This window comes from Lepidochelys kempii, chromosome 1 (genome assembly GCF_965140285.1).
Source record: "Lepidochelys kempii isolate rLepKem1 chromosome 1, rLepKem1.hap1, whole genome shotgun sequence".
NCBI lineage: Eukaryota > Metazoa > Chordata > Testudines > Cheloniidae > Lepidochelys > Lepidochelys kempii.
Window position 1 is genome coordinate 165,667,826 of NC_136380.1, and position 61,417 is coordinate 165,729,242.

Below are 61,417 nucleotides of genomic sequence, written 5' to 3' on the forward strand. Positions count from 1 at the left end.
GCATAACCAGAGAAAAGTAGCCCTTTCCGTTGATGTACTCTCTGACAAGGGGGACTGGTGCCCAAATAGGGATATGTATGTGAGACCCAAGAGCCTCTTAATGCCAACTGGCAAGAGAGTGCAAGGGGTTACAGGGATCTCGTGAGTCTGGCATGCATATTCTACTTCACCAAAAAGTGTCATGTAAGGTTTCAGATAAAAGCCAGTGACAGATTGGTTACCAATATAATTGCAATATGCATGCATTGACGTTGTGTGAGGAATTATGTATACATCCTTACAATTATGTTCTTAAGGGTCTGTGTCTAGGGACTAGTCATGAGAAAAGGTGAAAAATAGGTTTTCTGTCAGATACAAATGTTTATCTAAAGTATGGTGTAGTTCACAATGGTCTCCTCTCACCAGTTTGAATATTAATGAAGGAGTGCAAAAACTTCAAAAGGAGAAAAATAACAGGAAGAAACAAACAGCAGGTTGGGGACCCTATCTTGGGGTGCAAATCAAAGTCTTGTCTACTATACTTGGGGGACAAATAATACACCTTGTCATCCTTCACCTAGGAAGTAAATGGGCAGAGAGTTTACTTAATGAAAGAGGGGTCAAAACCAGGCATAGCTGAAAATGCTGAAGAGAACCTTAGATGAGATGAATGTCTTTGGACAAGAGAGTAACTAGGTAGTTAGGTTTAGTCTCTAGAAAGCGTGTTATGATTTTGTTTTATACATAACCATTTGTTTTTGATATTCTTACTCATTACCACTTGAATCTCTGTTCTTTAATAACAAACTTATCCTTATTTTCCCTATAATTGTACCCAACTACTGGGGAGGGAAGCAAAGTGGTGATCTTGAGTTGAATCTTAGAAGCTGGTGTGTACTGTTCCTTCGGGAACAGCAGGCCTGGCAATGTTGTGAGTGTTCCGTGAATAAGGGGCTGGACACTGCTGGGAACGCTCTGAGGATTCAGGGTTTGGTGTGTGGCTATCACTACCTATTCAGAGAGAGCAAGGCCTGGAAGGCACTGCTTGTGCTGCCAGAGGCTGGTGGTTTCAGGGAGCTGATGCACAGCAGGCACAGACAGGACTTCCTCAGGCTAAAGGCAGGTAGGTGGTGGTCAGATACCCGTGGAGAGAGTCACAGCTTGTTGTCTATTGCCTCACCACAAATCCATCCACTATGTCTTGCACATTGCTGAGAGTCACAGACCTGCATAGCAGGAGATGATTAATGGCCCTGCACGCTTGCAAACCCACAGGAAGTGCTGCAGTTATGCATCCTGTATCAGCAACGTCATGAGAACAGTGCAGAGCTCAGTGTGCTCCATGCTTCTCTAAGAGATGACAGACACCGAAAGGTGCTGAATGGGTTTGTGGGATTTAAAAATAATAAAACACACAAATTATGGGACAGTGATGGCATTATGGGATGGAGAAAATTGCATGCTGGGAACTTGACTCCTAGCTCCCAGAGATCCCTGTGCAAGTCATTTCCATCTCACAATACATTGTGAAAAGTCCCTGAAAAACATCATGCCAGATGGCAGTGCGTGTATCTCTGGGTACCTACCTTCGGTGCTCTGCAGACACATGCATTCTTGTTGAGTACCTGCAGAGTTAATGCAAGCAGTGGTACACAGACTTTGGTGGATGTATGCCAATGTAACTGGCATCAACCAAAGTTTGTAGTGTAGAGACGGCTTTAGAAGCGGATGGTAAGAGAAGGGTTCGGAGACCCAAAACTAGAAGGATGGATGTCAGATACCAAAGAATTTTATTAGCTGTAGAGCTTGAGGAGCTGCTGGAATGGAGAAGGAGGAGTCAAAGAGCTGATCCCATATAGATGGGATTAAGGATAGAAGAAGAATACATCTGTCTTTATAACTCGCTTCATTCTTAGGTCTAGTCTTGAACAAACTCCAGTTGCAACCACTTCTAATTGGCGAGGCTCTTTTGGAGCTCTCCAGCCAGAGTATTCCATACCATAAATGTACAGTAACCATTATTATGAGTAGTACATTTTTCTATTGTGGTAGCAGCCAAAGGCCCCAGTCAGGATGGGAGCTTTGTTATGCTGGGTGTTGTATAAACACAGAAAAGAGACAATTCTTGCCCTGAAAGCCTTGCAATTTCATGACACTAAGGGTTTATCTACATGTAAAAGATGTGCCACTTCAACTATACCAGTATAGTGGGTGCAATTATACCTGTATAAAAGGATTATACCAATTTATCTTATTCTTATATGGGAAGGAGAATAACTATACCAGCATAAGGTACCTTGATCCATCTGCATGTACACTAGGGCTTTTACTGATACAACAATTTTGGTAAAAATTTGCAGTCCTAACTAAAATGTTATACCAGTAAAACTTTTAAGGGTAGTCCAGGCAAAACAGATGAAGAACAGGTGAATGGAGATATTGCAGCATACAAGCAAATGTAATTGGTAAAGAATTGGCACACTTTTGTTAGTTACAGAGTTATAAATGAATTAATTTTATTGGCCATACAAGTACAGAGGAAGGGAGTAGGAAGGGTAGGAAGGGGAAGAGAAATAGTCACATCTTAGCTCTGTCTAGCCATGGTCAGGAAGCCAGGGATTGTTCCATACAATGGCAGAAGTGAGACTTGAGGGATTTGAGGGAAGATAAGGTAGTGGGTGATTGGATTTTATCAGGGCATCCTCCCCACGTGCAATGGGCAGCGTGGGAGAAAGCACAGAGGTTTTTAAGGGAAAAGCTAACCAATAGGTGGTAAAGGCTGGGAATTCTGGTGGAGTGGAGGTCGAGGTTGGGGGGTGGTGGTTAGTGTCATGATACAGGCTGTATACTGGATACAGGCCTAATTTGGGGCTGCTTTCCAGTCTCTTCATGCTACTTGGGTGGCCTAAAGGGGACAAAATCCTGGCAGATTCCTCTGGCAGCAAAGGGCTAGCACCGTGCCCTTCTGCTTCCCTTTCTTGCACCCCTGGTGTAGGAGCTTGTCAAGAGCAGGAAGATGTGTGGCCAGAACACCTTGCACTTTGGCTAATCTGGGATGCTTGATAGCGCCATACAAAATTATTGACAGCTGCTGTAAATTAAAAAACCAGTAGGGGCCAACCTAGCTCCTAGCTACCTCTAGAATTCTAGAGGCATTAGTTTGATACCCTCTTTTCCTTAGATTGTGGCACACCAGAGACATGGCTCAGAATCAGAACCACAGTGCTTGATAGTTCCATGCATCTGTCATAAATATAAAGGGAAGGGTGACCACCTTTCTGTGTACAGTGCTATAAAATCCTTCCTGGCCAGAGGCAACATCCTGTTTCCTGTAAAGGGTTAAGAAGCTCAGCTAACCTGACTGGCACCTGACCCAAAGGACCAATAAGGGAACAAGATACTTTCAAATCTTGGGGGGGCGGTGGTGGGGGGCAGGCTTTTGTTTATGCTCTTTGTTTACGTGGTGGTTCTCTCTTGGGACTGAGAGAGGCCAGACAGAAATCCATCTTCTCCAACCCATCCTAATCCAAGTCTCCAATATTGCAATCAGTATAGGTAAGCCAGGCAAGGCGGATTAGTTTATCTTTTGTTTTATGTGAATTTTCCTTGTGTTAAGAGGGAGGTTTATTCCTGTTTTCTGTAACTTTAAGGTTTTGCCCAGAGGGGGATCCTCTGTGTTTTGAATCTGAATACCCTGTAAAGTATTTTCCATCCTGATTTTACAGAGGTGATTTTTACCTTCCTTTTATTTTCTTTTTTTTTAAATAAAATCCTTCTTTTAAGAACCTGACTGATTCTTCCATTGTTCCAAGATCCAGGGGTTTGGGTCTTTGATGATTTTGTAACAAATTGGTTAGGATATTATTCTCAAGCCTCCCCAGGAAAGGGGGTGTGTAGGGCTTCGGGGGATATTTTGTGGGAAGACGTCTCCCAGTGGTCTCTTTCCTGGTTCTTTGTTTAAAACGCTTGGTGGTGGCAGCATACTATTTAAGGACAAGGCAAAGTTTGTACCTTGGGGAAGTTTTTAACCTAAGCTGGTAAGAATAAGCTTAGGGGTTTTTTTCATGCAGGTCCCCACATCTGTACCCTAGAGTTCAGAGTGGAGAAGGAACCTTGACCGCATCTCATGGATTATGTGCACATCATGGTGTCATAGATCAGCTAATTTCCAGTCCTATGCAGTAAGCATGCCTCCTGAGAGAGGTGGCTTTTGGTACAAAAGAAAAAATAAAGATTCTGAGATTGCATTAGGTACCTTAGATATCTTACCAACTCAGGGCATGTCTACACTTACCTCTGGAGCGATCGATCTAGTGGGGGTCAATTTATTGCATCTAGTGAAGACGCAATAAATCGACAGCCGAGTGCTCTCCCGTCGACTCTGGTACTCCACCGGAGTGAGAAGCGTATGCGAAGTTGGTGGGGGAGCATCAGCAATTGACCTACTGCAGTGAAGACACCACGGTAAATAGCTCTAAGTACATCAGCTTCAGCTACTCTATTTTCGTAGCCAAAGTTGCGTAACTTAGACCGACTTTGCTCGTCCCCCCTCGCAGTGTAGACCAGGCCCCACACTCTGGCCTGGTCTACACTACGAGTTTAGGTTGAATTTAGCAGCATTATCTCGATTTAACCCTGCACCCATCCACACGATGAAGCCCTTTTTTTCAACTTAAAGGGCTCTTAAAATCGATTTCTATACTCCTCCCTGATGAGAGGATTAGCGCTGAAATCGGCCTTGCCGGGTTGAATTTGGGGTACTGTGGATGCAATTCTACGGTATTAGCCTCCGGGAACTATCCCAGAGTGCTCAGTTGTAACCGCTCTGGACAGCGCTCTCAACTCAGATGCACTGGCCAGGTATATAGGAAAAGGCCCATGAACTTTTGAATCTCATTTCCTGTTTGGTCAGCGTGGCGAGCTCATCTGCACAGGTCACCATGCAGAGCTCATCAGCAGAGGTGACCATGATGGAGTCCCAGAATCGCCAAAGAGCTCCAGCATGGACCGAATGGGAGGTACGGGATCTGATCGCTGTACGGGGAGACAAAGCCGTGCTGGTAGACACTTTACCACGCCAGGCCAGTAGCACAAAGTTGGGAATCATTTCAGAACAAAGCATTGCAGCGTATGGTCCCGGTGTTTGCTGGCATTCAAACGACATCTGTTCTTTATCTCTCTGTGTTAACCTCAGGAGAGTGATATCATTCATGGTCACCTGGTTGAAATAGGGTGGTTTTAATTAGCGAACATTCAGAGATGTCCGTTCCTGCTGGGCTGTTTGCCTGTGGCTGAAGAGAAATCTTCCCCACTGTTAGCCATGCGGTTGCGGGAGGGGTGAAGCCATCATCCCAGAGAATTGGGTGTGTATGTGTGTGTGTGTGTGGGGGGGGGGGGGTTAGTTGGGTTTCTGCTGCTCGTGAACCTGGAAACCGCAGCCCCTCCTTTTAAATTGCCAACCCATTTTTAATGGCCAACCCAACGGCTACTTTGTATGGGAAATGAGGGCGCTGCTATTTGAAGCTATTCCCAGATGTTATGAAGGTTAAAGGAGCCAAAAGACTGTGGCTTACCATGGCTGCCTGCAAGCCCTGCGTGAGTGATCTCTCACACCAAACCTGCATACCCTCAATAAGAGGCAAAATGCGACCTTGTAATGAAAGCACATGTACTATGTAATGTTAACAGCAAGGTTTGCTGTGAAAGAGTGTACCCATCATTCTGTAAAATGTGTCTTTTTAACTACCACTCTCCCTTTTTTTTTCCTCCACCAGCTGCATGTTTCTCCTTCCCAGACGCTAGCAAAGATTAGAAGGCGAAAAAAACGCACTCGTGATGAAATGTTCTCTGACCTCATGCTGTCCTCCCACACTGACAGAGCACAGCAAAATACGTGGAGGCAGACAATCTCAGAGTGCAGGAAAACACAATATGACTGCGAGGAGAGGTGGCAGGCTGAAGATGGTAGGTGGCATCAGCCTGCTGAAAGAAGGCAGGATTCAATGCTGAGGCTGCCAGAGGATCAAACTCATATGCTCCAGCATATGGTTGAGCTGCAGGAAAGGCAGCAGGAGCACAGACCACCGCTACAGCCCCTGTGAAACCAACCGCCCTCCTCCCCAAGTTCCATAGCCTCTTCCCCCAGACGCCCAAGAACGCAGTGGGGAGGCCTCCGGCCACCCAGCCGCTCCACCCCAGAGGATTGCCCTAGCAACAGAAGGCTGGCATTCAATAAGTTTTAAAGTGCTGTGTGGCCTTGTCCTTCCCTCCTCCACCACCCCACCTGGTGCTTCCCTCCTCCACCACCCCTCCCCGGCTACCTTGGCAGTTATCCCCCTGTTTGTGTGATGAATGAATAAAGAATGCATGAATGTGAAGCAACAATGACTTTATTGCCTCTGCAAGCAGTGATCGAAGGGGGGAAGGGAGGGTGGTTAGCTTACAGGGAAGTAGAGTGAACCAAGGAGGGGTGGGGGTTTCAGCAAGGAGAAACAAACAGAAGTGTCACACCATAGCCTGGCCAGTCATGAAACTTGTTTTCAAAGCTTCTCTGATGCGCAGCGCTCCCTCCTGTGCTCTTCTAACTGCCCTGGTGTCTGGCTGCGCGTAACCAGCAGCCAGGCGATTTGCCTCAACCTCCCACCCCACCATAAACGTCTCCCCCTTACTTTCACAGATATTGTGGAGTGCACAGCAAGCAGTAATAACAATGAGGTCGGCTAAAAGAGCACCCTGGAGTACGGCAACAATGGCTACCAGTCGTACTGCACTGTCTGCTGCCAAAGGCAATGAGCTGCTGCTGTGTAGCAATGCAGTACCGCGTCTGCCAGCACCCAGGAGACATACGGTGACGGTGAGCTGAGCGGGCTCCATGCTTGCCGTGGTATGGCGTCTGCACAGGTAACCCAGGGAAAAAGGTGCAAAACGATTGTCCGCCGTTGCTTTCACGGAGGGAGGGAAGGAAGGGGGGGCCTGACAATATGTACCCAGAACCACCTGCAACAATGTTTTTGTCCCATCAGGCATTGGGATTTCTACCCAGAATTCAAATGGGTGGCGGAGAACTGTGGGATAACTAACCACAGTGCAACGCTCCAGAAGTCGATGGTTGCCTCGGTACTGTGGATGCACTCCGCTGACTAAATGCCGACTAAATGCACTTAGAGCATTTGTGTGGGGACACACACAATCGACTGTATAAAAATGCTTTCTATAAAACCGACTTCTATAAATTTGACCTAATTTTTTGGTATAGACATAGCCTCTGTTTGTTTCAAAAGAGAGTTAACAGTCTTTTCTTCTTAACTCTCATGTTTTATCCCAGATGAAACTCAAATTTCTGCTAACAAATTCCCTGAAGTATGGCCCTTTATAAACCCTAGTCTACAGAACACTGAAGCTGATAAATTGTTGGTAAACAATCGTGAAGACAACACATGGGAGAGAACTTGGGTAGGGAGCCAGAGTCTATGCGTGCATAATACCAAATTTCAATAACTGAAAAAAAATATTTTAAAAGTCAGCTATTTCTCAAGAGAAAAACAAAACAAAATGCAAAGAAAAAATAGAGCTTTGTGATTAAACTACAAAACAAGAACATAACACGTCTGGGGTTTATTGCCAGCTTTCCCACAACTTCCTCTGTAATCTTGGGTAATTCAGCTAATCTTTCTGTACAGAGAGACGAAGTGGGTGAGATAATATCTTTTATTGGACCAACATTTATTGGTGAGAAACACAAGCTTAAGCTGGTCCAATAAAGGATAGTACCTTACCCACCTTGTCTCTCCAATATCTTGAGACTGAGACAGCTCCAATAACAACATTTCTATACATTAGTTTTTCTTTATGTAAAATAGAAATAAGATTTAACTATTGCATAAGGGGGTTAAAAGGCTCAATATGTTAATGTTGATAAAGTGCCTTGTAATCCTTCAAAAATGATGCTACACGAGTATAAAATATTATCATTAAAGGTAACTGTGGCTTCACTCAGACCAGTAAGGGGTTGTGTTGCTGCCCGCCCTGTAACCCTGGGTGCTTCTGTGCTGTGCGGCTTTGGCCCAGAGCCCTGACAGCAGCATGCAGCTCACAGCACAATCGCCTCACCCTGGCTTCCACCAGTCTGGTTACACCTTGCAGAATGACACCATCAGCCCCTCTTACTGGACCCTCACAGAACTTATTAAATTTACTGCCTCCAAGGGGACAGAGTATACACACCAGCCTGATAGATTGGCTGAAGGCCCATACTTCAGTTTAATACACAGCTTTGAGAAGATTTTGTAATAAAATAAAAATAAATTTATGAACAAGGAACATAGGTTTCAGTGATTACACGTAGGAGTGAAAGAGAGAGGAAAGGTTACAGATAAAACAAACATGCTTTCTAATGGCTAAAACTTGATTCTAGCAAGTTACAATCTTTCCCTGAGTAGTTTCCTTGCTTACCTCAAGTTATCCCCCTCCAGACTAGCAGACCCAAATTTCATAGGCTCAAAGCGTCCTGTATCCAATCATCCCTTCAATGATGGATGACAAAAATGGCTTTTTGCCTCTGTTTATATCATCCCAAAGTTCATTAACCCTGTTTCAAGAGGCAGGAAGGCTTCCTGAGGGGTGCAATCTCCATCGCCTGTTAAGATGGCGAAGGGGTCATCTTCCCTCATTTGCTTGCCTGATGGCTTTGTTTACCTTGCATGCAAATATGCTTTTTATTGTCTTAGCTCACACCTTGCTTAATTTACATTGGACACACAGTCAAGTCTGTGAAACAGCGTTTGTCTAGGACAGGTGAGGCTTAGGCACCGTCTGCCAAACACATTTTAAGAACAAATTTCTAGCACAGATCTGTTTTTTAATACACCACCCATACATACATCACACAGTAATATTAATTACCAGCCTGTTACCGATTTGCACATGACACGTTACACATCTACCTTCTGGATAGAGCTTATGACTACAGTAGTTGGTGCAATCAGTGTGTCAGGCATGATATGAGTTATGGTTTGGTGGCCCCTCTGCCAGTTGGTATTGAGGGGCTCCCTGGGTCACAGCAACCAACAACAGATTGTAGCAACAAAATAGCATAGTCATAGATCTCTGCAGATAGCCTTTCAGCATTAAGTGCCCATAATAAAATTTCCCAGTGCCCTACGCAGCTGCATACTTTGTGTACGGGCAAGGATGCCCCTGGTGCTAAGTAACCTTCTTTCAGGCTCAGTGAAAGGAGTAATTAAGCCCTTCTGTGTAGTGAGATAGCTGGAAACTATAGAAACCATTGCCCAAGGCAAAGGGCTACACGGCAAGGCCTGATCTGAAGCTAAACCATGTGGTTTCAGGGATTCCCTTACTGCAAACTCAGGGACTAGGGTATCGGTTGAAGCTGTGTGTGTGTGTGTTTGGGGAAAAAGCATGCAGACAGAAGGAGAAGCAGTTGTTCCACTGGAACTCTGCCTGTGGTTTGTTGAACCTGATAGGTTTCTGTGAAACATTTCAGGCTCAGTGATTTGGCATTTTCCATCCTCTGTTTCACTGGTAAATTCACAGCCAACTCTCCTCCCACTTCCTCATAGGTGCTCCATCCTCAGGGACCCTTCAGGGGAGACAAAATTGAAGAAGAATCTTAAACTTGGCAACTGAATTCTCTGCCGCAGACTGAGACCCCCTGAGAAGTGATCTCTTCTTTTCCATGAAGAGATCCTGAAGACAAATACTGCAGGAGACTTTCTTTCTTCCAGCACAAAGTTTGTGTGGGAGTAAATAAACCAGTGATATCTTCTTTATTTGAGATGAGCCGTCAGTCTGTTAGGCAGTTTTGAATCTAGCAGACATATGTGGGTTATGTAGCTGTGGGGAGGTGGCACACCTCAGCAAACCTTGGTGAGTTTCAGTTCTGTCATGAAATGTGAAATCAGTTGAGTTCTGCCTACTTACAGGGAATTTGCTATGAAGTTTTCACACAGGTCTTTGCCCTACAGCTATTGGAGATTTTCCTTTAACTAAACTAGCAAGAGCCTGGCTTTTTGTAGGAGAAATTCCTGCATTGCAATTTTGCTGATTACTGTGATAATCTGTTCAGGCACACTGTGCAGAACTGCTGTTTAGTTCTCTTGGTACCTCACTGACACCATGCTCTTGCATGGCAACATCTGCGAGTAACACTTTCGAACATCTCTGGTTGGCTAGGAGACTCTGTCCCCTCCTGGCAGATAGTGACCTTGCCTGAGTTATCCATTCCTTTGTCATCTCTCATCATTGCTATAGTACAGATGAGAGATGACAAAGGAATATAAGTCTACTGTGAGCACAACAAATGTGTCCTTCGCTCTCTAGTCTCACTTCCCTTAGAATACTGAGTCTAGTTCAAGGTTTTGGTCCTTATCTTCAAGGCGCTCAATCGCCTGGGCCCAGCATATCTAATAGATCTTGTAAAGCTCCGAGATGAAGAGCATTTTTTACAGCTCTGCTTCTTGGGTACAATAGAACTTTCTACTGTAAGAGTAAATCTCACCTGTGTAGGAAACAGGGCTTTCTCAGGGGCCTGTCCGAAACCATGCAATGAACTCCCACAAGAACTAAGAACCATCATAAACTTTCCACTCCAAGGGCAAAGTGTTCTTTTTCCACCTTGCATTCTCTAATATAAACACATACATATCAAGGAATTCCAAACAAATAAAATAAATATCCAACCAAAGAAAACACTCCACTTTACACACAATTCTCTTCCTGGGGAGACAATGAAAAGGAAAAAAACAAATCACACATGCTCTGATGTTAGTCATGTTACATAATTCACTAGTGGAAGGTACTCATATACCATGGTGATGAGGGTGGTATAAGACCCTATGTGCAATAGTACAGAATAGAAATCATTATCTTAAAGTCCTTGCAACCTTGGAAGCATTATAGGTAAGGGGATTTCCATTCCACACTGCAAGAGTGGATATGGGATTATTACTGAGGCCACTATAGTGTGACCTAGGCTGGGTGATAGAGAGATATACCTTGCTACAGATTAGGTATCTAGTAACAAGTTGCTTTGGAGGATGTATTATTACAGGACAGTTCTCATCTCAAGCTGAACTTGTTGGTTGTAGGCTTTATTTTTGTTTGGCCTCAGAATCTTGCATTCAAACGCATGCAATCATTAGGGCCAACATTTCCAGTGAGGGTACAGTGGGTGTGCCCACAAAAATACCTGCATCTCCACCAAGACTGGAAAAACCCTGCATTTGCACATGAAGGCCCCATTTCTACATTTGGTAGTGTGTGGGTAGACTGCTGTGCTCAGAGAGGGCGCAAGTGATTTCACAAATGGGCACTTCTATCCTTGCACAGGAAGTGGCATGGCATTGAGTCAAGTTGTAGTTCAGACATAAATCTAATCAACTAGGAGTTCTTAACTTACTGGGTTTGATCCTCAAGACATGTCAGGTATTCTTAGCGTTTGGAGGATGTGCCCTTTCTCTGCAAGGAGCACTTCAGAAGTCATTGTGCTGGTTCACTTTGGAAGAGCCCTGAGAGCTGTCACAAAGGATCCTGGAATACCACTGAGTAATGGTTTGAAGGCGGGGGCAGGTCATGAGTGGTGAAAGGCTGAAAACACCTGACAAAAGCACCTTGAAAAGAAATCAGGCCTAGGTCCTCTGAGATATTTGGACAGCTAACTCCAATGAAGTCAATGGGAGTTAGGTGCCTAAATACCATTGAGGAGCTGGGCATTGCTGCATCATGGCTGGTGCTGGCTTCTGAAAGGAACTTTGCTCCCAGTGTCGCAGAAGGCAGCTACAAAATGGGGGCTTGTTTCTTCTTTCACTTAGAACTATTATTTTCTACACACTGTACTACGTTTCGATGGGACACTGTCAGTGTTAGAAGCCTGTATTGCCGACAAACACCTATGTCACTAAAACCTTACAGCATAGCTAAACAAAAAGATTTTTTAAAAATCCAATTTACTTTTCACACTTTATGCTGTTTCATATTTTGCATTATCTCCACTTGGACAATGAAAATCACTGAAGTCAGTTTCCCCTTCAGATTCTAAATCCTGCAATGTTTGCGTTACAGACACTGCAGCCAGAGTGCTTATTTGTTTTACAATCAGTTTCCATTGATATTAAAATATACCAATAATGCAAATGTTTATATTTGGGTTTGCATTTAATCAGAATCTGATCCAGAGGTTGTCACTTCTCCAAAGCCATAGAGTCAGATGCCCAACTCCGAGCTCTGTTCTCTAGCCCAGGGGCGGCCAACCTGAGCCTGAGAAGGATCCAAAATTTACCAGTATACAATGCCAAAGAGCCACAGTAACACATCAGCAGCCCCCCATCAGCGAACCCTCGCCCCCGCTCCCAGTGCTTCCCGCCCACCGGCAGCCCCACCAATCAGCACCTCCCCCTCTCTTTCCGCACCTCCCCATCAGCTGTTTTGTGGCGTGCAAGAGGCTCGGAGGGGGTGGGGGAGGAGTGAGGGCATAGAAGGCTCAGGGGAGGGGGCGGGCAGGGGTGGAGTGGGGGCACATTGGAAAGTTGGCACCTGTAGCTCCAGACCCAGAGTCGGTGCCTATACAAGGAGCCGCATATTAACTTCTGAAGAGCAGCATGTGTCTCCAGAGCCACAGGTTGGCCACCCCGCTCTAGCCTCTAGAACATACTGTCTTTAAAAGTTATGAAATATATGTCTGTGAAAGATGAAGGGTACATAGTGTCAATTTGTGCTGCATTTTCTTCCATAGGATATGTCTATACTGTACTCGAAGGTGTGATTGAAGCCTGGGTAGGCATAGCCACACTAGCTTTAATCTAGTTCGCATGCTAAAAATACCAATGTAGATGTAGCAAAGCAGGCTTCAGCACAGGTTAGGAATGTGAGTGTGTATCCAGGGGAACCAGGTGGGCTTGGACAGCCTGCGCTGATGCCATGGTCTTCATTACTGTTTTTATCCATATTAGCTAGATTAAAGCTAGTGTGGGTATGCCTTCCCAAGCTGCAATCACACCTCTGATTGCAGTGTAGCCGTACCCATAAACAACAGCAAATAGCAAGCCAATATGATACAGCTTTAACTGCAAACAACCATAGGAATTGAGGATGCACAGAATATTAGAGCATAAGCTTTCGTGAGCTACAGCTCACTTCATCGGATGCATACCGTGGAAACTGCAGCAGACTTTATATACACACAGAGAATATGAAACAATACCTCCTCCCACCCCACTGTCCTGCTGGTAATAGCTTATCTAAAGTGATCATCAGGTGGGCCATTTCCAGCACTTTAGATAAGCTATTACCAGCAGGACAGTGGGGTGGGAGGAGGTATTGTTTCATATTCTCTGTGTATATATCAAGTCTGCTGCAGTTTCCACGGTATGCATCCGATGAAGTGAGCTGTAGCTCACGAAAGCTGATGCTCAAATAAATTGGTTAGTCTCTAAGGTGCCACAAGTACTCCTTTTCTTTTTGCGAATACAGACTAACACGGCTGTTACTCTGAAACCAGAATATTAGAGTAGCTTGACTATTATACAGGGGCAGTTGGATGATTGAGACGATTTTTCCATCTTTAATGAGAGTCAGTTTTACAGTACTGTATTCTCACTGCAGGTGCAGAGACACCCATATCTTTTTAAAGATCCTGAGGCTTTTCTGGTCAATTGCAATGAAAACTTGCCACAGAGAACAATTCTTACAAAACCAATGGTATCCCTTCCCCTTTCACTAGATTGCCATACATATGTGTTGCAGGGTTGTACCACAGGTGGTATGGCACATCTTTAGTCTTCACTTTACCTGCCTTTCATTTGCTGTGTGAACTGTGTTTATCAGTCTGCAGAGGTGAGAGGGGAGAACTGAGCAAGCTCAGTGCAGCAGAAGCCAGGTCTATGCTTTTAGTATCCATTTCAGCATTAGGGATGATGGAGGTAGTGGGAGGGCCTCATATTTCCTGCACCAGCATTGCACTGTGACACTTTGCCATTGACTTCAGTGGGGCCAGGATATCACCCATTGTTTCTAAATTGTCTTTTTGATATTACTATTAGTAATTATTTGTTTTACCGTAATACCTAGATGCCCAAGTCAAGGACTAGAACCCCATTGTGATAGGAGCCGTACAAACATGGGGAAAAGCCGGTCCCTGCCCCAAAAATCATACAATCTAAGTATGGCACAGCATTTTCATTTCATACAGACATTCCTCTGCCTTAATCTCTTCTGAGTAAATCAAATAATTTTAAAATGTCCTCTTTTCAACAACAAAATAAGAGGTTATTTTATTAGGAAGTGTAACTAAGAAACTTCCAGTGTAGTCTGTGGGTTATCAGCTGAGCTGGCAGGATACTTACAGTAGTTTTTAATGGGAAATTTGCTAAATTTCAACTTCCTTCTGTCTGCTAAAGAGCAGAAGTAAGTCTTGACTTGCATATGCATTTCATATCATTCAGTTGACATAAGCCATGACTAAAGGCAAATTAAATTTTTGCAAGTAGGCATGATTTTGTACAAGTTGCATAAGGAAAGCATGAGGAATCTAACAGCTCAGATTCAGTTCTCAATACATGACATTTCTTGTCTCCAGTCTAATGAAATACCTTCAGCTTTGGGGATATTCTTTTATAAGGCGGGGCTTTAGCCTTACAGCTGCTCAATGCTAATGATACTTGGGCCACTAAATCTCTAGGCATAAAATTGAGACTTTTTAATTTATTTTCAGTGACCACAAAAGAGCTTTGTCATTTAGCTCTCCACATTTACTGTGAAGTATTATCTCAGACTTAAATGAGAGCTACATAAGGGGCTCCGAGATGCAAGTTCCTGTTGTTTTTTTAGTCCAAGGCTACATTCTGTGGGCAAAAGGGGCTGGGTTTTATATTTGGCAAAGGAAGAGGGGATCATTCCACATAGGGAAATTTCTTGTCCAAATGAACAAGTTCAATGCATTCTCCTCTCTACCAGCAGCCATTAAAACAGAGTCCTTTCCCTCTGCCCCGCATAAATAGAACTGCCTGAGGTTAGCTGAGCTCTAAGGGCTTGTCTTCACAGCGCAGTCAGCTCAACTTAGTACACTCAAGTTACTGTGCTCCAGCTAGCCTGGCTTCAGCGGAAGCGGCCACACTTCAGAACAACACTGAAGTTATGCTGAGACATTTGGTGAGTGGCATACAGTGACTAGACTCGCTGCTGCTGAGTAGTTGTAAGTCATGCCGTTGTTACGTCCCCACGGCATTACTGGCTGGAGCATCAGAATCATGGGAGCTTCAAACCCTCCCCCATCCCCACTACAAGGGGCTATCCTGCATTTAAAGCACCACCTCAATTGAGCTACAGATTTTTGGGTGTGAATAGGGGTCAAGTTAGGGATAACAGTTGAGTTATAACTTGAGCTCACTGTGCTGTGAAGATACACCCTAATTTAGCATACACACTAGCCTTAGGCCTCCCCACCTTCTCAATACATGCCATCTATCTATAGTACATATAATGTTCCTCTTTACCATAATATCTGAGCTCCTCACAGACTTGTCGTCACAGCACCCCTGTGAGGCAGTGCAGTGCTATTATCGATATTTTACAGATGGAAACTGAGGCCCGGAGTAGCCAAGTGATTTGGTCCCAAGGCTGTGTTGGAGCATTAGTCATTCATCCCCCAAATCGGAAATCACTATTTAATGCTGCTCTGGAATTACCTTTTAAACAATAACAGAAATAATGCTTTGTTCAAGTGCACTGACACAAGTGTGAATAAACAGATAGTAGAGAGTCAAAGGAAGAAATCCCTTTTATGTTAAAAGGACACTCTCAGCGCAAATGTGGCCCAAAATGCAACAACTGATCAGATTCTTAGGAGCATGAGGAGAGATCCACCTTTAGATTCCTCAGTTAATTTACAAGGGGCCAGATCCTGGACCCTGGTGTAGACTATTTGAGGATTCCTTTGATTTATAGCAATCGCCTTTCATTTATAGCTGGCTCTGTGTCATCTTCTTTTGGCCACCCCACCTTAGGGGGTGTATTGTGTCCAGGGTGCTGCTGTTCTCTGGCAATCTGCAGCATCCGGAAACATTTGGAAGATGTTGCAGCTGGGCTTAATTTAGCATAACCCTGAAGGTGCCCTAACTTGCATTGTGGAGTGAACCATCTTTGCCCCCTCCTCACCTTCCTGGTCCTGCTTGGCCAGACCCAAGGATTGGGAGCTAGATCTTCTCCCGGCCTAACACATTACACTGGGAATTATGCACTCACTTATGGGAGCAAATCATGTTATTGCTTGGAAGTGGAAATGTCTGTCATCCTAACAAACAGGTGAAGCATTTAGGACACTGTAGTTTTAGGAAAATGGATAGAGAGTGCCAAAGACTGATTTACAGTTTGTTATGCCATTTGGCATCCTTTCTTTGAAGTAATAGAAGAGGGGTTTGTTATATATGATCTCCTTTAACTTTGAATATTTATGAAATGCTTAGGGTGAGAGTGGTATGTCAAAAAGAAGAATAGCATATCTGTAAGGACCTGCAGTTGTACTTGTGAGCAAAATAAGGAGGAACAACAAGTTCAGGTATTTAGTTTTATATTTTTGGTATAGTAACTAAACATGAAGTGAGCTGTAGCTCACGAAAGCTCATGCTCAAATAAATTGGTTAGTCTCTAAGGTGCCACAAGTACTCCTTTTCTTTTTGCGAATACAGACTAACACGGCTGTTACTCTGAAACCTAAACACCTACGCTGAGTAAGTTGGTAGGGTTATAAAATATACTTGAAGGGAAGAGCTGAGATCTGTGACTGTGGGCTGGGAACATGGCAGTTTCTTGGAGACAGAAAGTTTACTTCATATTTCTGCAGTTTTGGAATGAAAGATGATTTTGGAAATTCTGACAACAGCCCAAGTGTCTCTGCAGGACCGAATAATCGACTGGTAAAATCTTCAGTACCTCTTCTGAAAACAAAGCCTAGGAAATGAATAGAACATTTGGTGTTCTCTCTTGAGCTAAATGCCAATAAGAATACTTGTACATATGGCAATATCTATTCCTGTAGATAACGGTCTGTTTCTTTTATTGTATGTACAAGAAAATAGCAATTATATGCTATTGGCCCCAAATTGAGGCTAGGTAAAAATAAGCATTTACAAAATGTAATAAGATTGATAGAGAATTTCTTATGCATCTTTATATGTCATTGGAAAGGTTTAAACAAACATTCCCCCTCATTATTTGCAAATTAAACATTGTATCATCGTGCTAGAAAAATGTTTTGACTGGTGTGGTATGTCCTCTGGGGTGGGTGTGTCTGAGGGTGGGGAAATCACAACAGGCTATGAGGGGGATAACCAGGTGCTGAATATTTTATTACAATCGAAACAAAGAAACTCTTACTTCCCCCATTCCCTGCACAATTTAACTCTTCAAGGTCAAGTTTCTCTGTCAAACTCTTGAAACACACACACAAATTAATTATGCAGTTTTAGCATAATCACTGATGCTTATACAGTTAGTGTAAGGAGGTTGCAACAATTTTGACTTCAAATAAGGGGTTGCCAACCTGAAAAAGTTGGAGAAACATTGTGGTAGAATGCAATGCCCTAGCTGTTAAATATCTGTTCCACAGATGGGTATTGTACTTCCATTAGTACAAAACATGTGCTCATAACATAACATGTGCCTTTTAAAAAAATGTGGTAATCTATGTTGAATTGAAATTGTTATAGTCTTAACAGCCTAATCTGGGTTAGTAACTCTTTAGGATGGCTCTCTTTAAAGAGTATCATCCATAGGCAAATTGCTGTAGACTTGAGGCTTTTAATGAACGTTGCTTTGCTGAGGATGAAGCCAGGTGGAGGATACAGTACACGGGTTTTGCTGTGGCCACATAACATGGAAGGTTTTGACCAGTGCTCATTTTTGGAATTAGAGTTAAACCCTTTCTAGACACAATTCTGCATAGCTGTGCATTTTCAATGTTGCTAGATGAGTGTCCAGCAGAATACAAACATCCGCTGAATAAACTTCAGAGTACAACCCTATAAACTTAGATTCTAGAAGTGAGAATTATTAAATAGTTTATATATGACATGGGAACCATCACTGCTTCTTTGGGTTATCTCCTTCTCCATCATATACCTGATAATATAACTATTGACCTTTAGGTAAAGAAGTAGACTTATGACTAGCTTGGAGAATCTGTAAGGTTGATAAAAATAGGGGACCTGCAGCTTGTCTTTGTTTTTTTTATTTTGACAGTTCAACAAATGTTGTGGTTGCATGTCTGTGGGCTTCTGGAAATTTGTCAAACAAGATAAACAGTTTCCTAGTATAATCCTTCTGCATGCAATGTCCTTGACTTAAATTACTGTATAATTATTCGCAAAAAGAAAAGGAGTACTTGTGGCACCTTAGAGACTAACCAATTTATTTGAGCGTGAGCTTTCGTGAGCTACAGCTCACTTCATCATAGCTCACGAAAGCTCATGCTCAAATAAATTGGTTAGTCTCTAAGGTGCCACAAGTACTCCTTTTCTTTTTGTGAATACAGACTAACACGGCTGTTACTCTGAAACCTGTATAATTATTAGCTCGGCTACTGCATGTGAGAAGTGAAATGGAGCATTTGACAGGCAATTCTTCTCTCTCTAAGCACCAGTTTATGTAAAGGATGAGGAAGTCCTGAGATTACTCTGACAACACCAGCAATAGTATATTCCAAACAATCTGAAAGCTTAACATTTTTCAGAGGGTTGGAATTAAACTGGAGGGGTATGCCAAGATCTGTTAGTATTCGGTAGGGTTCTCCAATCTTATTTCCCACCTGAGCGGTGTGGTGATCTGGCAAGATGACTCATTCATTTCCATCTCATGCTGGCTATGCCATGCTGCAATAGGCATCTTTGCACCACGTTATATTGTGCTGCTTCTTTGCCTTTTAATTTTGGAGCACGGTATGTACTTGGTAACTGACTTTTGGTAGCTTAAATGGTCTCAATATATATAGTTTAATATGTATATAGTTTATGTATAGTCAATATTGTTTAAAAGAAAATCTTTATATGTCTTTAAAAATAGAGATGTCTTATGCCAAGAAAAGATTATGGCAGTACAGTAATCTCCACAAATGGAGCAACAGACAACACATTTCTCTAAAGTAGTTGAAAAAGTAGCGTCCAGAGACCTCACTTCCTCTTTCTCTCAAGTGATACTGCTGCAGTTGAAATCAGCTGGGATGGGAGAGCTAAAACCTCCCCTGTTTAAATGGGAGGGTTGGCATCTGGAAGTTCTGTGAAGGGTCCTTGTGACCCAGTGCTCCTGGCCTCTTTGCTTTGCACAGACTGCTCAGAGATCTTCTCTTACGTAGATACCACCTTACAATGTTTTACTCAATTACCTTCTACATAGTAGTGCAGTCACAGTATTTTACAAAAAGAAAAGGAGGACTTGTGGCACCTTAGAGACTAACCAATTTATTTGAGCATAAGCTTTCGTGAGCTACAGCTCACTTCATCCAACGAAGTGAGCTGTAGCTCACGAAAGCTTCTGCTCAAATAAATTGGTTAGTCTCTAAGGTATCACAAGTACTCCTTTTCTTTTTGCGAATACAGACTAACACGGCTGTTACTCTGAAACAGTATTTTACAATGTTTTCCAGCTTTACTACTCCTTCTCCAAACGGGGGGAAGTGTGTCTGCCCCAAGAATTCCCTTTTGCCAGGCCCCACTAAGTCACTTGCCCACCCATCAACCTACTCTCCTGCTCACCTCCCCGCCCCATTTCCCGGTGCTCTTTTATCCAGTGTCCTTGTTAATGTGTAATAGTAGGATTTTATGTTTGTATTTTGTATAATTTAGAACGAAGGATAAAGAATAATAAGATAATAATGTAGCATGTATTAAATGTATTGATGTATGATTTGACCATATCCTGCCAGCCACTCTTTTTGAATAGCAGAAAGGAATGGCCTAATGTGCCATTGGTAGAGATGCATCAGCCAGAATTTCTTTGTGTCTGGACTGATTTCAAGGCAGTAACAGACCTTTGGGGGTCACCACTTTGTTGTAGGGTTAGCATTTTAAAATAAGTAAAAGAATGCCATGATTGGTTTGTTTGTTTTTTGCATTGCAACTTGATGTTCCTGTTCAGAATGGTCTGTGTAAATTAATTTTGTTTTGTGTGTGAATGTGGAATGTCTGTTAAGATAAGTGTGAAGGCCATCGCTGAACCAGATGTTTCTAGGGAGGGATCGGTGACAGACGCACGTGCGCCAGAAGGCTGCAACACGCCCTATTGAAATGTCAGAGGAGGGCAGATTGATGAATCTAAAGATGAGACAGGCACCTATCAATGGGGACAAGATAGCTGTGATCAAAACCAGCATGGGATAACTCCCTGAGGAACTTGATGAAAGAACAAGATAAAGGATGAGAAGGACAATTTAAGAAAACAAGCACTCATCAAACAACAATTGATTACAGCATGACTCATTGGTGCAAAACTCATTGGTCCCAGTGAAGGAAAATCACTATATAAACAGGGTGCCTTGTCATGAAACTTTGGGTTTGTCCTGCCAAGACTTCCCTGGAGCATCATGTTGCGACTGACGGAACCTGCCTCCTACCTACCCATGATCAACCTAGAGGGCCACTAGATCGATCTGGGCTCTGGACTGGAAACTGTAAGATCGATTGGTGGGACAGTGTGTGTGTGGTGTGATTGAATGCATATGCTAATTGTTGTATCTTCAATAAACGTGGTGTATTGCCTTTTCCACTGAAAAAGATCCCGTGTGTTTCTTATAAGCATAACAAATATGCTAGTTAGCTCATTAGCTACCCAGCCCCAACCTGATCTGGTAATCATAGAATCAAAGACATGTAGGACTGGAAGGGACCTCGAGATAAGGTGACCATATGTCCAGTGTTGGCTGGGATAGTCCCTTTTTTAAGCCCTGGCCTGGCTGTCTCAGCTTTTTTGACAAAATGGGGCATTTATCCCATTTGCTCTTGCCAACTTGATCAGTTTAATAACTTGATCACTCAATAATTAGACCATCCCTGACAGGTGTCTGTCTAACCCATTATTAAAAATCTCCAGTGATGGAGATTCCACATCCTCCCTAGGCCATTTGTTCCAGTGCTTAACCACCCTGTCAGTTAGAAAGTTTTTCATAATGTCCAACCTAAACCTCCCTTGCTGCAGTTTAAGCCCACTGCTTCTTGTCCTATTCTCAGAGGTTAAGGAGAACAATTTTTCTCCTTCCTCCTTGTACTTTTATGTACTTGAAAACTTTTATGTCCTCTGAGTCTTCTGTTCTTCAGACTAAACAAACCCAATTTTTTCAATCTTTCTTCATAGGTCATGTTTTCTAGACCTTTAATAACTTTTGTTGCTCTTCTTTGGACTTTCTCCAATTTGTCCAGATATTTCCTGAAATGTGGCACCCAGAACAGGCCACAATACTTCAGCTGAGACCATATCAGCACAGATCCTCCCCAGATCCCATTCTGTTGTACTCCTTCCTATGCAGTCATTTCCCATTTTGTATGTGTGCAACTGATTGTTCCTTCCTAAATGGAGTACTTTGCATTTGTCCTTATTAAAGTTCATCCTATTTATTTTAGACCATTTCTCCAGTTTGTCCAGATCATTTTGAATTTTAATCCTCTCCTCCAAAGCACTTGTGACCCCCCTCTCCCCCCAGCTTGGGATCATCTGCAAACTTTGTAAGTGAACTCTCTATGCCATTATCTAAGTAATTGATGAAGATATTGAACAGAACCGGACCCAGAACTTATTCTGACAGAATCCCACTCAATATGTCCTTCCAGCTTGACTGTGAACCATTGATAACTACTCTCTGAGAACCGTTTTCCAACCAGTTATGCACCCACCTTATAGTAGCTCCATCTAGGTTGAATTTCCCTAGTTTGTTTATGAGAAAGTCATGCGAGACAGTGTCAAAAGTCTTACTAAAAATCAAGATATACCACATCTACTGCTTCCTCCCTATCCACAAGGCCTGTTACCCTGTCAAAAAAAGCTATCAGGTTGGTTTGACATGATTTGTTCTTGACACATCCATGCCGACTGTTATCACCTTATTATCCTCTAGGTGTTTGCAAATTGATTGCTTAATTATTTACTCCATTATCTTTCCAGGTATTGAAGATAAGCTGACTGGTCTGTATTTCCCTGGGTAGTCCTTATTCCCTTTGAATAGATTGGCACTATATTTGCCCTTTTTCAGTCCTCTGGAATCTCTCCTGTCTTTCATGACTTTTTGAAGATAATCACTAATGGCTCAGATATCTCCTCAGTCAGCTTCTTGAAAATTCTAGAAGGCTCAGCTGACTTGAAGACATCTAACTTGCCTAAGTAATTTTTAACTTGTTCTTTCCCTATTTTATCCTCTGATCCTAATTCACTTTTACTGGCATTGACTATGTTAGATGGCCAATCGTTACTAACTTTTTTGGTGAAAACTGAAACAAAAGTCATTTAGCACTTTTGCCATTTTTACATCTTTTGTTATAGTTTTCTCTCTCATTGAGCAACGAGCCTATCCTGTCTGTGGTCTTCCTATTGCTTCTAATGTATTTGTAGAATGTTTTCTTGTTACCCTTTATGTCTTTAGCTAGTTCAATCTCATTTTGTCCCTACATGCTTATGTTGTTTATATTCATCCTCTGTAATTTGACCTAGTTTTCACTTTTTGGGGACTTTTTTGAGTTTCAGATCACTGAATATCTCCTGGTGAAGACAGCATGATCTCTTGCCATACTTCCTATCTTTCCTAAGCAGTAGGATAGTCAGGAACTTTCCTATGCAGTGGGATAATCAGGAACTCCTCTCTTTAATCAGCCCCCTCGCCCAGCATAATTGATTAAACAGTGACCAGAACGCTGGTTCTGTTGCTTCCCAGCACTTTGTCACAGTCCTCCACCACTGTTCCCTCTAAGCTGTGTGCGTGCACACAGATCCTAAACCCCACTCACACGGCGAAACACCACGTGCACAAAAATTTGCACAGAAATTTTTTGCGCACACGGCCTGTCAAAAATTAGAGGGAACATTGTCCTCCGCTATACAATTTACTGCTTGCTGTGGTCTAAAGTAGAGGTTATCAACCTTTTTCTTTCTGCGTCCCCCCCCCCCCCCAAAATATGCTATAAAAACTCCATGGCCCACCCGTTTCATAACAACTGGTTTTCTGCATACAAAAACAAGGGCTGCCACTAAGGGATAGTAAGACGGGCAATTGCCTGGGGCCTCATGCCACAGGGGCCCCTGCAAAGCTACATTTGCTCAGGCTTCAGCCCTGAGTGGTGGGGCTCAGGGCTGTGGGCTTCAGCCCCACGCAGTGGAGCTTCAGCTTTCTACTCTGGGCCCCAGCAAGTCTAATGCTAGCCTTGCTTGGCAGCCCCCTTGAAACCTGTTCACTGTCCCCCAGGAGGCCCCAGACTCCTGGTTGAGAAGCACTGGTCTAAAGAATGGCTGTGGATTTCTTATCCTTCAGGGATTGTTGCAAGATCTATTTTTCTGGGCCTTTCCTGGCTGGGCTGCAAGCATGGTCTTCAAAGAATTATTATTTTTTAATAAATATTGCACAGCTCCTACAAGTAGGCTCCTATTTTCACTATTTACTTTTCAATATATAAAAAGATCTCTTCCTTTTAAATTACTGCTGCAAGTAGGCACCTGTCAACGGAACTAAAAACCTGCTGCCATTGATAGACATGATTTGTTTGACGTTGTCTCCAACAAGCTATCTCCCTCCAACTTCCTAAAATCGGTTTAGCTGAAGGTGTAGTGTGGAAGCAGGGAAAAGGGAGAGGGGGTACAACAGTGTGTAATAGTTATGTGTGACTTTCTTCCTTGCTAGCTGTAGAAGGTAGACTCTTTCATAATGAGTACAGTGAATATTGCATGAATCAGACACTTTTGTAACTATAGATTTTATTTACATACACTATCTTTACAAAATAAATCTATAAAATATATCATTTACATCTATCATAATGTGAATCAGTATTTTACAAAATATTGTTGTTCTTCTGCACATTTAGATTACAACAAATACATACAAGAGAAGTAGCTGAGGGTAACTGATGCAAAAATGTCCCTGCAACAACATGCCTTTCTTTTCTGAAAATGCCTCTCTTACCCTTCCTCCATTTCCTCAATATTTTGTCCTTTAATATTTTTAAAGAGAGACAAAGAATTTTTTCCCCAATAATAAATACATTTGTATATTAAGCATACTATCGTGTGATATGTTGAAGAAATATCAATTTTCTTTATTTTTTGTGTATTCTTTCTGAATTAGTTCTCTAAAAGATACAAATTTATCCTATCTCTATAATAAAAACAAAAATTAGGGCAATGAATTTTGCCACCCACATAACTAATTATGTTTTTCCATAATATACTCATTGCAATCCACTTTTGCTGAGGAAAAATTTGACTTTTTGCAGACATATAATACAGTATGTTCAGATAATTTTGCAGCAATTGAAGGATTTGTTTCTATTAAACTAAGACCAAGCTGTATGCCCAATATTATTTTTCTTTGCCCATACAGCAACTATCCTCCTTTTATGCACACAGCAATATAGCCTAGCTGCTGGCCATTTCTGAACGGAGTATTAATTAAGTTATATGGTCTAGCAGATTCATGAAGGTGTATATAATATTAAACCCCATTTCCTGGAAAGTCTTTACATTGACTCCAGTGATTTTGGATTAGGCTCAATCCAAATTTGCTATAAGAACTGGAGGCAGATCCTTAAAGGGTGTAAACTGTCATAGCTCCATTGCCCCACTGTAAGCCAATGACGAAGTATGGCCCATAACTAAATTTCTCACATTTAAAACATACTGAAATTGTTTGCTACTATTTTATTAAGGTGGTACCCATCAAGAATAACTTCATAATTTTAGTGTCATGTATAAATCAAATGTAAAATATTATTCTACTTACTACTAGTCAGATTTTAAACCAACCACTGAAACAAAATACAAAGATTTTCATATTAAAATCAGTTAAATCTAAAGTTTTCTTGGAAAGTAAAAGTTTCCTTTGAAAACTATGCTGTGCTGTTCATAATTCTGATGAACTTTAATATTCAATAAATTAATTTTTTCTAATTATATATTTAATACTTGCTTTACAAGAAGTACCATATTATGGTGCAATGTAATTAGTGCCACAGGTTATAAATAAACCATTAAAAATTGCATCCCACTTCAAGACTCCTTTATAATGTTTCTCAGAGTTGAAAAATAAATATGATTGATAAAATTCTCTTTACACGTTTTAAATCTGGAATTTTACCAAGTGCTTGCTGCTGCATTCTCAATATAAAGTCATATTTAATGGTCTATTTGTTTTCAGCCTAAATCTGGTACAAGACTGAACTTGGTCCCTTTCCAAAAGCTGAAACTTTTTCTGCAATAGAAATCTCTTCTTGGGAGTCCTGAAGCTGCTCCTTTGTGTTGCTTGTCTCATTGCTACAGTTTTCAGATTCTTCTGAAATGACAGTTAACTTGTCAAAGGAGTGATCCTCTTCTGATAAGTGTGGCGAAAGAAACTGTGAACTGTAGGAAGGCTTGCTCAAAAACTGGAGGAAATAAGAGCGGAAATGAGAATCAAACTGTGGCTGTTCCTCTTTTCCAGCATCAGCAGCAGTTTTCTCAGCAGTCTTTAAAGACCTTGCACTGGTAACTCACTGTCTTAGGCCTCATCTACACTAGAAAAAGGTCTAGCTATGCTGGCAAACCCTCCTAGACACAGCTTATACTGGTAAAAGAGTGCTTTTGTCTATATGGCTTATACCAGTTCCCTGAATGAAATATGCTATACCAGCAAAAGGACCAGCATCACTGCATCTATGCTAGGGCTTTAGATGGTATAACTTTGGTGGCTGGGCAAATAATCGCACCTCTGACCATAATAGCTACGCCACCAAAAATTTTAAGTGTAGACTACTTTAAAGTGTATCTGTTAATTTGTACTCTCTATTCAAAGTGCATCGAACCACCTCTCCTTCAACGTGACCTAATCAGATTCTCTTTCTCTATTGATACACCACAATGCTCATCCAAGAAGCAACGGGTACGCCAATGCACTGAAAAAATTCTCTCTGGAGTAACACCACAGTAACAAAATATAGAAAGGATTGTTACCACTTTTAATATTATTGATCCTTGTCAAAAATTCTGATGGAATCTATTTCAAAGCAAATCACATTAATCCTGAATTATTACTCACATGAGGGTTAAATGCAGTGCAGAGCCATACCAACATTTTCCTTTAATTCCTTTTTTAACATTTGTAAGAACTGTACAATGATAACAAAAGAAAAGTGTTGTCTGTTCTATTAACCCCTCTGGAGTTTCAAGCACAATTTTATTTGACTGTTAAAACATGGGCATAGCTGGGGGTGGAGGGTGCTGCCCCCCAAAACTGCAAGCCTCAGGCAGGTGTGGAATTTGCCCCCCCTACCCCATGCATGGCCCCATTGGCCTGACTGGAGCTACCCCCCTGAATATATACATCCATTTAAAATTCACATAATCTAGGCAACTACTATTTTGCTGATCTCTCAAACTGTTGCTCAGTTTGCAAAAACAAATACCGTCTACAGAAATGTGGTTGATTAGAATAAAATAATTAAGACAAAAAGAACTATTTACTGCCTGTATTAGGCTACTGTGACAGAATGTACCTGTGTTCACACCCTACACACTATTGTAATAATCTTTGTACAAACTATGCCTTGTGAGGTATAATTTAAAAACTCATAATTTGCTGATCAATAATATCACAGCAAAATGCATGTGGCAGCACTATGCCTCTCACGGAGGTGGAGTTATTAAGTCAGTGTAGTGGGTGAGTTACATGGGTGGGAGCTACATTTTAGTGTAGACACTTACAGAGTTAGGTCGAAATTAGCTGCCTTACGTTAACCTAACTCTGTAGTGAAGACCAGGCCTCATTCAAACAGCTCTCTGCTCAACAGAAGCCTGGTCATATTCCCTGACAAAAATGAGTAACATTCATTATTCTGTTTATGTGAAGGTTTCAGATACCTGTGAAACTCTTGGCTTAAATTGAGTTGCACTATAACTTCTCTCTCACCTGAAACAGGAGTCTCTCATTCATACAGTACAACTCAGTTTAAGCCAAGAGTTTCAGAGATATCTGACACCTTCACATAATCAACGGATTAGTGAATGTTACTCATTTTTGTCAGGGAACATGACCAGCCTTCTGTTAAGCGGAGAGCAGTTTGAATGAGTTACACTGTATCAGAATCTGCATGAAGAAACTGGAGGTTACACAGAATATTACGGACGTTAAGCAAATCATCTTACATTATTGCTGCACTGTTCTTGTGTCCTTCATTTTGGTTTATTTAATCCTCAACTGAAGTTCTAAAATGAGACATTGGAGGTAGTTCTCAATGGTTCCCTTCTCCCCCACCCAAATTAAAATAAAATAAAGTTACATGTGACCCCTCCCAAATGGAGTTTTAGGATGCATCAGGGTGGATAAACATCAATGATTTAAAAAAAACAAAAAACAAAAAAAAAATTGGATTTTTTTAAATTTAAAATCAGATTTTTTTGATAAAATGCTTTGAGGACAAAACCTATCTAAAAATAATTTTAATTAAGATACATTACAGCTCAAAGATATCTCGTCATGGAATAGGAATTATAAATTCTAATTCTATAGTAGGAGACAATATATTCATGTAATGTTTAAGAAAAGTTTTGTAAATGATTTCTAATAGTTCATGGACTAGGCACCCAATCTTATGGGGTTCCAGGGGTTTCTGTAGAGATTATTTAGGTTAATCTTTCTATCTACCCAATGGGACTCAGTGCTCAGTCTAGAAGATGCAATCAGAGATGATTAGTTTTGCGGTTCTCAAACTGTGGATTTGCGTCTCCAGAGATAACATGCTTGTTAACAGAAAAAAATTGTTTTAAATAAACTAAAGGTATGAAATAACAGACATCAACCCTATCGTCACTCTGCAAATGTGTACACAGAGTCAACCCCTTACTTCTCTCCAAAAGTGCACAGTTTCAAAAAGTTCAACGAATAGAAGATTGTTGGGGGCGGACTAGATCTGGACAAGGAAAAGAAGTCTGGAGATAAATGTGAGAGGGGAGGGACAGGCAGTAGAAACAAAAGTGAAACTGTTTGAGCAGCATATTCCAGAAGTCTTAAGGTCTTTGAGTGTAGCCTTCATTGATTTGAGTTCTACCATACCATTCTCTCACTAGAAGGGAAAACCTATAATGGCAGCAGGCAGGGCTGGCTCTAGGCATGAGCTAAGCAAGCTGGTGCCTGGGGCGGCGCTGCTGAAGGGGCAGCACTTCAGCTGTTTGTGGGGTGGCACTCCAGCAGCAGCCTGGCAGCAATTCAGCATCTCCTCTTCTGCCTCGGGTCTTGCCGTCGGCGGTAATTCGGCGGCAACTCCCTCCGATGTTCCTGTTCTCTCTGGCGGCGTCATATTCGGCAGGGTTTTTTTTCCCCCCTGCTTGGGGTGGCAAAAAACATAGAGCCGGCCCTGGCAGCAGGCTGTAAGAGTTTGGGAATATTTTATTGAAGTTCCTCTACCTGTGGGTAAGACAGGCATGCGTGCAAAATGCAAACAGTGCAACAAAGAAATGCAAGGCCTGGTTATCCAAACGAAACAGTGCACAAAGGAACAAGTGTTCCTTCTCAGGAGGAAGCTGCATTGAAGATGATGAAAGGAACATGCAGGATCTTCAGGTTGATAAACTTTTTTATTTCATACTTCTTTCTTAAGGACTGCCCGTCTTCCTTCTGGACTATTCTTGAATTCTCATGTTTGAGCAAAAAATATAGTTATTACTCGATGGTACTATCATTTTAGATGCAGTTGTGATAAAAAATAAATCGCTGAAATAGGCAGATCTTCCTTTTACAATTTCACCTTTAAAGTAGTACTGAGTGTCAGTGAATGCAATGAGGAATACTAAAGGAGTAGTAATGGTAATAATAATTAAATAACTGCCTTGACTTATTTTGTTTAGAAGAATCCATCCTCAACATACAGGATTCTGAAGACTATCCATCTTTAAGATCACCATCATTTTCTATAGTTTCAGAGTTATCTGCCAATGATAGTGTTTCAGTCACATCATGATTGTCACATAGCCACAGTATATCACACCTGTAGCAAAAAGAAAAAAAAAATCTCCATCATCCAGAAATAACCATAGATAAATTTGTGAAAAGAACCAGCAGATTACAAAAAGGTAATTGATAAAAAAATTGCCCGGTTTGTTTATGCAACAAACTCTCCTTTCCGTATGATTGAGAACCCACACTTCATTAACATGGTTCAGTCATTAAGACAAGGATACAGTCCACGCAACAGAGCCGATGTCGCAGGTAAATTGCAGGATAAAGTGTATGAAAGAGAAATTGAGCAGTGTGAAAAAGGTCTAGAGGGTAAAATTGTTAACCTGAGTCTTGATGGGTGGAGCAATGTCCACAATGATCCTGTTGTATGTGCTTGTGTGACAAGAGAAGAAGGGAATGTCTTCCTTACAGAAACAATTGATACATCAGGAAATGCACACACAGCAGAATACTTACAAGTAGCAGCGGTAAAAGCTATAAGAAACTGTGAAAAAAAAATTCAAATGTCTAGTACGCAGCTTGGTCACAGACAATGCTGCAAATGTATCCAAGATGAGAATAAATTATATAGAAGAGAGTCCCAAGCTAATAACATAGGGTTGAAGTGCTCATTTGATGCACCTCCTATCCAAAGACTTCATTGTTCCAGAAATGAAGGCTAATGTTATTGAAATTGCAAAATACTTCTGTAACAACCACTTTGCAGGAGCTGCTTGAAAAAAGTGGGAGGAACCAAATTAACCTTCCCACAAGATGTGTGATGGAACTCAGTAGTGGACTGTTTTGAGCACTATATCAAGAACTGGCCTAATCTGATGACAGTTTGTGAATAAAATCGTGAAAAAATAGATGGTACTGTCACAGCCGAAGTTCTCAACGTTGGGCTTAAGAGAAATGTTGAACACATGCTGCGTAACCTGAAGCCTATTTCTGTAGCCTTGAAAAAAAATGCAGGGAAATAGCGGTTTTATTGCGGACGCTATTGAAATTTGGAAGGAACTGAGTGAGATCTTAAAAAGAGAAATATGCAATGACAGATTTAAATTACAAGCATTAAAAAAAATGAATGGGACAAACACTATCGCCAACTCATTTTCTTGCAAATATTCTCAATACTCGGTACCAGGGTCAAACTTTAACTCCTGAAGAAGAGGAGTTGGCTAGGACATGGACATCCAGCAATCATCCCTCCATAATGCCAACTATAATAAACTTCAGAGCTAAGGGTGAACCATTCAAGAACTATATGTTTGCTGATGATGTTTTAAAGAAAGTCACACCAGTGAACTGATGGAAGTCACTTAAGCACTTGGTTCAGAGTCTGTTGAAATGATAATTTCACTTTTAACAGCAGTAGCTTCTTCTGCAGGTGTAGAAAGAATATTTTCTTCCTTTGGACTAATTCATTCCAAATTGAAAAATCATTTGTGTCATAAGTATAAAGGGAAGGGTAACCACCTTTCTGTATACAGTGCTATAAAATCCCTCCTGGCCAGAGGCAACGTCCTGTTACCTGTAAAGGGTTGAGAAGCTCAGCTAACCTGGCTGGCACCTGACCCAAAGGACCAATAAGGGAACAAGATACTTTCAAATCTTGAGGGGGGTGGAAGGCTTTTGTTTGTGTTCTTTGTTTACATGGTTGTTCTCTCTTGGGACTCAGAGAGGCCAGACAGAAATCCATTTTCTCCAACACATCCTAATCCAAGTCTCCAATATTGCAATCAGTATAGGTAAGCCAGGCAAGGCGGATTAGTTTATCTTTTGTTTTATGTGAATTTTCCTTGTGTTAAGAGGGAGGTTTATTCCTGTTTTCTGTAACTTTAAGGTTTTGCCCAGAGGGGGATCCTCTGTGTTTTGAATCTGAATACCCTGTAAAGTATTTTCCATCCTGATTTTACAGAGGTGATTCTTTTACCTTTTCTCTAATTAAAATTCTTCTTTTAAGAACCGGATTGATTTTTCATTGTTCTTAAGATCCAAGGGTTTGGGTCTGTGTTCACCTGTACAAATTTGTGAGGATTATTCACAAGCATTCCCTAGGAAAGGGGGTATAGGGCTTGGGGGGATATTTTGGGGGAAGACGTCTCCAAGTGGGCTCTTTCCCTGTTCTTTGTTTTAAACGCTTGGTGGTGGCAGCATACTGTTCAAGGACAAGGCAAAGTTTGTACCTTGGGGAAGTTTTTAACCTAAGCTGGTAAGAATAAGCTTGGGGGGGGGGTCTTTCATGCAGGTCCCCACCTCTGTACCCTAGAGTTCAGAGTGGGGAAAGAACCCTGACAGTTTGGGACCTGAAAAAGCAGGAAAGCTTGTTTTTCTTTTCCAGATTATGAACAAACAGGAAAACGAAAGTGAAGACGACTGAGTTAGCTGCAGAAGCCAATATTTTAAGTTTCTCATGTTGACCTGGCTGACATAGTAGATTCAATTTTTTTTTTTTAAATATTTCATTCAACTATTTTAGTTAACAATTTGAACAAAAACAAACCTGATTTTAAAAAACTTAAATGTTTAACTAAATTCAAAAATTCATATGCTTGTTTTGTTAAAATATTATATGTTTTCTGTTGAAGAAAAAAAAATCCAGAATACATAATGTTAAATTGTTTTAGTTAACTAAACCAACAAATGTCTGGTGATATTCTCCTCCTAATACAGCATGGCAAGAAAATCCTCTAAATATTAATGATTAAGCTGTTGAATTGGAGATAGTTCACCTCCCAATAACTTCATAAATATCTTCAACTGCCTTTAGTAAATGAAATAACCAAACAATCATTCATTTTTTGATATAGTTGTAAAACTAATCTGAAAAGTTTTCAAAATAAATCACTTTAAAAATGTAAAGTGTGTACCTTCTAAAACTGAAGCCTACATCTATCTCTGAGTTGTGAAGAAAATGTATTAAGGTTGTAACAACCAACAAGAATGCACTTTTATGTAGAAATCCATGATTAAATTGAGTCTTCCTGACTAGTGATTTAAATCAATTCCACCCTGGGATGCATATTGTTATATTTTCCTACAAATGTCTAACACAATAAAAATTTTAAGGGTCTTCTCTTCACAAAATACATATCTAACCTCCTTTAACTTTAAGGGGCATTGTGTGTATACTGAGGGGAGAAAAGATCACCTAAACTGGAATTATGTATTTCTTCTAAATATTCAGATTTCTTACACATACTTGCACTGCACTGAACATGGGTAATTCCAACTCACAAAGGGACAAGGCCCTCCTCCACACTGGGAAACATTTCATATTAACTTGTTTTTAAAGATAAAGTGACCAGGGAGCAGATGAGGCAAAATGTGATTACAAACCTCTTAGAAACATAAAGCACTACTTAAACATATGTTTCCTCCCTTCATTCTGGACAGTCTAAATCAGTGGTTTTCAACCTGTGGTCTGTGGACCTCAGGGGTTCTGCAGATTAAGGTTAAGGGGACTGCAAAAGATGACTACAAAAATAAAGTTTCAGATCCCAGAAAAGGCATTCTATTTTTCTGATAAATCAAAATTATCTGAATATCCCCACCTGCAGTCAAAACCTGGAAGTAGTGTTGTTACCACCGAAGCCCAGTTTAGTGCCCTTTCTCACACTGTGTCAAATGCTGTGCCAAACACATGCAACATTTATAGTTGAATTCTGTACAGTCAGTTTTCAGTCTAAGACTACTATGGTAGGGGTCTACAGACCACAGATTGAATTTCCAAACGGATCTGCACCTTCATTCAAATTTTTTTTAGGGGTCCGCATATGAAAAAAGGTTGAAAACCACTGATCTAAATGGTCCTTGGCTGTAATATTAAAACCAACCACAAGAGGCCAGCCTTAGGCTAAAATTTAGAACAAATCCACATGGCTTCCGTTTTGCATTCTTAACAGTCTTGAATAGAATTTATTTACTTATTTATTGAATTTAGGAATGGGGGGGGAGAAGGGGAGAAAACATGCAAAACAAAAATATTCAGTTTCTAAAGCACCCACATAATTTGTAAAACAAGGTTTTAAAATCACCACCATATGGGTAAATGACTAAAAAGAAGGAAAACAAAACAAAACAAAACAAAAACACACTACAAAAGATGAGCCTGGGAGCTTAAATTAATTACTTTGCTAGACACTAAAAATCAGGGACTGAGTAGAGAGACAGGATTTATGGTTTATTAAAATATATAACCCACTAACAACCCCTCCAACTGCCCTTCTCTGCCTCTTTCTTTCCTCATTGCTGGAGGTGGGTTAACGGGCCACTTCACCTTGAATAGCCCCTTGAAATGTGTGTCAACTACTTATGCTACATAATCTGTTCTACCTTGTATTTAGCTGTGACACAGAGTACATTCGCCAGACCTCAAGAAGAGCTCTGTGAACCTTGAAAGCTCATCTCTCTCACCAACAGAAGATGGTCGAATAAAAGGTATTACCTCCCCCCTCGTGTCTCAGTGATGTGGCTGAGCTTTTGAATGCTTCCTTTAAAGCATTCTGTTAGAACATATCAGATGGGTAAGATTTCATCATTTACTAAAGAGTGACACCACTCTTACTCATTCTGAGTAGTGCCACAGAAATCAACAGAAACAGACAATGGAGTAAGGTACTAGGTTATGTCTGTGCTAACTAGGGTGACCAGATGAAACGAAGAAAATATCGGGACACATGGGGGAAGCAAAAAACATACAAACAAATAAAAAACCAAATGCCGGAGCGGCCAAAGCCGCAATATCAGGACAAATGGCGTCCTGACCGTGCATCGGTCAGGATGCGGGACAAAGACCTAAAAATCGGGACGTCTGGTCATCCTAATGCTAACAGAGTATACGCTGGCATAGCCCCCTAGATGCAGCATACACTGACAGAAGGAGCTCTACCTGTATAAAGGAAACCACATCCCCAAACAAGGTTAGTTATGCTGTTAGAAGCCCTGTTCTGTTAGCAGAGTTGCATTTACATAGGGGGAGGATTGTCAGCATAGTTATGTCACTATGGGGTGTGGTTTTGTCACACCCCTGACCTACTTAGCTATGTCAGTAATAATTTAAAGTGTGGCCCAGTCCCTGTGCAGTGTGGGAGAAGGTTGTGGAATGAAGCCAGCTGAATGCTGAATTAGTTCAAGTCGCATTACGTCACTATTTACACTCACTTGAATTACTGCTCAGTTTGGTCCAAAGTCTTTGGTAGCAGATTAATCAACTTTTGCAGTTCATTGAGGGTTTGAAATGATAGTCATCCACACAAGCAGTTTATCACAAGTGAACTAAAGTAACCAAAGATGACATAGCTTAAATAGATCATACCATATAGCTGCTAAGACTCATATCTATTATTTTGCAACATATACACTGCACCTGGGTTCTGTTAGCTTGCGCGCCTAATAACCAGCATTACCCCATATATTCACTTCAGGCAAAACCTGTGTAACACTAACACAGCCGGTTAACTATCCAGGTGCCTGGGTAAGAATGAGGAACTGCTGTCAGAAGGTTCAGATGCATTAATCAGAAGAGTTGCAAGCTTTTTGGGGGTCTTTGATAGACAAAAGGCTCTTCTGGAAGGCTTAATTATTTTATGTAGAATACAAATATACAAACCTCCTTCAGATGTTGTGGAAAAGAATACTTAGGGCAGAAGACATATCTGGTCTGTCGATATATATAGGAAGAGGTAAAGAAACAGGCAGGAACTGATACTAGAACCACCACCATTGATACTAGAAGAACAGTGACAGTTATCCACACTGGAGTTACACCTGCAAGAGACAACAAGAAGAATTTTTCTTAATCTGATTATTCTTTATTATTATTATGAATAAAGAATTTTCAGAATTTAGATCATAGAATCATAGGATTGGAAGGGACCTCAGGAGGTCATCTAGTCCAACCCCCTGCTCATAGCAGGGCCAATCCCCAATTTATGCCACAAATCCCTAAATGGCCCCCTCAAGGATTGAACTCACAACCCTGGGTTTAGCAGGCCAGCGAATAAAATATTTTTTCCTCCACTTTTTCATATTAACAGCTATTTTGGTGAATGACCATTCTTCCTTTTGGTAACAAAAAATACGTACCAACTTTGTTTTTACTTCAACCACTCAAGACATTCTTACTAGATAAGTTTAACCTACAGCCATGATATGTAAACATTTACAGAAAGAAAAAAATTTTAAGTAAATGCGGGGAGGGGGAAAGGAGGGTAACAACATGTAAACTCGCAGCGTACTTATTCCTGGATGCTACAAACCAGGGCACTGAATTCTGTTTCTCTCTAAAGGAAAAATGAAATAATGGTAACAAAAATGACAACTAATTTGGAGGTGGTGGTAGTCCAAAATTCCTTAACTTCCAAAATATTGTGTCTTCTAAAGCTTGGTTTCATGCACGGGGTTGTCACAGCATGTGATATGAATAAACATTGATCAAGGTATCACTTTAAAGCTGTCTATGATTGTTAAGCAGCTGCTTACTAATTAATCTGGGACTGCACTTTTCCTTTTAAATGGAAACACAAAAGCTCTCTTCTAAAAGGAGGCCACCTGACTGATGGTGGCTATGGCCACCATAAATAGCTATTCCATAGATAGCTATTGAGGTGGAGTGGTTGGAAATTGGAGCGTTCAGCCAGTTTCCACTGTGAAGTTAGTACTATAAAAAAATTAAAGACTGGAATCTTGATTAGGCATTGCAGAGGTTACATTGGAGAATTTTTTTAATGATTGATTGGTACTTACTGGTACAGTTGCATAAAAATAAAATATTTAAACAAAGAAACTAGTTGTTTATATTGAGAGTCGATAATAATGGTAGCTTTGGATTGCACTCAGAGAAAAACATCTTTGGTACAATCTTAGTTCCACTGGGGACAATGGCAAAACTTCCCTTGACTTCAGTGGGACCAGGAATTCACTCCTTTGAAAGATGTATCTTGACTAATAAATTGCATGCTTTTTGTAACCATGAAGAAAACTGATTCTCTGGCATGCTTGCCTAAAGATTTTAAACACGAGAACAGAAAAAGAAAGCATGACTGAGCTCTATCCATTTAAAAAAAAAATTCAACAATGTAATTGTTACAAAATGTAAACAGAATCAGACTTTGCAATATAGGGCCAAATTCTACTCTCAGCTATACCTGTGGAAGCCAAAGGGTTCACAAATAAACGTAAATTGGCTTATGGGTAGATGAAGTTTACGCCTGTGCAGAGGGGCCAGCACAAGGCCTATGCACCACTTAAATTGCACTTAAATCTTGCTTAGAAGAGCTTTAGGGGTCCATGTGCCTCATATGGGTCCTCTGCACTGGAGTAAATTTCATCTGTTGTGTATCTTACTATTTGTAGTTATAAGAGACTGAATTAAAGCTCTCCTTTTTTTCTGGCATGAACGTTTCAAATTTTTTGCAACTTAGAGATATGCTTGGATATCACAATGAACAATACAGAAGTAACAAAACATTTCTGAAGGTTTAAATGCATGTTTTTGTTTCTTTTATGTCCATCAATGAGTGCCTTACAATGTTTCATAATTAATCAGGATGTTTATAATGTACTGGTGTGTTAGCTATTACCATTATCAGTTGTCCTATCACAGAACTCCTCACTCAGTTCTCCTGTTTTGTTCCATTCAGGAATAACTGCTTGAACTTGAAGGCAATATATTGTCCAAGGGTCCAAACCAGATAATATTTCGGAGTTATATTTAGTATCTGTGGTTACAACCTATATCAAAGAAGAATACAGAAAATTCAAAGGCAAATTCAAGTTCCAATAAATGAACAAACTGCAGCTTCTAGTTACAACTCCATTTAGTAGTCTTTGCATTTGTAGCTGCACTATGAATTGGATTTACACAGTACCTAGTTCCTGAAAAAGTGAAAGTTTAAAATATCTGCTGTTAAAACAGTTTTGTAGTTGTCTGTATTACTTACTAAACAAGAATCAAAGAAAAGTTTCCTTTTAAGAATTACTTAAAAAGGACACTGCAAATATTAAAATTAATCAGCTGACTTCAAATTCCTTTCTTTCTATTTTAGAACATCCCATTGATGGTGAAAATAATCACCTTCCAAAACAAAAGCTGTAACAGCATTGAAATCCTAGCTCTTAAGCTGGTTGACCAACAGGAAGTGGGCTCTAAGTTTCTTGTGATCAGACTCACAGGTAGTCTCCTTCCACTATACCATAAAAGAATTTTCCAAGAGAAACACTGTAGCAAAAAGAGGGACTCTACAGCTATTATATAAATGTGCACAGAATTTTAAAAAGCAGTATTTTTAAAAAAATCATGCAACTAACAAAACCAAACAAGTATTCATGCAACACACTCTATTTAGGGTAATATATGAAGACCACTCATACTTTAGCTAGAATGTAACATACTGCCTGCTTAAAACAGCTGATCAATGTATGTACTTTGTGTGCAATTGTTCACAGCACTGACTTTTTATTTTCTTCTGGGTGTGTTTAATGGTACTGGTCTTAAGAGTATAAATCCTTATATGGTTAAGGAGGTGCTGCCAAAAGAGATTGCCTCTCTCCCTGTGCAACATCACACTAGGTGACACCAGCTAAAAGTGCGGTTATTTATAGACATGGCTTACAGTAAACTAGGACACATTTTTTTTGTAGGTGGATCTTAGGAGACTTGGTTGCTGTGAGGGAATAAATATACTTGAACAAACTATCCAAGTACTAACTTTAAAAAAAAAAAAAAAAAAAAAAGCTAATGAAATCCCATTGTCCAGCACTTCTTGGAAGCCTCTTTAATCACTGAGGGAATCTCCCAGGTTTGCACTCTAGTACTGGAACCAGACTATTCTCAGTGAAATCTCCTTTTGGGTAACTTGCTTCCTTTGGCAGTTTGCCGAAGGTTGCTTGACCAGGTATGGACTCACTGACTTTCCCTACAGAACAAACACTCTTTCCCCCCTCTTCCTCAATTATTCGTGAGCTGGGGCTAATAAGGTGTTTGGGATGAGAAGATTCCTTTATTTCTGGAACTGCATATTAAGTACTAGACTGGGAATTGTGAAGGATACCTAATATGAATCAGAAGTGCAGCTGCACCAAAGTCTTCATGTATAAAAATTTCCTGTGTTGTACAGAGATCTAGTTATTCCCATTGATATTGATAGAAATTTCTGTCTTTCTTGGATCAAAAGTAAGATTCTATGACACTATAATTAACCTATTATTTATTTTAAAAAAAAATGTCCATGCATATAGTGTGGTGGAGTCTGTGGGGCTGTGGAGCATGCCCACCTCTGGGACAGAATGTCTCTCTGGCTTAGAGGAGGGTGACCATAGTGGAAGTGAGTAAATAGATTATGTCTGATGACAGGGAAGATGGTAGCAGGAGAGAGATTGACCCTATGGCAGCAGCCATGTTAAGCATCCAAAATCAGTCTTTTTTCAAACCAGTATTGTACAATAGATCATTCTAGCAAAACTGCTTGAATCACATATGATTTGGTTGCAGAATAGCTATTCATCATATCCCTAGATATTACCTATGTAGGCACTTCTAAGTTACATTTGTTTTTTTGTGCAGTGTGCATTGGTACTGCTGTGATGATTGCAGTATATACCACTGAAAAAAATAAAAACATTGATGCATAAAGGGAATAAACCCTCATAATTTATTAGCTATTTCTAACTATGGAAGGATAATTTATGCCTATTTAGTAGGTGGTTACTCATTTCTCTGCCAGCTTGCAGAATGCAGGTTGTGACAATTACAAGTTCCTGATAACATTGTAAATTTCAGAGATCTTGTTTTTGCTTCAGCAATGTTAAGTCTCAGAACATTATCAATATCGTATTATAACTAGAAATGCCTGTTCAAAGCTGCAGCTGTAAAACAGTTACACAATAGTCAGTTGAGCAAAAGTTACCTCTTCACTATTGCTTTTTTTCCAGTATAGCACCCTGTAAGCCCAAGAGCCATAATATTTCTTTAAAGGCCACTTGTCTGACCCTTGTACAACAACAGGGCCTGTGAAATCTACATGCAAAGATCCGGATTCAGATTTCACTTTTACGTCTGGTGGTCCAATGATTGCTAAATGAGAAGAGAGGAGGAAAAAAAAAGATCACAAAAATATGATTTCTCACACTGTTCTCAGATTGATATTTTTATATGGTATACAGCACTACACCTAATTACTATCATAATCTTATTTACTTGAAGAAAACTCTTTCACCTCAAAGAATCAGGGATAAATAAACTCTTCATTCACAGATGTGTCAAAGTGACTTTGTCTTTACACTTTAAATAGACTATCTTCCATTGCTGTATACAGTATAATTGTAGCTGTATTGGTCCCAACCACAGAAGTTGGTCCAAGAAAGATATTACCTCACCCACTTGTCTCATTTAAATAGAAGACATTTTTGCTGTCTGTGCCTCCTCCACTCACTAAGCCACCCTCAGTTCTGTTCTGCCAGCTGCTTTCACTAATGGAAGAGGTAAGAATACTAAGGAACCTGCTCCCAGGGCATCTTATTGCCTGCATGTCCCCATGGAGCTGCAGCTCAGAGACGTCAGGCTTCGCTGAGGAAACTTTCTGGTGAAGCGTTTTTATTGCTCTCCTCATTGCAACTCATTTGAGAAACTGCAACTTTTGAATTGCTTCTGAATTTATTATTAATTCTTTTTTACATCAAAGGATATATTTTTATATTTTGAAACTGGCTACTTTACTATATTTTTGTTCCCCCAAATATCTTAGTTTAGTGAGTACTTTAGTCCTCAGTTAGGTTGTGTCTACAATGAACTCTTTCATAAACTCTCCCAATGTTCCACCTGAACCACTGTATGGGTGCTTCTCATCTAAACCTGTACTCAGGTGGTAAAAATGCCAATGGTCAGTTTACACTAGCACTCCAACCATTGCTACCAACAGTGAAGTTACACCAGGGCTACAGCATCAGTGGAAGATTTTAAGAAGCAGCTCAATGTAGACAAGGCTTTGCATTTTTCCAGAAATTCAAACCAGTTATAAAAACATCTCTGGCTGTGGCAGCCTTGGTTACACGGTAATTCCAACTGGTTAAACCAGTGTAAAGTTATGGAAAAATTTCCCAATTGGTGACTCTGATGTTCCTAGGCTGCACCCATACATTAGGGTCTTTAATTTCCCAACAACTACAACTCTGTTGGTGGTAATGCTGGTGGAAACTGCAGATACACATATCATACACCTGGTTAGGTGCTCTGAGCAGTATTAAACAATATGGTGGTAAAAATGACACAGTGATTAAGAGTCCTATCTACATTGCAGATTTTACCAGTGCTGCTCCCTCAATTAGTTTTATACATAGACTCTTTAGTCCAATTATAAATTGGCTTTTGAAGGTCAGTGTTGCTTAGAAGTTAACTCTTTCCTTGAAATGTGAATCAAAATCCTGTTTTCAATGCAATTCTTCATAAAATTCTGACTTGTTAATGGTTTTGTTCTCTGATATGGGGGTTCATCTTAAGTACTACTCTTTCTGTCCCCAAACTCTCATAGTATTTGTTAAATACTTCAATTTTCTATGTTGTAGTTCAGCTTTTCTGGTCAGACAGTTTTAATTCTCTCCAAGTTAAGCTTTGGAAAAAACACAAACCCCCAAAACATGCTCTCATTTTCCAAATTTCTTTTTCTTCCTTAAGTATTACATTTGCACTAATGTATGCAACTAACCTTCCCCTTGTAAGCATTTTCAGATTTCCTATAGAGTAACTGGTCATATGTTTTTTGTCCTACTGTGAGAAATTTTTCTCAATTAATACTTTAAACTGATCAATGCTTTAAAGTCTTTTTTGAAAAGTCCTTCAAGAGTTAGTGCATGGATATGGGAGTCAGTTTACAGAGAGATGTCTAAGTGAAGAGATCAAAGAGCAATGGCCATCACATCTTGTGAATTTGGAATTTAATATGGAAAAATTATGTCAAACACTGTCCTGATATAAACAATTGCACTGGGAAAGTGAGACTGGAAACAAACTCTGAAAACCAAGGACTAGAAAGGTTAAGCTTTAAGTAAATTCAAACCAAGCCAGAGAAGAAGGGAAAACTAAGAATTGCTTCTAGAGGTAGAGAAACCAAAGAGGCCTCTTGCATACCTTCCCATTGACATCTGTGCAGTGGAGAAATAGAAGTTTTGGATAGTCTGACAAAATCAGTGCTTGCTGATGGATGAAACAATTTTGAGAATGCATTGACAAAGATCCTGTTCACCACAAACTCAGACAACAGCATGCTGTCCAAGATCTCTGCTATAAGAAAGTGATGAAGTGCCAAGTTTGACCACCTTTCACACAAGACAGCAAACATGGTAGCTTCAAAATGATTTTTTTTTAATTGAAGAGTAAACTTTTTTCCCCTTGAACATGTCCAAATATAGGATGGAGGTGGAGTGGGGAGGGGGGAGGAGAGTTAATTTTTTTCCCCCGGCTTAGTAACAAGAAAGTAGCTGAATTGATTTAAATATGTAGGAAGTTAGAATCCTTGGAGGTAAAGCACTCCTGCTCTAAATATTTGTATGCAATATTTTTTTTAGGGGGGAAATATATGTATGTGTGTGTGTGTGTGTGTGTGTGTGTTAAAATCCCTCAAAAGATGTCTCAGAATGGAAGAATAGTCAATGATGACCTACATATACTTTTGATTTTACTACATTTTCTGTACTCCTGGGGGAATTCTGCACCACTTCACTTGTGCATAATTAATGAGCCATTAATATTTTTAATTTTTTTGCACAGAAAAAAGCTTCTGCCAGGAAGTTGCTGCACTTCTGCCTTTTGCCTACCGGAGGGCATTGTGGCAATAGAACAGAGCAGCAGCTCCTAGCCAATTAGAGAAAAGAAAGAGCCTGCCTTCTTCACAGTGCCTGTCAGGCCAGGTCAGAAGACAGGAGATATGGGAAGACAGACAGCATGGGGCTGCTGGGTGGTCAGATGGGGGCTCATAAGGGCTAGTGGGGGAAGACAGACTGGGGCATGGGCTGAATGGGAGTGGAGGCTCAGGGCCACATTGGGACAGGAGGGTGGCTGGGTGGGGGAACAGAAACACATGGTGACAGCAAGGTGGGCCCAGGGCTGCATGGGGATGGGGGGAGTGAGTGTCTACATGGGGATGGAGGGACACATGGACGGGGGTGCAACACATGGGGGTGCAGGGAAACATGGGGCCAGGGCCAGGTGTGCCTGACTGAATGGGAGAGGCTAGGGATCAGTCAGGGTCTACCTGCAGGAAGCTCCTTAACAATCCCTCCCTGCCTCCCACAAAAACCTGTTCCATACTTTTCCCCACCCATACCCAACAGCCCTCCAAGTTCACACCCAGGCTTCTTCTCAGCAATTACTTCCCTCTCCCTCAGCTCCTCCATTACCCCTGACTCCCCCAAGCCTTTGCACTGCTACTGAGGGGTGCAGGAAATACCTTTCTGTATTGTAGTTTAAATGAATTATTACTCACAGTTCTGTATTAATATGCCTAGTAAGGAACCTATTTGTCAAAAAACATTTCCTGAATCTTTTTTGTTGTCTGTATTGTTACAGACATACTTGCTGACAGGTATTTTGAAATAAATGACTAAAAATAATTGAAACTTGTGTTATTTTGACAAATAAAATATGCAGAATTTTGCAGAATTTGAAAATACTGTAAGCAGAATGTTTAATTTTTTGGTGCAGAATTCCCCCAGAAGTATTTGTGAGAGCAACTCTTCTCTTCCCAAAAAGTATACCAAATAGGACTCGGATATTTCATATTTTACTTAAAATAATTTGCAAATTTAAAACAATCTGTATTTTAATCTCTCTACTTATTCAGATTAATTGCAATTTTATTTAATTAACAGTTCGCTATTAGTGGGCAAAAGTTTCCCGTGTAGGGGAAGCCTTACTGTCATCGAGTGGCTTAAAGATGGCGTTCACCCAGTCTGACTCTTCGTTCTCTGATTCAGCTCTGACTCGCAAGGTGTAGTTTCCATATACAGACAGAGAAGAGAAGTCACACTCCGTGATGACAATGTTCTTACACAAATTCCTGTTATAAAGACTGCTGAAGAGGAGGCAAAAGAATTGCATCGAAGTCATATATTAGGAACAAGAAAATATCTTTCATTTCAGTGAAGCAGGTAAGTGGCAGTACTCACTCACCATGTATTAACATTGCTAATTATCACTCAGGCAAAAATCATTAGCTAAAAAAAAATAAGAACATGGATATATCTATATCTATCACATACTTATATATAGGTATTAGACACTCGTAATATCTATTAGGATAGTCTATTATTACTTTATGATAAAGGTAGAGATTAAGGTGACCATTCAGCAAAAAGTACACTTTTGCTCTGACTTGGCACCTGCAAATCCTGATTGAGCAGACAGAAAATGCCTGATACCAAAGCCAAGTTCAACTATGCCTGCATTTTCAGTCTAATTCTCACCCTTCTACAAATGGTCCTTTGGATAGGCCTTACACTATCCTAATCTTTCATTATATGCCCAGGTCTTGAATGGGTACTAGTTAACATGTGGAATGTTACTTCTGTTTTGTATGTAGAGCCCACCCTGGAACAGGAGCTTGCTACCCTGGCAGTTTGGGGGTCCCACACATCCCTCGTACCTTCCCCCTGCTGACTGACATAGCAGACATGCTTGCTTTGTGTTCTACATCTTTTTAGAGGCCCTTGCTCAGCAGGCACCCTACTGTCTGACATTCCCCCACCTAAGGTTCTGCTCTTTCTTTGCCGAGAAATGAACCTTTTGACTCATTGGGGTAATTTGCTGTCTAGGCTTTGTTCAGCTACTGAAGCAGCCAGGGATCTAATACTAGACTAGAGGAGTCCTCAGCCTTCTTTAGAGTGCTCCCCACAAAATTCTTCCCCTCCCAATCAAAGACCAATCTGGAGTGAAAACATGGGAAAAATTCCTGACAAAAAGGGGCCTCAGAGTAAGCTGCTGAGAACCTCTGCTTTTGAGCACAGAGGCAGCAGACTGGGGAACATTCTTGCTGAACTTCACGAGCCGCGTCTGTAGAGGGCCCTGACAAACAGATTGCTCTGGGGAAAAAGTGGAACCTGTTGCCTGCATTAGAAATTGGAAAACGTGGGAGAATGCATCAGTACTAAGCCTGTTGAAGTAGTAGTTTCCTAGGACAGAGGATGTAAATTTACATGTAGCTGACCGATTACGGTTAAGATTACATGGTGTTTCCCATTCCAGATGAATATGTGACAAACTAATGAATATTAAAAACTATAAAGCTTGCCCTCTAATATGTATCTAGCTCAGGAGAAGGTGTCTTATGTGCATAAGCCAAAAGAAAGGGACAGTCCACGTCTGGAAAAAAAAAAGTCACAAGAACACAATACTATAAACTGTAAGTTTATCTAAGACATCTTGCAAAGGTAAATACACAAAGCTCTTAGACCTACCTTATAGACTCGACTGTATAAGTAATATTTTCTTTGTGAAAAGTAGGTGGATCCCACTGTAGAGTGCTATTCAAGTTAAATGAATTAATTCTTACATTTTTTGGTTCTGGCACAATTCCAAATGCTGAAAAACAAACAAACCAGTGTAATATATGTTCTTCCAATGACTGAAGTAACAAATAACCCTTTTTGAAAACTGGAAAAGAGACTAGAAGTATTGCTGGAATATACACATACTGTACTGCTAACTAGTAGTTTCCGTGACTACTGAGTTATGATCATCATTTTGATTCTTTACAGATGAGTTAGAAATTATACCAGCCAAGCCAGTCACTAAGAGCTGTGCTTTGTATTGTGCTTCAGAGCCGATTTCATTTTAAATCACAGGAGAGAAACCAAATAATGTGCATGCTCTTTAAGAAAAAAAAACCTAATTAGCAACTTTATGTGCATATTGTAGATGTAATAATGCATGAAACTAATGTGTGAGAAGTACACTCCATGCACCTGCACAAGACAGAAACTAAATTTTAACACAGGAACTCCATTTCAAGTACAGAGTTTACTTCCTCAAATGTGACCTCTTCCTGTACCCATAAAATTTCAGTCAGAACGTCCATTAAATTAGAAGAGAATGTCACTTATGTACATAATTTGGATCTAGAATTTTTGATTTAAAGAAATTCTGGCATTTCACTTTTCTCCTTGCCAAATGAGCTTGTGGGGTGAAATTCTGGCCTAATTAAAGTCAATGGAAGAAGTCCCATAGACATCAGTGAGAACCAGATTTCATCTATGGCCATCAAGATATTTCCTGATCTGCTACATACTGAGGATATGTTTACGCTATGGAGACTATACCAGCATTGCTATACTGGCATAGACCCATACTGCAGATGCAGTCCACACCAACAGAAGGAGTTTTTCTGTCAGGGTAGAAACACCACCTCCTTGGAAGACATTAGCTGCGTAGATGGAAGCAATCTGTATTGGGGGGTTTGTTAGCCATGTTGGTCAGTGGGGTGGATTTTCACACCCCTGAACAATGTAGCTATGCCAACATAACTTTTCAATGTAGACCAAGATGAAACTACTATAAATGGACCAAGTTCAAAACTCTGTCTCTCTGTCACAGATTATCAGTGCTGTAGAGGTGTTATGCTCAACTATGGGAAATAGGGAGGTATAGACTTCCATACACTCTACAACACCCTCTGTGGCCAACTCAAGAGCCACTGACTGGCTCCAAAGGAAGTCAAATCCAGTCCTCTATGGGGCCATCTATACTAGGGCCTTATTGGAACTAGGACATTGGCACTATTTTTCAGCAATGGCGCAGCTGCCCCAGTGCTTCCAAAGGGCATAAGGTCCAGTATAGACAGTTATTTTTCATCCCATGTCATTTTCAGAGCTCTACACCATTGCTGAAAAACTGGAAAGAAAATGTCCAATTTTCTAGTGTAGAAAATAAACCATGGCAGACAACATGAGGTAACACTGTTTTGGCAAAGCAGCCTTCTGGCTGCATCAAGAAGCTTCCATTGTATCTCATTTTCTCCAAAGAGGCTACACAACTCTCTACACTCACGATTTCAACACAATATAAATAAAAGTGACCTGGAAAGGGAAGTGGATTTGTGCCCCTTTATACATCATAAACAAATGAAAAGAGGTGTGAAAGATTTTTGTTAAAAAAAAAAGTTCTGCTTGGTGCTTTCCCCACCTCTCCCAAAAACCACATCTTGTCTGTCTGACTGGAGAACTAATTAGGAAACAACATCAAAGGAGGCAAGAGTCTCAGCTCTCTGCAATTCAGAAGAGCAGAGATTTTAGACTATATGAAGTTTTAATTTTTATCATCTATTTGACTCCACTACCTAATGAATCCTTCGTTAAAATTTCACCACCCCACCTTCAACTACAATGGGAGAGCTCACAAAAAGCATCTTCACAAAAGTCCTCCAGCAAAACCATAAAAGGCAAAACTTGACATGATGCTTGTTATTTGCAACGTGGAAACACTTATTTTTATTTGTAAAATAAAATGGCCCTCCCAAACTATCCCTAATGTTTCAGGCTCAGATCCATTTAAGAAGAAATTCCTTTTCAGATCACTTTTAAGACTTGATAAGATAGTCTCTATAAGCACAGGGCCAGCTTTTCAGCTGTTGTAAATTGCGGTAGCTCTATCTGGCCATAGCATAAATGTTATTTTAAAATGTTTATTGTTCAAATTTCATTAAAAAATATAAATATCAGCTTCAGTACTTTTGCTTCACTGCTATTTTCTTCAGTTGCTGCATGGAATCTGGGGTGTTTCAGTTATACAGACACATTCCCTCTACACAAGTCACATGGTCTTTGGCTGATTGATGCCCTTAGTTGTGGAGCACGGGTGGGCAAAGCAACAGCGTCCAGCCCATCAGACCTTTAAATTTGGCCCTTGAGCTCCTACTAGGGAGTGGGGTCAGGGGCTTGCCCCGTTTCGCGCATGCTGTGGCTCTGCACAGCTCCCAGAAGCAGTGGCATGTCCCCACTCCAGCTCCTATGCGTAGGGGCAGCCAGGGGGCTCCGAAAGCTGCCCCAGCCCCAAGCACCGGCTCTGCAGTTCCCGTTGGCCAGGAACTGCGGCCAATGGGAGCTGCAGGTGTGGTGCCTGTGGATGGGACAGTGCGCAAAGCTGCCTGGCTGGCGCCTCTGCATCGGAGCTGGAGGGGGGGACATGCTGCTGCTTCCGGAAGCTGCTTCTGGTAAGCAGCGCCTGGAGCCTGCACCCCTGACATTCTTCCACGTCCCAACCTCCTGTCCCAGCCTTGATCCCACTCCTACCCTTTGAACCCCTCGGTTCCAGCCCAGAGAACCCTCTTGCATCCCAAACGCCTCATCCCCAGCCCCACCCCAGAGCCTGCACCCTCAGCCAGAGCCCTCATGCCCCCCTCCCCACACCACAATCCCCTGTCTGGAGCCCCCTCCCACACACCGAACCCCTCAGCCCCAGCCTGGAGCCCCCTCCCCCGCATCCTGAATCCCTAATTTCTGGCCTCATCCTGGAACCCACACCCCCAGCCCAGAGCCCCTCCCACACTGCCCCAGCCTGGAGCCCCCTCCCATACTCTGAACCCCTCTGCTCCACCCCCAGCCTGCAGTCCTCTCAGCACTCCAAACCCCTCACCCCTGGCCCCACTCCAGAGCCCACACCGCCAGCCGGAGCCCTCACCCTCTCCCACACCCCAACCCCCAATTCTGTGAGCATTCATGGCCTGCCATACAATTTCCATACCCAGATGTGGCCCGCAGGCCAAAAAGTTTGCCCACCCCTGATCGGGAGGGTCAAATTCTCCTTGTTCATAGTCTTTTGATTTCAATAGAATTAGACCAGTGCAACTGAGAGGAAAATCTGACTCTTAATATTTAATTAATACCAAAGATCAGCCGAAGACCATTCTCTTTCCCTAATCATAAATCTCATAAACAAGATATTAGAGTGCAGCAATATTTAAACTCTACAGTAAATGTACACTAGACTGATATTTTGAAAATGAAAAGGTTCTGAATTGGCCAAGTGGCCCCAGCAAAAGGGTTTTAAAGATAGGGATTTCTCAGATCTGGGCCTTTGGGAAGTCCTGAGAATCAAGCAACTCAGCAGAGTACTGGGGAGGTCAGGAATGAAAACCACCATACACTTAATTGCAAGGATCAGTCAACTCCTGATCCCACTGCAACAGCCATTGCATACAACATAGGCATGATTTTTTTTCTGAGCATTTCCTGCTTTTTTTCCGATTGGTAGCACTGAGCAGAGGACCAGGGGTATGGCAGGAGTAAGAAAGACATGATAAGTATTTCTTCCACTCTATTGAGTGCTGATAAGGCCTCAGCTGGAATAATGGGTTCAGTTCTGGGCGCCACATTTCAGGGAAGTGGACAAACTGGATAAAGTCCAAAGGAGAGCAACAAAAATGATTAAAAATCTAGAAAACATGACCTATGAGGAAACATTGAAAAAACTGGGTTTAGTCTGGAAAAGAGAAGACTGGGGAGGGGGCAACCTGATATCCATTCTCAAGTACATAAAAGGTTGTTAAAGAGAGGAGGCAGGCCAGGGGCCCATGGCCCTGTCACTTTTAAAAGCGGTAGGCTATGCCCTTCCCCTTTTTACTGGCCAAAAGGGGCAAATGATTGGGGTCGGGGTGGGGGAAGAGGTGGAGAGGAACAAGCAGGGGGTAGGGTCTTGGGAGGAAGAGGTGGTGCATGTGTAGAGCCATGGTTCAGGCACTGGTGGCTCCCCACTTTTAGCGAGCTTCTGCCACTCCTGAGGAGGGTAAACAACAGTTCTCCTTAACCTCTGAGGATAGGAGAAGCAGCAACAGGCTTAAATTGCAGCGGGGCGAGGCATAAGGGATAGCTCAGTGGTTTGAGCATTGGCCTGCTAAACCCAGGGTTGTGAGCTCAATCCTTGAGGGGGCCCTTTAGGGATCTGGGGCAAAAATTGGGGATTGGTCCTGCTTTGAGCAGGGGGTTGGACTAGATGACCTCCTCAGGTCCCTTCCAACCCTGATATTCTAAGGGTGGTTTAGGTTGGACATTAGGAAAAACTTCCTGTCAGGGTGGTTAAGCACTGGAATAAATTGCCTAGGGAGGTTGTGGAATCTCCATCATTAGGAGTTTAAGAGCAGGTTAGACAAACACCTGTTAGGAATGGTCTAGTTATTACTTAGCCTCAAGTGTAGGGGACTGGACTAGATGACCTGTTGAGATCCCTTCCAGTCCTACGCTTCTATGGTTCTATAACCAGTCCCCTTGGAGAACTACCCAACCAACCCCTCTCAACTCCCATGCTGCCAGGAGGCAACCTGAGGACATCAGTCACTGTCCTGTGCCACGGATGTGTTTCACCACCATGTCCTTTGTTGGGAGCTATGGGGAGGGGAAGAAAACATGCCTGCCTGAAGCGGCTTGAGTCTGCAACCAAGCCAACTGAGCTAGAGGGAAAGTCACGCTTGGCCCAGGGCTATGGAGAGGGGAAAGCCCGAGATGGTGTTGGCCAAAGATCTGAGTTTAAGGGCAAAATCCCAGCCCCCTTGAAGTCGATGGGAGTTTTGTCATCCAGGTCTGGGGGAGAGGGCCAGGACTGCACCAAGTCCTCCCGCATCTAAAACTACCTAAGTATCCTCCCTCAAACCCCTCCTCCCAACTCTCTTTGTGGGGCTGCCTACAGACCAGGTGACAAGCGTTTGGCTGCTGGCGCACAGTCTCGCCTGGGGGCCTCCCAGCCCGCCCTGGGGCTCAGCAGCCCACCTTCTCCCTAGCCCCACTCTGGAGCTGGAAGCTCTCTGGGGCAGGGCCCGGCCCGGCCCTGCTCTACGTGGGCCCGGCGCCCCGGCCTCCTGCGCCCCGGCTAGTTCCCCGGCCGAGCCACTGGGGGGAGGCGCCGCCGCCGCCTGCGCACTGGGGGCTCCCTTGGGAAAGGAGCGCTGGCGGGGAAAGTGCCGGAGCCCCGCTGTGGCACACGTGGTCCAGGACCCGCGGGGGAAGTAGCCAAGCGACCCCCCCCTTCCTGCCTCCCTACCGCCACCCGGCAGGAGCCGCCGCGGCACTCACCCGACGAGACAAGGCAGCCGGCCACCAGCGCCAGGAAACGCCGGGCCATGGCAAGGGCTGGCGGTCCCCCTGGCTGCCCGCGGGGTGCGGCCGGAGCGCCCGCCTGGCTGCTACCCAGCGGAGGCCCCCAGCTCGAGTGCTTTCCTAGCCCGGCACCTGGTCCCGCCTCCGCACTGGGCGAGCTCGCCAGGCCCGGCCCGGCCCAGCCCGGCCCGGCCCTCCTTCCTGCAGGTGAACTCTGTCCCCTGTGCGGCGCGCCAGGAGGAAACGCGCTGCCCGCTGCGCTCGCAAACGCCCCCGCAGCGCCGGGCCCTGCGCGTTGCAGAGCAGGAGCAGCTGGGCTCAAACTGGGGCAAGGTGAAAGCTCCGGGAGGCGTTTGCTGCCAGCTCCCTGTATCCCGCTGGGGACCGAGAGGGCCAAACCAATCCCCCGCCATCTCCAGGCGGACCGAGCGCCCAGCCCCCAGGAGGGAGAAACCCATCGCCGAGATCATTGGAGTCACCGCATTGGGTGTAAAGGAGGATGACCAGAGGTCCTGTTTTTATAGGGACACTCCTAATTAGGGTGACCAGACAGCAAGTGTGAAAAATCGGGATGGGGATGGGGGAGGCAATAGGCGCCCTATACAAGACAAAGCCCCAAATATTGGGACTTTCCCTATAAAATCTGGACATTGGTCATCCTAGTCCCGGTATTCGGGACTTTTTCTTACATAGATGCCGATTACGCCCCACCCCCGTCCCGATTTTTCACACTTGCTATCTGGTCACCCTAGTGTAAATCTATATTTTCAGCTCTCCCCTCATTATCCACCCACCAGCTCTTTCTCCTGTGTGTGCTGGTGGGGATTTCTTGTGCTACCTTCTTGTAGTATTGTAGCAAAGGTGGTGGGCGGGAGTTAACAGTTTTTTCTTGTACAATACTCCAGTTTTGTAACTCTTACTGTACCACTTTGTAACTATCAAAGAGAAATGATACCTTCTTCCATTTATCCACCCCTGGAAGAAATCATGCTGGGGCAAAAGCTGTTGGTTGCTAATAAAAGGGGAAATATAATTCTCTTTATGAATATGTTATATTTTTTCTGGGACCATCTGTCCTGCTCTTTGGGATTTTTATATATATTTACTATAATGACAATCTTACCTACTGCACATACATATAAAAATATCTCTTAACAATCATACATTTGTAGCTATTCCCAATGGGTCAGACCCTGTTTAGGTACAGAGCATCTTTAGCTGCCATTGGAATCAATAGCAGAGTTAACAGTGCTCAGCACATACACCAGTATACATCTAGATCAGTGATTCTCAAGCAGGAGTATGTGTACCCGTGGGGGTACGCAGAGGTCTTCTAAGGGCTACATCAACTCATCTAGATAATTTGCCTCATTTTACAACAAGCTACATAAAAAGCACTAGCAAAGCTGGTACAAACTAAAATTTCATACAGACAATGACTTGTTTACACTGCTCTCTATACTAAGTACAATATTTATATTTCAGTTGATTTATTTTATAATTATATGGTAAAAATGAGAACATAAGTAATTTTTCAGTAATAGTGGCTGTGACACTTTTTTGTATTTTTATGCCTGATTTTGTAAGCAAGTAGTTTTAAAGTGAGGTGAAACTTGGGGGTACGCAAGACAAATCAGACTCCTGAAAGGGCACAGTAGTCTGGAAAGGTTGAGAACCACTGATTTAGATATTCCCCATCACTATAGTACCTGAGTGACTTGCAAACTTTAGTGCATCTTCATAGATCTAGAGAAATATTATCCCCACTTGACAGAGGAGGAACAGAAGTACAGGGACATTAAGGGTCTGATTACATGTAAGTCGTCCCATGACTTCAGTCTTCTCAGGCCAGGTCTACCCAGTATACATTTACTTTGGTATAACTACATCACTCTGAGATATGAAACCTATGTCAGCTGGAGAGATTCTTACAGTAGGACAGTAGAACAAATTGCCTCAGGAAGTTGTGGAAGCTCCTTTGCTGGAGGTTTTCAAGAGGAGGCTGGATCTATCATAGAAGATTAGGGTTGGAAGAAACCTCAGGAGGTCATCTAGTACAACCCCCTGCTCAAAGCCAGGACCAACACCAACTAAATCATCCCAGTCAGGGCTTTGTCAAGCTGGGCCTTAAAAACCTCTAAGGATGGAGATTCCACCACCTCCCTAGGTAACCCATTCCAGTGCTTCACCACCCTCCTAGTGAAATAGTGTTTCCTAATATCCAATCTAAACCTCCCCCACTGCAACTTGAGCCCATTGCTTCTTGTTCTGTCATCTGCCACCACTGAGAACAGCCAAGCTCTGTCCTCTTTGGAACCCCGCTTCAGGTAGTTGAAGTCTGCTATCAAATATCCCCCCTCACTCTTCTCTTCTGCAGACTAAACAAGCCAGGTTCCCTCAGCCTCTCCTTATAAGTCATGTGCCCCACCCCCCTGATCATTTTCGTTGCCCTCTGCTGGACACTTTCCAATTTGTCCACATCCTTTCTGTAATGGGGGACCCAAAACTTGATGCAATACTCCAGATGTGGCCTCACCAGTTCCGAACAGAGGGGAATAATCACTTCCCTCGATCTGCGGGCAATGCTCCTACTAATGCAGCCCAGTATGCTGTTAGCCTTCTTGGCAACAAGGGCACACTGCTGACTCGTATCCAGCTTCTCATCCACTGTAATCCCCAGGTCCTTTTCTGCAGAACTGCTGCTTAGCCAGTCGGTTCCCAGCCTGTAGTGGTGCATGGGATTCTTCCTTCCTAAGTGCAGGACTCTGCACTTGTCCTTGTTGAACCTCATCAGATTTCTTTTGGCCTGATCTATCTTGGCTGGTTTAGACACAACAAATTCTGCATCTTGGCAGGGGGATAGACTACATACATGACTCTTGCGGTCCCTTCTCACCCTATGATTCTATAAAGGGGGAAGGTTGGGAGAGATTCATGAAATCTCCATGCCTGGTGTCAGTACACAGGAGACAGAGCTAAATTAAGATAAAACAGGAGACAATGGAACACCACTAGGTAACACTATGGACAGCAAGGAGTAACAAAATACAAATATTGATTGGCATAGTAGGCAGGTAGGTGTTACACTTAAAAGGGTATGTCTACACTGCATGCTTCTTTTGGCAGCGTGTAGAGTACCTACTTGGGTAGCCTCCCCCCACTCAGCACAAGTATAAACAGGAGTGTAGAGAGTTAGGCCTGGCATAGGAGAGTAAAGTCATGCCTGAAGGGTGTGGATATGTACCTGAATACATGCCCTATATGGCTCTCTCCTCTCCCAAGCCATGCCTCCCGTGGACACTGCTATTTGTAGTAGTGTGGTGTCCTGCTGCTGGAGCCTTTTCTCTCCTCAGGAAAAGACTCCAGCGGAGGGGAAAGGTTCTCGAAGCGGCAAGGCAGCAGAGAAAGCTTCCACCAGCTCCTCTGTTGCTGAAGTCTTTCCCTGATACAGGGAAAGACTGGCAGTGGGGAAAAGCTCGGGAAGGTGCGAGGCAGTGGGGAAAGGCTTAGCTTCCTTTGCCGTCTCCTCCCTTCCAAAGTCTTTCCTTGCCACAGTGAAAGGCTCCAGTAGCAGGGAGCGGCTGAAGCTTTTCTCTGCTGACTCCCTCTGCCTGAGCCTTTCACTGGCACACGGAGGTGCGCCCCGCAGTATGCCTTTCAATGTGGCATGTAACTACATGCACGCTACACGTCATCGCCAGTGGTGTGTAAACGTAACCTTCGTAAAAGGTCTTCATCCAGTCTGGCTAGAAAACTGGGTGAAATGCAAGAAAAACAAATGAAATGCTTGTAGTGGATGCAAAGGGTCTGGACAATAAAATGGAGGCACTGGAACTACTGGTGCAGGAGTTCAAACCAGATATAGGGATAACAGAAACATTGTGGATTAGCTCTCATGACAGCAATACAGGTATTGGAGGGAGGGTATTTGCTGTTTAGGAGAGAGAGGAATAACAGTAAAGGTGGTGGGGTAGAGTTGTATATCAATGACGCAGCAAGCTGCGAAGAAATACAAAGTGATGCTATGGACAAGAGAGAATCTGTCTGAGTCAAAATAACTTCGTGGAAGGATGGTAAAAGAGGTTCTGTTGGGATAATGTTAGGGGTCTACTGTAGACCCCCAGCGTCAGTCTTGGATATGGATAGTGATCTCTTTAGTATTATTAGAAAAATAAATCCTGCCAGGAATTGTGTCATAATATGGAGACTAGCTTCCTGGATTATGGATTGCAGAATAAATGCTACTAATGCTGGTAGGCCCCCTTATTCCTGGATGTGACAGATGACCGTTTTCTTCCTCAAATTGTTACTGAACCAACAAGAAGTGATGCAATTTTGGATTTAGCTTCTGTAAGCAGTGCAGACATCCTAGAAGAGCTGGTCATAGGAAATAACCTTGAATTGAGCCATCATCAGCTGATTCGGTTTAAATTAAATGGGAGGATTATCAAAACCAGGTCATCAACTATGATTTTTTATTTCAGATGGGCAGATTTGGGGAAATTAAGGGAACTAGTTAAAGAAAGGTTTCAGAATAACAGCCGTGTTAGTCTGTATTCGCAAAAAGAAAAGGAGTACTTGTGGCACCTTAGAGACTAACCAATTTATTTGAGCATACTAACCACTTCAAAAAGATTATTAGGAGTAAGCAGAGAGCCTATAGGGACTAGAAAAAGGGGTTGATTAGCAAAGAAAGCTACACTGTGGAGGTTAGAAAGTGTAGAAATAAAGTGAGAATTGCTAAAGGTGAAGCTGCATTAGCTCTTGCCAACGAAATTAAAATAAACAATGAGAGTTTTTTGAGTTATATAAAAAGAGAATAAGGAAGGATGAGGTTGGGCTGTTAGGCTATGTGGATGAGGAGGAGTTTAAAGATAATCCATGTATGGCCCAAAAAGTAAATGAATACTTTGTCTTGGTTTTCAGTAAGGATGATTATATCGACCGTGTGCATGAAGGCAGTATGGCTGATGGAAATGAGTGTCTAGAAATGGAAATTACCACATCTGAGGTGGAAGAAAATGTTAAAGATCTTAATGGGCTGAAATCAGGGGGATTGGATAAATTCCATCCCAGAATACTGATAGAACTGGCACACGAGATTGCTAGTTTGATAGCAATGATTTTTAATAAATCTATCTATTTATAGGGGTAGTACCATATGACTGGAGAATAGCTTATGTCATATCTATATTTTAAAAAGGAAAAAAATGATCCAGGTAATTACAAACCTGTTAGTCTGACCTTAGTAGTCTTTAAGGCTTTAGAAAAAATTATAAAGGAAAAAATAATTAAATTCATGGAGGTAAATGGTAAAAGGGATGTAATGTAACATGGATTTACCAAAAAATAACTGATTTTATAGATAAGGGAAGTGCAGTAGATCTAATATACTTGGACTTCAAGAAAGTGTTTGAGATGGTAGTATATAGGTAATTATTAGTTAAATTAGGGAAGATGGGGAATCAGTACAAAAACTGTAAGGTAAATAAGGAATGGGCTAATGGGGAATAGACAATGGGTTGTGCAGAAGCACGAATAAAGGACTGAAGGGAAGTTACTTGTGGAGTTGCTCACGGATGGGTCTTGGGACCAATCTCATTTGATATTTTTATTAATGACCTTGGCACAAAAAGCAGCAGAGGGCTAATGAAATGTGCTGATGATACAAAGTTGGGAGGCATTGTCAGTAGAGAGGAGGATCGGAATATTACACAGGAAGATCTGGATGACCTTGAAGACTGGGGAGTGACAGAAATGGGATGAAATTCAATAGTAAAAAGTGCAAAGTCATCCATTTAGGGTCTAATAATCAGTAGTAATAATACTGCTACAAGCTGGGGGTTCATCAGCTGAGAGTGACAGAGGAGGAGAGAGACCTGGGTATGTGGGTCCATCACAGGAAGATTATGAGCCACCAATGTGATGTGTCTGTGAAAAAGGCAAATGTAATTCCAGGATGTATCAAGCGAAGCATTTCTAGTAGAGAGAGGTATTAATGCCCATTGGTCAAGGCACTGGTAAGACCTCATTTGGAATAGTATGCACAATTCTGATCATCCCGGTTAAAGAATGATTAATTTAAACTGGAACAGGTGCAGAGAAGAGCTACTGAGATGTTCAGGGGAATAGAGGACCTCTCTTATGAGAGTAAACTGGAAGAGCTTGCCTTGTTTAGTCTCGAAAAAGGAAGGCTGGGAGGGGATATGATTGCTCTCTTTAAATACCAGGGAGCATGAAGAGCTATTTAAGCTAAAGGACAATGTTGGTACAAGAATCAATGGATATAAACTGGCTAGGAACAAATTCAGGCTGGAAATTTATTTCTAACCATCAAAGGGGTGAGGTTTTGGGACAGCTTCCCAATAGGAATTGTGGGAGCAAACAACTCAATTAATTATGAGAGAGAGCTGGATAAATTTCTGACTGGAGTTGAATGACAGGGTTGCTTGTGATGGTGGGGGGCAGGGCTCAGCCGCTCTGGGGCTCACTTCCGGTTTGTCTCATATTTTGAAAAGCTCATGCTTCATGGTTTCATCTGGCCACTTGCTGGGATCTGGAAGGATCCCCCCCCCCAATGTATTCTGTTTTGTTTTTTAAATCTCCTTCCTCTGAAGCATCAGGCATGGCCCTAGTCGAGATGGGACATTGGATGGGGAGGGTCCAGGCTCTGAGGTACCACTGACCAGTCTCTCTCTCAGGTGCTTGGCTGTCTGGTTCTTACTCATATGCTCAGGGTCTAACTGATCACCCAGCATATGTGGGGCCAGGAAGGAATTTCCCCCCAAGACAAATTGGCAATGAACCTGGGGGGGGGGTGGTTTACGTTCTTCTGCATCGTGTGGGTGCAGGTCACTTGCCAGGATTATCTGGCTATATCTCACTTAATCATTTCCTTGCCATTGCAGGGCCTTGGGCACTGGTGCACCTCGGTACCTCCTATTCTGTGCCCGTGGCACATAATAGTCTAGTTTCCCGAGGCAGGTTGTAATTCTTTGTTCTAATGTTGGTTGTTGGGTTTAGTGTGCGGGTGCCCAGTGACGTTGGTGGCCTGTGATATACAGGAGGTCTGACGAGATGATCTGGTGGTCTCTTCTGGCCTTAAACTCATCTATGACTCTAATTATTGGTATTTTACATAAACGATGACAAAAATTCATTATGTAACTGTAGGCATGGAGATTAGTGTACTAATGGAATAATTGCATGCATTGAAATAGACAAACACAGGACAAGTCACATAGTTCATATTCAGCCCCTTCTTAACCAAAACTCTCAGGGAAAGCAGTGGGAGTTTTACCTGAAAAAGGGCCTAAGTAAAAGTTATGGACTTCAGGATATGGTCCACAATGAATAGAATAAAGAATCCAGCACCATTAGTATGATGATTTTGCGTTCGTACTATCATAATCAATGCTCATTTTAGCGAAAAGACATTTGTCAATTGGGAATACCAGTCCTTTATCAGAGGTGCATCATCTTCAGTAATAAAAGATTCTGCTGGCCAAATTCTGCCTTCAGTTACATCTGTATAGTCTTATTGTCCTCAGTTATGGACTGGATTGCACAGGAGTAGGGTTGTACAGGTGTAAGTAAAGACATAATTTGAACACATCATTGAACAGGGGGCCTTATCAATGGAGTTAGCATAAGAATGGCCATACTGGGTCAGACCAGTGGTTTGTCTAGCCCAGGATCCTGTCTTCTGACAGTGGCCAATGCTAGGTGTTTCACAGGGAATGAACAGACCAGGGCAATTATTAATCCATCCCCTCCTGTCCAGTCCCAACATTTGCCAGTCAGAGGTTTTGGGACATCCAGAGCATGGGGTTGCATTCCTGACCATCTTGGCTCATAGCTGTTAGTGGACCTATCCTCCATAAGCTTATCTAGTTCTTTTTTGAACCCAGTTATAGTTTTGGCCTTCACAACATCCCCTGGCAATGAGTTCCACAGGTTGACTGTGCGTTGTGTGAAGAAGTACTTCCTTTTGTTTGTTTTAAACCTGCTGCCTCTTAATTTCATCGGGTGACCCCTGGTTCTTGTGTTATCTGAATAGGTAAGTAACACGTCCTTATTCACTTTCGCCACGCCATTTGTAATTTTATAGACCTCTAGCCTACCTCTCCTTAGTCATCTCTTTTCCAAGCTGAACAGTCCCAATCTTTTTAATCTCTCCTCAGACGGAAGCGGTTTCATACCCTAAATCATTTTTGTTGCCCTTCTCTCTACTTTCTTCATTTCTAATATATCTTCTTTGAGATGGGGCAACCAGAGCTGCACACAGTATTGAAGGTGGGTATATTCTGGATTTATATAGTAGCATTATGATATTTACTGTTTTATTATCTATCCCGTTCCTAATGGTTCCTAAATTCTCTTATGTAGTTGTTTTGACTGCCACTGCACATTGAGCAGATTCTTTCAGAGAACTATCCACGATAACTTCAAGATCACTTTCTGGAGTGGTAACAGCTGATTTATACCCTCTCATTTTGTATGTATTTTTTCCAATGTGCATTTCTTTGCATTTATCAACATTGAATTTCATCTCCCATTTTGTTGTCCAATCACCCATTTTTGCACAATCCCTTTGTAGCTCTTTGCAGTCTGCTTTGGACTTAACTATCTTGAGTAATTTTGTATCATCTGCAAATTTTGCCACCTCACTGTTTACCCCCTTTTCCAGATCATTTATGAATATGTTGAACAGCACTGGTCCCAGTACAGATCCTGGGGGAACACTGTTATTTACCACTCTCCATTCTGAAAACTGACCATCCATTCCTACCCTTTGTTTTGTAGCCTGATCCTTTTTAATGGTTAATAATTGTATTGGTTGCCGATAGATACTAATATAATGAGCTGGGGGTAATAAGGTTCTCATCCCAGAATTAAAACTAACAAACTCAATATCTTGTAGGGAACCCTGGGGTGTATGGCAAAGATATTCACATCGAGGGCAAAGCCAAGCCTCAGCCACTTTTATTTAAATAATAAGTAAAGACAATAAAGCTGTGAACCACATAAACAAATACTCCTAATTGAAGGGTTAATGTCTAGCTATTCCACCTGGAAGCAGGCGGGGCACACCCTGACTGTTTCCTAGGAGCAATGCACACATTGCTCTATCCAAGGACAAGGGCTAGATATGAACCCTGAGAACTTGATTGTTTGGACAGCAACTGTGGGAGGTTTCTTTAGCCTGGGCTCAAGGCCTGAGATCCAGGATTGTAGTAGATAGAGGATGGTAACTAAGCATATGAATCAACGTCATACATTCCTTTGTGTAGCAGTGTGTAATGCTTAGGGGGAGAAATATAATAAAAGGAGAAGGTGGAAGGCAGGGGGGGCAGAACAGCCCATCTCCGCTGACCAGCCTGTTTGCTTGCATAAAGCTGTGTTCTGTCTCATCACTGAACCGCAACACCTAATACTGTATTACTGCTGTCTTTGGTGTCATTCCCTGCAGATGCTCATCTATTTATATACTCCTACCCTTCCTTGGAGACCTGGTGGTGACAAAGGACCAGCCCTGCCCCTGGCATGCCAAATGAATCCAATGGTCCAGAACCCCAGTGACCAAAGGTCGGTGGTAGATAACAACGAAGAGCTGAAGGGTCAATGATAGAAAGCTAGCTTCTGCTACATGGTGGCTCAGGGCCTGGGTACAATCATGAATATTTGTTCAGATGCCCACCCTTCCATGTCCAGTTCTAACTTCCTTGCCCTCATAATATTGAGGTATGCTTATCCTATAGGTTAACATATTAATGCAGGGGTGGGCAAACTTTTTGGGCCCAGGGCCACATTGGGGAATAGAAATTGTATGGAGGGCCATGAATGCTCACAAAATTGGGGCTGGGGTGTGGGAGGGGGTGCGGGTGCTGGGGTGGGGCTGAGGAGTTTGGGGTGTAGGAGGGTGCTCTGGGCTGAGACTGAGGGGTTTGGAGGGCAAGAGGGGGATCAGGGCTGGGGCAGGGGTGCGGAAAGAGGTTCGGGTTCTGGCTGGGGGTGTGGGTTCTGGGATGGGACTAGGGATGAGAGGTTTGGGATGCAGGAGAGTGCTCCGGGCTGGGATCGAGGGGTTTAGAGAGCAGGAGGGGGATCAGAGCTGGGCAGGGGGTTGGGAAGAGGCCCAGGGGTGTGGCCCTTGACCCAGCACCCCCTGGAGCGGGGCCGAGCCGTGTGGTGTGGCCCCGACCCTGTGCCCTGGTCAGAGCAGGGCCGCACCACGTGGCTCGGCCCCCGACCCAGTGCCCCAGCCAGAGCAGGGCTGCACCACGTGGCTCGGCCCCTGACCCAGTGCCCCAGCCAGACCAGGGCCGAGCTGTGGTGTGGCCCTGACCCTGCACCTTGGCCGGATCGGGGCTGCACCATGCGGCTTGGTCCCCGACCCAGCGCCCCGGCCAGAGCGGGGCCAAGCTGCTTGGTGCGGCTCAGGGGCCGGCTTAAAACAGCTCGTGGGCTGTAGTTTGCCCACCCCTGTATTAAAGCCTTTTAGCTCTATCACAGCGGTTCTCAAACTTTAGCAACCTGACAACCCCCACCTTGATTTAATTTTTTTCATGGACCCCAAGTCCCCCTGCTCAGCCCCAGGCCCTGCCTCCACTCCACCCATTCCTGCAAGGCCCCACCCCACCTCTTCCCGCCCCTGCTCCACCTCTGCCCCTCCTCTTCCCTGCCTCTTTCCACCCCCTCCCCCAAGTGCCCCCTGTCCCTGCTCCCCTCGCTTCCTCCTAGTGCCTCATGCATGCTGAGGAACAGCTGTTCCCCAGCGAGCAAGAGGCGCTGGGAAGGAGAGGTAGGAGTTGAGGGAGGGAGGGGGAGATTATCAGCGGGGCTGGCTGACCCCCTGGGGTACCCTCGCAGACCACCAGGGGTCCGTGGACCACAGTTTGAGAAACGCTGCTCTATCATATACATCACCTATTGCTAAAGCACGTATGTGGTTAAACACCTGCCTGCAATTCTATCCTGAAATAGCCAAACCCAGTACCAGTTCAGTGTTCTTGCAGTTGCTTGGTATTGTTCTGGACCAACTCTTTCTCTTGACCAAGCTATTCCCAGTTTCCCAAAGTCTAGGGTAACTGTCAGGCCATTTTATCTATGCTAAGGGTCATAGGCCTACTTTACTTATGCTAACTTGCTTAAGCCAATGTTTTACAGGATACAGGCCTGTATTCCTTGCATTACATAAAA

The 61,417-nt window shown here is 42.4% G+C and overlaps 1 protein-coding gene and 1 long non-coding RNA gene across 4 annotated transcripts; one reads left to right on the top strand and one right to left on the bottom strand.

The window, feature by feature from the left end:
• The first annotated feature begins 5,766 nt into the window (after window positions 1-5,766).
• Window positions 5,767-9,747, top strand: LOC144930921 (uncharacterized). The gene is made up of 3 exons (XR_013636424.1): window positions 5,767-5,943; window positions 6,656-6,879; window positions 9,558-9,747. It is a non-coding gene; the product is annotated as an uncharacterized LOC144930921 (long non-coding RNA).
• On the bottom strand, window positions 9,331-50,659 carry IL10RB (interleukin 10 receptor subunit beta). Of its 3 annotated transcripts, none has more exons than XM_073361978.2 (7): window positions 50,192-50,659; window positions 44,591-44,714; window positions 43,052-43,209; window positions 39,052-39,218; window positions 36,727-36,877; window positions 34,755-34,912; window positions 9,331-9,577 (listed from the first exon to the last, which is right to left on the bottom strand). In XM_073361978.2, exons 1-7 carry the CDS (start codon window positions 50,238-50,240, stop codon window positions 9,569-9,571), a joined length of 816 nt encoding a protein of 271 aa, XP_073218079.1. In that variant the 5' UTR covers window positions 50,241-50,659; the 3' UTR covers window positions 9,331-9,568. The 3 variants fall into 3 exon arrangements, with proteins under 3 accessions (XP_073218079.1, XP_073218069.1, XP_073218059.1); XM_073361968.2 differs by lacking the exon at window positions 9,331-9,577 and adding an exon at window positions 23,909-25,595 and having other exon boundaries at window positions 43,052-43,206; window positions 50,192-50,657; XM_073361958.2 differs by lacking the exon at window positions 9,331-9,577 and adding an exon at window positions 23,909-25,595 and having other exon boundaries at window positions 50,192-50,651.
• Between the last annotated feature and the right edge of the window lie 10,758 nt (window positions 50,660-61,417).

What these genes read in the sequence shown, in the direction of transcription:
- IL10RB (XM_073361958.2), bottom strand. Translation starts at nt 50,240, where the DNA reads ATGGCCCGGCGTTTCCTGGCGCTGGTGGCCGGCTGCCTTGTCTCGTCG. An exon ending in CGGCTGCCTTGTCTCGTCGG is followed by an intron (nt 44,715 to 50,191) that starts GTGAGTGCCGCG and finishes TTTGTTTTTCAG; the next exon opens with CATTTGGAATTGTGCCAGAA. An exon ending in AAAAAAGCAATAGTGAAGAG is followed by an intron (nt 36,878 to 39,051) that starts GTAACTTTTGCT and finishes TCTTTGATATAG; the next exon opens with GTTGTAACCACAGATACTAA.